The 72,089-nt window shown below is 34.8% G+C and overlaps 3 protein-coding genes and 1 long non-coding RNA gene across 15 annotated transcripts; 1 reads left to right on the top strand and 3 right to left on the bottom strand.

The window, feature by feature from the left end:
* The first annotated feature begins 3,938 nt into the window (after positions 1 to 3,938).
* On the top strand, positions 3,939 to 29,424 carry LOC109071957 (clavesin-2). The gene is made up of 5 exons (XM_042778129.1): positions 3,939 to 5,067; positions 7,560 to 7,734; positions 21,892 to 22,002; positions 22,224 to 22,444; positions 26,430 to 29,424. The coding sequence occupies exons 1-5, from the start codon at positions 4,679 to 4,681 to the stop codon at positions 26,521 to 26,523; spliced, it is 990 nt and encodes a 329-aa protein (XP_042634063.1). The 5' UTR covers positions 3,939 to 4,678; the 3' UTR covers positions 26,524 to 29,424.
* LOC122149019 lies at positions 7,749 to 10,524 on the bottom strand. Its single transcript, XR_006162795.1, has 2 exons — positions 10,417 to 10,524; positions 7,749 to 8,977 (listed from the first exon to the last, which is right to left on the bottom strand). It is a non-coding gene; the product is annotated as an uncharacterized LOC122149019 (long non-coding RNA).
* A 3,073-nt stretch (positions 29,425 to 32,497) lies between the features above and the next one.
* On the bottom strand, positions 32,498 to 51,446 carry LOC109078585 (triadin-like). Of its 9 annotated transcripts, none has more exons than XM_042778116.1 (23): positions 50,846 to 51,446; positions 48,920 to 49,021; positions 45,522 to 45,584; positions 44,014 to 44,109; positions 43,190 to 43,216; positions 41,688 to 41,732; positions 41,545 to 41,589; positions 41,378 to 41,422; positions 40,709 to 40,765; positions 40,521 to 40,574; positions 40,349 to 40,396; positions 40,138 to 40,188; positions 40,006 to 40,053; positions 39,856 to 39,894; positions 39,649 to 39,696; positions 39,532 to 39,567; positions 39,408 to 39,455; positions 38,499 to 38,537; positions 37,696 to 37,752; positions 36,091 to 36,117; positions 34,629 to 34,673; positions 33,537 to 33,737; positions 32,498 to 33,144 (listed from the first exon to the last, which is right to left on the bottom strand). In XM_042778116.1, the coding sequence occupies exons 1-22, from the start codon at positions 51,429 to 51,431 to the stop codon at positions 33,568 to 33,570; spliced, it is 1,776 nt and encodes a 591-aa protein (XP_042634050.1). In that variant the 5' UTR covers positions 51,432 to 51,446; the 3' UTR covers positions 32,498 to 33,144; positions 33,537 to 33,567. The 9 variants fall into 9 exon arrangements, with proteins under 9 accessions (XP_042634050.1, XP_042634049.1, XP_042634051.1 ...); XM_042778123.1 differs by lacking the exon at positions 32,498 to 33,144 and adding an exon at positions 35,772 to 35,803 and having other exon boundaries at positions 33,640 to 33,737; positions 34,629 to 34,670; XM_042778122.1 differs by lacking the exon at positions 32,498 to 33,144 and adding an exon at positions 35,772 to 35,803 and having other exon boundaries at positions 33,642 to 33,737.
* LOC109052302 (cilia- and flagella-associated protein 251-like) lies at positions 50,997 to 71,295 on the bottom strand. 4 transcript variants are annotated; one of them, XM_042778125.1, is made up of 8 exons: positions 70,957 to 71,295; positions 67,335 to 67,544; positions 66,435 to 66,473; positions 63,011 to 63,064; positions 60,294 to 60,425; positions 56,024 to 56,050; positions 54,006 to 54,029; positions 50,997 to 52,072 (listed from the first exon to the last, which is right to left on the bottom strand). In XM_042778125.1, the coding sequence occupies exons 1-8, from the start codon at positions 70,970 to 70,972 to the stop codon at positions 51,447 to 51,449; spliced, it is 1,128 nt and encodes a 375-aa protein (XP_042634059.1). In that variant the 5' UTR covers positions 70,973 to 71,295; the 3' UTR covers positions 50,997 to 51,446. The 4 variants fall into 4 exon arrangements, with proteins under 4 accessions (XP_042634059.1, XP_042634060.1, XP_042634061.1 ...); XM_042778126.1 differs by lacking the exon at positions 54,006 to 54,029; XM_042778127.1 differs by lacking the exon at positions 66,435 to 66,473 and having other exon boundaries at positions 54,006 to 54,032.
* Between the last annotated feature and the right edge of the window lie 794 nt (positions 71,296 to 72,089).

Here is a 72,089-nt window from a genome sequence, read left to right as displayed (position 1 = left end):
CAAGTGCCATTTAAGCCATTTAAGTAACAGTCTGGATATACAAAAGCAAAATAGTTCAGGGCTAGTCGAGCTGCTCCCACCGAGTGCGTCAGTTTGCCCATCCACTATATTATAGTTCATATAAGTGAACCCATGATAAATGTTTGTGATCAACTTAATTAAAAGAGGATTCCAATTAGTAAGAGAGTGAAGTGTTGTAGAGTTTAATCATTGTTTATGTGTTATAGGGAGTTTGACGGACTGAAGGCACATGTACTCACCATCTGGTCTGAATGTTAAGCTCTTGGACATTGCCTTGATATGTAACATTTGTAGCATTAGTGGTTTTCTCTTGTTTGTGGTTTTCTCTTGTTTATATTACAAAGATTTTATATTTGAAGCATCATAGCATGGCATAATCTGTCTGACTCACTACATACTAAAAATATTAGCACTTTGGAGTCTAAATTCTTGTTTCTAAAGGTGTTGGAAAGATTTTATATTTGAAGCATCATAGCATGGCATAATTTGTACTTTGGAGTCTAAATTCTTGTTTCTAAAGGTGTTGGAACTTTTTTGATGATTGTATGCATTTTAATTTTGAATACCATCATGAGATCAATAATTCTGTAAAATTTAGGATATTCACTGATTTCCTCCCATTTTTTTCATATTATATTGCTTGTAAAATATATTTAATATTTATTCATTCTTAATTGAAAATTGTTTACCCCTTTTTATGCATTTTTTTACTCATTCATGAAAATACATTTATATTTATTAATATTTATTCATCATTAACTGTAAATTTTACCCAACTCCACTATATTCATTCATACCAAAACCTTGCTGTCCAGTTATAATGGTGCTGAAAGCACTGTTTGACAAGGTTGGGGTTTGATCCCTTTCATGCCTTTTTTTTAATCAACTGTTATTTAAGAGCATTATTTGCATGCTGTGTTCTTTGAGATAAACATTTCATAATCCTAAAACCTCATTCTTTAATCTTCCAAGCTCTTTGAAACATTGCATTGTCTTTTTTTTAAATAGTGACATAACCCCCTATCTACTTCAGGAACACCATCAAGCCAGTCCGAAGAACAGCAAAATGGCCACAGACCCATTTTAAGTGACAGCTGCTCTTCTGTGACAAAGGTAATTTCAAATGCAAGCAGGTCCATTCATTTGATTTCCTCCACATCTCCCAGAGTGCTGAATGTAATTACCGTCCCTCCATCTAGCATCCCTAGGGGGCCCTTCCCCCTTCAGGCTCAGCTGTGACCAGCCCATCGCCCCTCCCTTTGCCTGAACATGTGACATTATTCTGTCCCGCCTGCCTGTCCTCACCCATCAGCACCTAGCCAGCTGTATGACTTTTATAATCTCCATACAATGTCTGATCCACGATCAGTAACCACTGACTCCCATTTCAGCCTTATAATAGAAAGTAAAAAGACAAAACCAATTTGGACTTGTACAATAACAACAACAATGATAATAATAATTTAATAATAATTGAATAGTTTAAAAATGTAATAATGATAATATAATCATCATCCTCATTCAATAGTTAAAATATATAAATATTTATAAAATAAAAATAAAAAGGTTTATTGTTATTATTATAAATAAATAAATATTTAATGATAATGATGATAACAATAATAATAGTAATCAATTTTTTTATTATTATTATTACTTCAATCAATTCAATCAGTTTTATTTGTATAGCGCTTTTTACGATACAAATCATTTAACTTTACAGAAAATTAAGTTTTCTACAATATAGGTAGTAGCTTATCAGTGGTGAATTTTTTCATGTGCATATAGCAGAAATGTTCAGAAAAATCAATAAAAAGAGACAGTAAACAAAACAGACGATTTAACAGCAATTATGCAATCAAACTTATAGCAATGTGGTAGTTCTGTATGTTGTCTCTGGGTTAGCATCATCTGAGGTCCTCCTGAGGGGTTGGCATCATCTCTTCTCAGGTGTTCTGGATCCAGACACCTGAGACTGAATAAATATTTAATGATAATGATGATAACAATAATAATAGTAATCAATTTTTTTATTATTATTATTATGTTGAGATGTTTTAAATTGTGTCTCAGAGCATTAAAATGAGATTATGGGGGTAAAAAAGTTAAAATAGTCATTGTAAATGTCTCAGTGGAAATTAATAAATCAGGAGGGAAGTAGACTAAATGTTGTATGGTACAGGTAAAATATCAGGAGATATGCAGTAGCTTAAATGAAAAGTAATGGTGTCCAGAGGTGCAGGCCTCGAAGAGACTTCATTTACATTCATATTTTAAGGATAATTAATCAGAATCCGTAAAAAACAGCCTTGTTACTGAGGTTTTCATTATGAAATCATAGCCACAGGACAGAATCAGTTCACTCAGAATAGAAAGAGACTGCATCATCACAGATGGTGCTTGAGGGCTTTGATTGCACTCAGTCGAGTACCTGCCTGTAAGTGTGTGTGCAAGCTTTTGTTTGACCATATGTGCAGACGTGTCCTCAGTGGTGTGTGCATTTCAATTTAACGTGCTTGTATTCATGCGTTTTAGACCGACTGAGTGTTTTGCAGGCTTGAACTACTAGTGGATGGTCATGGATAGCCTAAAGGCTTGGCTTCTATTTCTGAATGTGTGTGTGTGTGTGTTTAGTTTTTTTACTCCAGATGGTAAATATGATCTGTTTCATGGCTTTGGCTGTAGCTAGTTTAACTTGTGCATTCTGCTAGTGACTGCATTTGTTTATTTTATGGCAGAATGCATCACAACAAACATCTACTGTACGTTGCCCTCATCTAATCTGAATACAAAGCCCCGCCTTGTGTAGGAGGCCCAGCCTTCCTGCTCCGTAAGCAATAACCCTTAGGTTCAATGACCTTCCTCCACAAAAATGATTAGAACCATACAGGTTTTACATCAAAAATGAAAATGCAGTTGGTCTATTAAAAAATGTATAAACATTAATATTACTGCTAAATTTATATAATAAAAGAATTTACTTTGATTAAGCTTTAAGTAATGAAAATATTAATGGCAATGACAATATGAAGTAAAAATGTGCAAATGTTCCCTTACGGGGCTATTTCAATCCACTCTGATCAATATAATTACTATATTGATGTAACCTAATGTAGTCAGATTGATTACGTCATTTCATTGAGATAAAACCAGTTCATTACCACATGAAGCATACTTTTAGCTTACCTGACAGTTTGAACCTGACGGTATTTTACAGTGCAGTTTAGTGATAGCAAATGTTGCTTAAAAAAATAAAATAATAAAATAATAATAATAATAGTATTTGTTGTTGTTGTTAATTAATTGATGATGATAATAACAACTATTATATATATATATATATATATATATATATTATATATTATATTATATACTATATATATATATATTATATATTGTTTATTATATGTTATACTAAAATAATATTATTATAGTATATATATATATATATTATTATTATATATAATATAATTATATATATATATATATATTATATATATAAAGTCTTTGTAATAATTATGATAATAATACTAATAAGAAAATATAGATGCCTATTATCTATGGATCATATCATAATATGTGTCCTCATATTATTATTATTATTATTAATTATGTATATATATATATTCATATATATTTTTTTTATTATTTTAATAGTTTAAATACTGACACAGGATAATACAATGTAATAATGTAGGCTAAATAATAATTCTATTAAATTACAACTGCAACTAATAATAATAATTTATTATTATTAGTAGTAGTAGTAGTAGTAATAGTAGTATTTCTATTTTACTTTTTTTTAGAGAAAAAAAAAATGCATCAACCACTATGTGTGAAAAATATAATAATTCTGGCAAATTGCAAAAACTGGCCAAAGCTTTATATAGTGAGTCTCGGGGGGATACAGAGCGAACGCTCTCCCCTCCTCCGCCATGTGATGACGGACAGACTGTATCACCGGAGCGATGCTTGAAGTCACTCTCATCAGCAACAAAGCGAAGCAACAGCAGCAGCAGCACTGACGTAAACCATCCACCACATCACCCGAATCATACGGACCAGGACTGACACCATATCGTCTCCTCCGAAGGACGTATATAATGGAAACGGAGCGCTGAGAGAGACTGGGATCGTGATGATGCTCGGACTCCAATTCACGGCAACATTTGAAATGCGCGTTAAATGGAGACTCATGACAAGAGATGCTGCAGGGTGCCGCATTGCCTGGCCGCTTGATGATGGTAGGATAGAGCAGCGCTTTTAACCGTGATGCTCATTCTTAGATGCTTTCGGGGTGGGATTTGTAGTCGATTGAATGCCTCAGATTTGATCATACGCAAACTAAGACGATTTCAGCCTGCTTAAGCCATACATGCATACACATATACAATCGATGAGCACGACCAGATGAATGTGAATTTACGTTCCAGAACAAGCATTAATAAAACCCACAATACAGGTGAACTCAGAAGGAGTATATGAGGTGAACTAACAGTGTCATAGCTTTCTGCTTACACTCAGGACCATCTCCGAAGTCAGGTTTTTATTTGCAAGAACTGCAGTGATAGGGCTCTTTATGATTGATATTTTCATCATCAGTTAGGTAATATATATTGATAGTATATAGAGTCAGTCTTGGTCCAGTGTAAGGACAATGACTCATTTACAGGCAGGCCTGTCTCCAGAAACCCTGGAGAAAGCCAAGGTGGAGTTAAAGGAGAACCCCGACACTTTGCATCAGGACATACAGGAGGTGAGGGACATGATCATCACGCGTCCAGACATTGGCTTTCTCAGGACAGATGATGCTTTTATCCTGCGCTTTCTTAGAGCCCGGAAATTTAACCATTTCGAGGCCTTCCGCCTCCTGGCCCAGTACTTTGAGTACCGGCAACAGAACCTTGATATGTTCAAGAACCTCAAGGCCACCGATCCGGGGATCAAGCAGGCTCTGAAGGATGGATTTCCCGGGGTCCTGTCCAATTTGGATAGATACGGGAGGAAGATTCTGGTTCTGTTCGCGGCGAACTGGGATCAGAGCAGGTAGGGTGGTATTGGATTTTGGCTAATTGTGGTTAATGATGCGCACTGTCAGAGCTGTCTTTTCAGCACAAGTCTTCTGTCATTCACTAGAGCATGATGTTGAGCCATTATGGGATGTAAAGTGTTACCTTGTATTTAAACTTAACATTACAGCGTCCATGTTACACATATTGGATGTTACCATTTCTGTATGGGTCATATAGAAATTTTATTTATAGACATATAGACATTTTATTTATTAACATTTATACAACTGTCTACAGCAAATTTGATCTTACCTTCCAAAGGATGGTGTCCACCAGTTGAGAAATAATTCTTTAAGAATCATTTTAACCATTGAGGGTGTAATCATCCAAGGCTGACCCCTGATGACCTTTGAGCTGACCCAATAGTTTACACGATGGTCCTTTATATATGTCATTGTATTTTTATTTACAGTATGACAACATAAATTCAACATGGATGCACCAAGTGCCTGTAGAATATTTGCTGTTATCTCCTTTTTTTAATGAACAGATAAATCTCTCAAAATGTGTAATCTCATTAATCAAAAAATATAACCTTGACATACAATTTAAGGGTCTCTGGACTCTTGTCACATTTCACCATGTAAAACATGCTGACTTTGATTTCCACTTTGAATAACTGATCTGAACAAAACATTTTATACCCATATATAGCCTTTAGTAATGTTTCATCTTGGTTGAGAGTTCAGACCCAACAAGGGTTAATCTATCATCAATGTGTCCTTGAGAAAAGCACTTCATCCCAGGTTACTCCAGGGACACTGTCCATGCAATAAATGCACTGTAAGTGGTCTACATAATAAGTGATCTACTAAACGGCACATTATGAAACCAAATACATATATTTCTTAAAGTGTAATCAAGGTATTTATCTATCCAAGATAGATGTGTAGAGCAGGGATAGGCAACGTCAGTCCTGGAGTGCCACTGTCCTACAGAGTTTAGCTCTAACGCTAATCAAACACACCTTAACAAGCTAATCAAGGTCAGGATTATTACAGACAAGTGAGGGTTTTTATTCAGGGTTGGAGCTAAACTCCGCAGGACATCGGCACTCCAGGACCGACTGCCTACCCCTGATGTAGAGTTTGTTTCTTTATCACAACAGATTTGGATAAATTTAGCATTATATCACTTGCACACCAATTGATCCTCTTCAGTGAATGGGTGCCGAACAGCTGATAAAAACATCACAGTAATCTACATGAATCCAGTCCATCAATAAACATCCTGTGAAGCAAAAAGCTGTATGTTTGTAATAAACAATCATTTGTAATAACAATCGTTTGCAATAATCAAGATGTTTCTGGCTTCAAACCATAACTTCCTCTTTCTGTAATATTGCTTTCTCCAGTGAAAAAGTTGTCTTGCCTGAATCAGGAGAGAAATATATCAAGTTTATAAAATTAAAACAGTCCAAAATCATTCTAAACAAATATGTTGGTGGATTTTGATTTGAGAGGACAACAGGGGATGGACTTTTTCACCGAAGGAAGCTTTATTACAGATTATGGACATATATTTTGGATTTAAGCAACATTTTAAATTTAAACCACCTTAATGATGGATTTGTTCCTTACAAAGATGCAGCTTTTCATTTCACAAGATGTAAACTAACAGACTGGAGTCGTGTGGATTACTTGTGGATTACTGTTATGTTTTTATCAGCTGTTTGGTATCTTTAATAGAATTAAAATGATAAATGTTGATTTTCAATTTGTGATTTAGTGATGTAGTGTTGAAGTTTCTCCAGAACTGTTCTGATGAAGAAACAAACTCATCCACATCTTGGATGGCCTGAAGGTGAGTACGTTTTCAGCAAATTAAAATTTTTGGATGAACTATTTCTTTAAATCATTCTTAAATATATAAATATCTTTGAATTTGTTGAACAAAAAGCTCTACTATCATTTTTCTTGCAGGTATTTTGTATTTAATTCTGTAATGCTATACATGCATACATTTTAAGTGTCCAAATACTTTTGGGGGTAAATGGCAATACATAAATATATGTATTAATTTGTTTGGGCACTTTGCATTGATGCATAATTTAAGATTACTTAAATGATATGTGTACATGTATTTCTTCAAATGTAATTTGTTTTAATGTTGTGAGAAATCTGCTAACTGTTGGTGTTTAGTCTCACCTCTTTAGACTGGAGAGTAGATAGTGCTCGAGTCCATATCAAACAGCCTTTGAATTCATGCCAGTCGCGCCATTGCCTCGGATGACAGGGCTCTTGGCATCCTCTCACAGGAACAATGTGCGATGAGCACTAGGGTCAAGCCGTGCCTGATTTGCTACATTTATTGCAGCATTATGGGAAATGTAAAGCCCTGTAGAAGTATATATATATATATATATAATTGTGTGCACACACTCATGCAAAAACAAAAAAGTCATGCAAAAACATCTCGCTTTTAGTTTGTTTGCAAATCTTTCTAAAGGCTTGTGTTTATCTGTAGGTACACTTTTGTGGATATTCTGCGAGCTATTTTACTTTCTCTGGAGGCAATGATAGAAGACCCCGAGCTACAAGTAAATGGATTTGTCTTGATCATTGACTGGAGTAACTTCACTTTCAAGCAAGCTTCCAAGTTAACTCCAAGCATGCTGAGATTGGCAATTGAGGGCCTGCAGGTAACACAATTCTCTGTTTTTAATCTTATGTTTATATAAAAAAATCAATGTGGATATTACAATGCATTCTTTCAATTTGTACCTGCATGCATATAAATACATGTTTTGGGAAGCAATCCAACATCAAATATGTAACGTCCGTAAAGTGTGCTTCAGGCTTGAATAATGAGAATTGCATAGGGAAATTCTGCATGTGTGAGGCAGAACAGGTGCTTGTAGAGGAATCCCCCGCCCGTCAAACATTTGCCATTTTCTTTGTGAGTAACATGAACAGGAGCTGACCCAGTGATCTAACGCAAGGGAACACAATCTGCAACAAACAAACAAACAAAAAAGGCAATGTACTGGGAAATGTCAATAGTGTGTGTCTATAGTATAGTTTGGAGTGATTCAATTATTTTTTATATATATATTAGTAAGCATCTTTTCTGAGATCCATTCCTTTTCATTGTAATAAAGTAAAACACGTTTTTTGACATTTATTAGTGGTGTTTGCTAAGGAAACGATCACTATTATAAACTGCTCATACTCATTTAAATAAATCCTTTAAAAAAACAGTCATAATTTACTTACCCTCATGCCATTCCAATTTCTAAACCTGTATGACTTTCATTCTTCCATGGAACATAAAATAAGATATTTAAAGAAATGTCTCAGTGCTTTTGTTCATATAGTCAGTGCAGTCCATTCTCTTAATTTTCTAAGAGTTTTGACCAACTTTTTTCACCTTGTGGATCATAAAATGAGCAAAACTCTCAAATATACTTACACTCTGTCTATGCACCAGATATTATAGATACTTCAGCAACTGCATAGCAATGCCCTGGCAACCACCCATAACACTGGTGGTGTTTTGAACGGACGCTCACATTGCATAAAATGTACAACTTTTTAACATCACTATTAAACATAACCGAGCAGCAATTGTCCTTTGTGCTACAAAATGTTCACTGTGCATTAAACAATAGCTAATCTGTGAAAAGACATTGTCCATTTCCAGAAGCAGCCTCTTGAAAGCTCTCATTTAGACATCGCTCCTTTGAGGAGGGCTTGGGTCTGATATGACATGTAGGCAGTGCAGAGTGAGGCCTGTTGACTGAATATTAATGCGGGTCCATGATGAGCCTATTCCACATTCCAGTGCCTCTTCAGACAGATTAGCTGGTGAATAATTGATCGCCGCCATTAGCATCTTGCATCCACAATGTGCTGTTCACATTGAGTGGGACATCGCTTTTGAAGCTGTTTGAAAGGGAAACAATAGAGTAGATTGAGGGAAAACAGCCACAGCTAATTAGTTGCAGTTCAAAAGAGTGCTCAGAAGCTAGCTTGTCAGCAGAAGTCATGATTTACATATGTAAATATTTACAGGAATTCAGATTTTTTACTTTTTTGATCAGATTTGCATGCATAAAAAGTTACAAAGAGCGACTTCCAGGATGAATGCATGCATTTACAGATATACACTACTGTTCAAAAGTTTTGGGATATTATGGTTATTTTTTAAAGAAATAAATGATTTTACTCAGTAAGGATGCATTAAACTGATCAAAAGTGGCAGTAAAGACATTTATAATGTCAATATATATATATATATATATATATATATATATATATCAAATATATATATATATATATATATTTTTTTTTTTTCAAAAATTGATACAGTTCCAAAGTTCTTTTGAACTTTCTATTTATTTTTTTCAAGAATCCTAAAAAAACACATCATGGCTTCCACAAAAATATTAAGCTGCACTGTTTTCAACATTGGTAATAATAAGAAACATTTTTTCAGCTGCAAAATAGCATATTAGAATGATTTCTGAATGATCTTGTGACACTGAAGACTGTAGTAATAGATGCTAAAAATTCAACTTAGCCATTACAGGCATAAATTATAATTTCAAATATATTAAAACAGAAAAGTCAGAACAAAAATCAGAACAACTTTTGAACAGCAGTGTATGCTGATTGCACTGGTTTCCTAAATGTTAATAGGTCAGTTGATGAGTGCTAGAATGAGAGGGTGATGGCCCATGGTTCTGTTTTGACACTGACAGACCCACGGTGTGTACATTGAGTCATTAAACATGACGTTTAGAGCCTGTGGGAAAATCACAGCCCTTCGACCCAAAAGTGCGGGGTCATGTGAAGCGTTACATCAGTCTGATGGCATTGTTCATATGGGCATCTGTCAGTCTCTATCATCAATGTAATGAAGCATCAAAACCATTTTTGATGGCTCAGTGCTTTTTGGAAGTTTATCGTCATATCAGTGAGTCAACACATAAGACAGAGACAGAGAGAAAGGACATGGACAGAAGGAATAGGAGAGAATACTTAAGTCCCTTATGTTCTCTATTCATTTTTATTTTTTTTCTGGTGAGACCATTTGATAAACTAGAATCTGTTGCTATTGAAAATACCTTTTTTATCAGCCAGATAGTATCATGTATGTTTTGCCAGGTTGAAAAATAACTAATGGATTCTTACTAGAAAACCTTAATGGTTTGTGGGCAATGGCCATTTCGTGTTATTTGAGGTAATATGTGTTTATTGCTTAATTTACAGTAGAGCCATCTATCATATACATTCCCTAGCAAATGGTGGCTCAGAAAAGAGCACTTGATGCACAGAAAATGGCTGTTCTTAGCAAAATCAATAAACAGAAACATACTCACGAGTCAAATAGAAGTGAGGGAAAGTGGTCCTGGCTTTCCCGGAGCAGTGCTTTGTTGTTTCTACCTCTGTTGTTTGCTTCTGTGCTTTGGACATGCCTTTTGTCTCTCTTAGTCTTGAGAAATAACCCACGCTTGGCAGCCAATCACAATGGGCCAATCTTCCCCAGCCCACCCCATGCCGAGTTTCCCTGGCAACCTGTCCAACCGCCATGCTATGCACCCTCCAGATGGGCTGTGCTCAAAGAGAGAGACGCACTCATATCACTCAACTACCGTGGCCGTATGTGCGTGTTTCTATGTAGGGCACTTAAAGTGCATCTTAGAAAGCACAGGAAGTTCAGACTGACATGCATTACATATTGCATTGCATACCCATAAAAAAGTCATTTTTATTGCACTCTAAGGTTTTTTTTTATTGCTGAGACTGACATCAGTTGTTGGAGTATCAGCAACGGTTTTATTATTATTATCATTTATTAGTTGTGTGTATGCAGTTTAGTTTAGCAAACTGAATGACCTTGCATGATCCATTAACAAAGTAAAAGGCTCATTTCCACTTTTTTTTTTTTTTTTTTTTTTAGTTAAAGTTAGTTTGACATTTTTTTGACAACATAGTAAAAGTAGTATTAATAATAATAATAATACTTATATAGATGTATATATTACATTAATAAATTATATAGGTTTGATTTGATTTGATTTGATATGATTATGATTGATCAGTTGAATAAGGGAAACTTATTCAACTGTTGGATTTTAAGTACTTTCAGTGGCACACCAGCATTACGCCTTTGCCACAAGTATTGTCTCTTGTGTTTGTCTAAAAAGCCATATTATAAAATGTAACTTCTCTTAAAGGGATAGTTCACCCAAAATTACAATTGTGTCATCATTTACTCATCCTCATTCATTTTTTGTTGAACTACGAAATACAGGTTCTTAAAAGAACAAACCATTTTGTTCTAATTGTGAAGAACATTTTAGTACTCTAAAGAACCTTTTTTCACTATATAGAACCTTTTGTACAATGGAAAGGTTCCATGGATGTTAAATGATCTTCATGGAATCATTGATGCAGATAAAGAACCTTTATTATTTCCAAAACCAATGCATTCTTCTTAATTTGCAATACCCAAGACATTTTATTCAAGTTCATTTTCTTTGCTTGAACAGCTGTGTGGTCAGGGCATGGGATTTGTGCTATATTTATAGTGCCCAGCAGTCTTTGTCCCATAAGCAAACACAGAAAAGCATGATCCAGGGAAGAGGGCTCTTCTCAGTCCCTGTTTAATCAACAGAGCATAGGTTTGCATCTCTCATGTCAGTTGGTTCGACTGGCTCTTCTGGATGCTAAGATCCGCTGAAGCCTCCCAGAAAGCAAAGAGCTTCTATAAGTCTTGCTTATCTGGGAAACGGCACTAGACATATCTGGGCCTGCAGGACTGAAGTTAGACTAATTGTTTTGCTCTCTGGAAAGTGGCACAGTTATGGTCTCGCTCTGTTTATCGCACTATAACGGGACTGTTCTGATCTGTAGGAGAGCTGACAGCTAGTGAGTAGAGCTTCGTCTTTATGTTAGCGGCCTTGTGTTGCTAAGCTCAGTGGGATGGATCTGGCAAGTGTAGATAAAATGTCTCCTGTAGAGCTCAATTATTGACGTGAGCAATGGTATGTGTCAGAGCGTGATGCTTCATATTACGGGTTCGCTCATTTATGGTTAATTTGTCTTCGTTTTAGACAAATATTGCTAATGGGATGTTTGTATGTTAGCCTTAGCTTCAGAAAGCACAGATCACGGACCACCTGATGTATAGTAAACACACAAAAATGGCAAGAGTGGCCTTAAATCTGCCTGTTATGCAGTTTAAGTCAGAATGTGCCAATTCTTTTGGACAAAAGTCCACATGGAAACAATGTTGTTGCTAAAATGAGCACACTGGATTTCATAGAGTTTACAGGGGTTAGGACATTAAATCAAAATGTTTAAGAGTATTCATTTGGTAACAAAAAACTTTTTCTTTGTCTGTCAAATAAAATGGTTTTATTTATGAATAGGTGTAAACTGGGAATTGAATTGATTATTCACTGAAAATGATTTTATCTTGTTTTCCAGTATAAATATCTAAAACACAATATATATTTACCAATGAAAAAAAGAGAGATAAACATTTCAAAATTAAATGTAGTATATTTAATTTCAATGAAGAACAAAGGTTTTGTGACCCTAATATACAAATAGTCTTCTGTAGCCAGACTTCTTATTTATCAGCATAAAATGTGGTCCACATTCTGGCCTATTATGATCAAGATTTGCTCACTTTTTTTACCCAAAGAATGTAGGTGCTTTGCTTACAAATGCTAGTTTTTAGAATTTTTTTTTAACATCCAAAATAAACTGATTCATCACAACCAAATTTTGATAGAATTACACTTACCAAAAAGAAAAGTGGTTAGCATTCCATCTTAATTTCCAGTAATAACAACTAAACCTCCTTAAATGTAAGAAAATTTCATAAGATCTGAAAAGAAGTCTCATGATGTGAGAAATCTAACAAAATGTTGAAGAAGAACAATATTTGTTTTTCACCTTTGAAGACTCTTAGAAATCAGGAATTGATATACAGGTGCATCTCAATAAATTAGAATGTCGTGGAAAAGTTAATTTATTTCAGTAATTTAACTCAAATTGTGAAAGACGTGTATTAAATAAATTCAATACACACAGACTGAAGTAGTTTAAGTTTTTGGTTCTTTTAATTGTGATGTTTTTGGCTCACATTTAACAAAAACCCACCAAATCTCAACAAATTAGAATACTTCATGAGACCAATTAAAAAAATATATATATATTTTAAATGAATTGTTGGCCTTCTGGAAAGTATGTTCATTTACTGTACATGTACTCAATACTTGGTAGGGGCTCCTTTTGCTTTAATTACTGCCTCAATTCGGCGTGGCATGTAGGTGATCAGTTTGTGGCACTGCTGAGGTGGTATGGAAGCCCAGGTTTCTTTTACAGTGGTCTTCAGCTCATCTGCATTTTTTGGTCTTTTGTTTCTCATTTTCCTCTTGACAATACCCCATAGATTCTCTCTGGGGTTCAGGTCTGGTGAGTTTGCTGACCAGTCAAGCACACCAACACCATAGTCATTTAACCAACTTTTGGTGCTTTTGGCATTGTGGGCAGGTGCTAAATCCTGATGGAAAATGAAATCAGCATCTTCAAAAAGCTGGTCAGCAGAAGGAAGCATGAAATGCTCCAAAATTTCTTGATAAATTGGTGCAGTGACTTTGGTTTTCAAAAAACACAATGGTCAAACACCAGCAGATGACATTGCACCCCAAATCATTACAGACTGGAAACTTAACACTGGACACTGGACTTCAAGCAACTTGGGCTATGAGCTTCTCCACCCTTCCTCCAGACTCTAGGAGCTTGGTTTCCAAATGAAATACAAAACTTGCTCTCATCTGAAAAGAGGACTTTGGACCACTGGGCAACAGTCAAGTTCTTCTTCTCCTTAGCCCAGGTAAGACGTCTCTGACGTTGTCTGTGGTTCAGGATTGGCTTAACAAGAGGAATACGACAACTGTAGCCAAATTCCTTGACATGTCTGTGTGTGGTGGCTCTTGATGCCTTGAACCCAGCCTCAGTCCATTCCTTGTGAAGTTCATTCAAATTCTTGAATTGATTTTGTTTGACAATCCTCATAAAGGGATTCGCAGTTGGCATAAGGGGATTTACGGTTCTCTCGGTCGGTCATCTTTTTCTTCCACACTTTTTCCTTCCACTCAACTTTCCGTTAACATGCTTGGATACAGCACTCTGTGAACAGCCAGCTTCTTTGGCAATGAATGTTTGTGGCTTACCCTCCTTGTGAAGGGTGTCAATGATTGTCTTCTGGACAACTGTCGGATCAGCAGTCTTCCCCATGATTGTGTAGCCTAGTGAACCAAACTGAGAGACCATTTTGAAGGCTCATGAAACCTTTGTAGGTGTTTTGAGTCGATTAGCTGATTGGCATGTCACCATATTGTAATTTGCTGAGATAGTGAATTGGTGAGTTTTTGTTAAATGTGAGCCAAAAACATCACAATTAAAAGAACCAAAGACTTAAACTACTTCAGTCTGTGTGCATTGAATTTATTTAATACACAAATTTCACAATTTGAGTTAAATTACTGAAATAAATTAACTTTCCCACGACATTTTAATTTATTGAGATGCACCTGTATATCCAGGAATCCTGTCACTGAAACTAGGACAGCTCACTGACTCTGACTTATATGTATTATTTGGTAAGGAGACCACGATAAAATACTTGCTTTTCTGCAGGCTACGTCTTTCAAAAGGACTCCATCAAATGGATTTTTTTTTCAGTTCAGTCGTGCATCATCAGTGACTCCAGACAAGAAAAGAGATGGAGGTTTCATGTCAAGCCACTGAAACAAAATGCACAGATGAAATCAGCGGTCCATCAGCTTATACAGAGACTAAAAACAACCACATAAATCTCTAAGCAAAGCCGTTCTTTGATAAACTGTAATTTAGTGGCACTGTTTAAAACCGGTAATTATTTAAAATTGTAGATTGATGTTTTAAATGGTTCCTGATTTCACGATGAGGCACTTTTAAGAGCAATTATCCTGTGGCTCTACATCTTTCTAATCAATCTGACCTGCTGCCAGAATCTGTGTTAGCTGCTTGATGGCTTTGTATTCAAGCTAATACAAGCAAACGAAAGCCTTTTCCAACAATCCATTTGAGTGCAGTACTTGACCAAAACAGGAGCATTATGCATAAAACCCAGATCACCCCCTAAGAGTTTTTTATATTTTTATGAGTAGTTCATGTAAAAAAAACTTGCCATTAAAAGAAATCCGTGTTTTTTTATCTTCTTTCTGCTCTGCTGTGGTGACCACAAAAACAAAAAGTTTCTACAAAACGTTTTATGTAGGAGTGTAGAAACAATCCGTAATAAAAACCATTTACAAGTATGACACGCTTTTAAATTCCAGTCATTTATTTCATTTTTTCTTTTCAATAATTTGTCCCAAAACTTTACAGTGACAACTATGCATATAAAACGGCATATTTTTGTCAACAAATACTTTAGTTAATATTTTGTCAGTAGCTCAGTGCACAAACAGTGGCAAGCATAGGTTCACTCATGAATATTAATTATATTATGTGGCGTTCATCCTGCCTAATTTAGCGAAACTAGCTGTCCTAGTTTTAGTGACAGGATTCCTGGATATGAACCTGATTTCTAAGAGCCTTTAGAGGAGAAAAACATGTTTCTCAATCCCAAAATATGAATAGTCTTCTGTATTCTTAGACTTAACTGCAGTCAAAAAGTGAAAGAAACCTCTTGAAAATATATAAAAGAAGGAATTTAGTACAATATGTTTTAAAAGTTGGGGTTTAGTTACAATAGCTGCCTCGGATCCATGTAAACTGGATTACCCAATATTTATGTGTGTCCGCTGTGTATTTTATATACATTTATTAGAGTCCTGAAATGTGAGCAGTTGTAAGTCAAATCTCCCATGTGCTCAAGTTGTGCTTTATCAAGTCACATTTACTTATGTAGCGCTACAAGATACAATTATACGATACAGATTGTTTCAAAGCAGTTTAACACTAATGAACATGAAAATAGTGTTTATGTTGTAAAACAAATTAAATTTCAGCTGTGCTACAGAAGGCAATAGTGTCATTATTCATCTCACTTTAGTTCAGTGCTGTTTCAATTCAGTTCAATATCTGCCAATGTTGCAAAGTTCATCAATTATGAAACAAGTTCAATTCAGCTACAAGGACCTCTACAGAAGATATCTGTGTACAGCTCATGTCACTTTTTCAATGATTTGTATTTAATTGCTGCCTGTGTAGAGATTTTCCATTTTTGTGGTGATTCTGCTTTTGAAAGAATATATATATATTTTTTTTATTAAATCAAATATGTAAGTTCCCTTTCAAGGGAACTTCGAACTGCGTCCTCTAGGGGTCGCTATGGGGAACACCTCGTCGTGACCCGTGTCTGAAGCATACAAATGAAAAAACACCAACGAGTTGGCCGGCGACAGCCTCTTACTTCACTACCGGTGCGACTATAAAACAGGCATCGGGAAAACACGTCATTCTCTTCTTCGTCTTCATTGACTGTTTTTGTTTGAAGCGTGCATCTGAACAGAACCGGTAAGAGCGCTCTTTCTCTGTCTATCATGGCGACTACTAGCAAGCGTTTAGACAATGTATGCATCCGTGTCGGCGTTATTTGACACCTGATGACAGACACGATCTTTACGTGATTTGTTTTGGGTAAAGAGCACGCACGCGATGTCTTTGAGGAGGCAATCTGCGTGCATTGCGAGCATTTTTTCAAGAAAAAAGCTCCGCTCTCGTTCGTCTCTCTTTCCGAAAAAAAGAGAAAAAAAAGGCAGCCATCTGCTTCCCGCGGTTCAGGACCCGCCGTTGCTGAGGCACGGAGGAGAATGAGCTCGTGAGAATTTCAGGTGGATCTGTCTGAATGGTTTAAAGAGGGATTTTCTCTATAGCGCTCAAAAATGGCGGCGGACGAGAGAGAGCCTCGGGAGGATGATGTTATATCTTTAACACTTTCTGATACTGAGGTTAGTGCTCTGCTGGGTTTTTACCCAGGAAAAGCAGGAGATATTTGAGGATGGTGAAGAAGCTGAGGCTGAGCCTTCTCAATTCTCCTGCCCTGCGTATGTAGAGCTGTTGGAGTTTATGGATCGCGCCTCGATGAGCGTTATGTTTCCGACCATAGCCCTCCAGCTCAGGTGAGCCTTCCATTTCTGCCTGATCTCCGTACAGAGATCGAAAGGAAATGAAAGAGGCCGTTTTCTTCTCGCATCCATCGGTATCGGCATAAGAGTTTTTGCCGACATCGAGGCGATGCGCGAAAACGGCTATGAGAGTATGCCCCCTGCAGAAAGAGCTTTCATTCTGCGGGGAGACATCCTCTCTTAATCTCCCTCCTTGCCATCTAAGCCCCTTCAAGCAATGCATCTTGCTTAAATGGCAAGGCATACGCAGCAGCAGGTCAGGCTGTGGCTTTATTACAAAATAAATGCTTCAAGCATATCAGACTGATCTGCTAAGAGACCTGGATAAAGGCGAAAGCCTTTTTCCTGATCAGGTAGCCGAGCTGCGCCGCACCACAGGCCTCTCTCCAGGCTACCAAGCAGGCCGCCTCTGCCAAGTGCAGGACTATGGTGGCCATGGTGGTGTCGGAGAGACATCTGTGGATGAACCTGGCAGGCATCGGGAAGAAAGAAAAGGCTTTCTTCTCGATGCTCAGGTTTCGCCTTCTGAACTTTTCGGTATTTCCGTTGAGACGGTGATCGAGAAGTTCGGGGAGACGAAGGCGCACTCCGCTGCTTTCAGATCCTTCGTTCCACGAAGGTCCAGGTCTGAGCCCGAACAACATAGGGGTCCTGGCCTGTCTCGATCTGAGGATCAAAGACGGGCACAGAAGGCTAGTGTCGCGACTCACGCTCCTCCCCCACCTGCGGGCAGGGTTAAGAGGAATTGTGGGTCACAAGGGGGTAAGCAGAACCTAAGGGATGTGATCCAGACGAGGCAGCGTTCTCGTCTGAGTCAGAGTGATACTGAGGTATCTACTCGTTCCCTTTAGGGATTTTTAACTTCTGCTTTTATCCTCCCCTTCCTAATTCCCCTGTAACCACCAGCTCTCCACCTGATCGAGGTTAGGTGGAAACCTCTAAAACGCATAACAGTCTCCTATGCTGGACCTATAATGTTTTTGGCTGGTCCTATGTTCATAGCAACCACCTTACTGATGGTCCGGACTAAAAGGAGGCGCCCCTTGAGCGGGGCTCCAGCGCAGGAGGGTGGGAGTATAACAAAAATAACCCTTTCTGTATATACTTATGTGTAAATTGCTGGTGGTTATGTCTACTAATAAACTCTGTGAGTTTCCTTTGCAGTGCTCAGTTACAGTGTTTACTAAACACTCGTCAGCACCAGCCATCCGGCTTCATGTTCCGGTATTAGGCGGCTGAGATCACAGGTTTCTGCGGGAGCCTCCTTGATCATCAGGCCTGGCACAGCACTGCAGGGAATTTCATGGATGTCCGGCCAGGTCACCCTGAGGGGTCTCCTGGCCGCTTAGGTGCTGTCGCATCCAGCGGGAAGTGAAGGTGGCAGTTACAGAAGTCTTCTTGTATATGCTGCCTCAGGTGATGCTCCCCTCACTAGAGGTTTATAAAATTTGAGCTTGCCTCTCCCGTGCGGTTCAGCGCCTCTGCGATGCTTAGGAACCTTTAGGTACACACGCTAAGCTCTGTGTACTTTCTGAAAACCACATGGTGGTCAGTGTGCACGTGAACACTTTGCGCACTTTCTAAAAATCCACATATTGGTAAGTGTGCACGCAAGACTCTGCGCGCACTTTCTGAAATCCTGTATGGTAAGGGTTACGCGCTCCGCCTCGTTCCCTTTCTTGAGATGATTAGACCTTGGTTCCTTGGGCTCCATTCAGCCAGTGTGTATTTGTTTATACACTTCAAGCATCGCTTCCCTCAACATGAGGGGCTATTCGGGCGATTCTCGTGGTAGTTTAGCAGCGCTCCCCTTTTCCAAGAAGGGTCGCCTATGAGCGTGCTACTCTGGATTCAGGAGTTCTCCTCTCATATGAGACTGAGTTCACTGTTTTTCCCAGAGCGCTCCAGCATTATTTCCACAGATCGAGTTGATGACTCTCAAACATACTTTTTTTGAGATGCACCATTCCATCTATGAGCTGCTCTATCAGAGTGCCACGAGAGCCCTCCCTTAGAACAGTATTTGAAAATCCATGATATGGTAAGTGTGCACGTGAAGTCTTTGCACACTTTCTGAAATCCACACTGTGGTAAGTTCGCACGCTAGTATTCTGTGTTCTTTCTAAAATCCTACATGGTGAGGGCTTCGCGCGGTTGCTTCGTGCCCTTTTTTTGAGTTGGTAAAAGCCCCGTTCATCTTGGGCGCCACTCCACCCATGTATCCTCGGATACCTATCTAAACAGGGTGTTGCTACTGGAGATCTGTTGAGACAGCTCCTTCAGCAAGCTTTTGCGGAAGCAAGCGGTAGCCCCTGTGTGACAGGCAAGACTTAGTATAAAATGCTAGGTTCCTAGCCGTATCCCTTTAAAGGAATCTTTCCTGATTCCAAGCCTTTAGCTCTACCATCGGGCCGAGGCCCTAACAATCAAGTTGGGTATGTAGCTTAGGCCTTTGGCCGTAAGGGGTATTGTCACAGACAGCCGTCTAAACGTCCCGGGGGCAACTCCCATTGAAATGGTAGAGTTGGTACTTAGTGTTCGCCATGATTCTGGCCTGCACTCCCCTCAGCATGGCGGCGTGGGTATACTGTTCCCCATAGCGACCCCTAGAGGACGCAGTTCGAAGTTCCCTTGAAAGGGAACGTCTCAGGTTACGAATGTAACCATGGTTCCCTGAGTAGGGAACGAGACACTGCGTCCTCTAGCTCCCTGCCATGCTTCGGACGCAAGCTTCAGACGAAGAAGTGAATGACGTGTTTTCCCGATGCCTGTTTTATAGTCGCACCGGTAGTGACGTCAGAGGCTGTCGCCGGCCAACTTGTTGGTGTTTTTTCATTTGTATGCTTCAGACACGGGTCACGACGAGGTGTTCCCCATAGCGACCCCTAGAGGACGCAGTGTCTCGTTCCCTACTCAGGGAACCATGGTTACATTCGTAACCTGAGACGTTTTACAATAAAATACTATTTCAGGCTTTCTGCTTAAAAAAAGTTTATTGCTGATTATTTGTAGTTAATTGAGAAATTTGCTAGCAATTTCTGAGTGAAAATTATTTCTACACCTTTGTTTTTTTTTTTCAATGCAGCTCACTAGGTTGTGGAACTGAGCCCTAGATTAATCATGAGAGCTCATGTCTGTTAATATTAAAATTGAATAATGCTTTTTTCGGCATTGCAGGATCAAATGAATTCTGAGCATTATGGCATCTTCCCTTCCCCCAGTTACCTCTATCTCCTCCCAGTGTCACACTGCAGGGATACAGATCAATCAGGTTTCACCAGCTCACACCAGAGTTGAGCTATTCATGTTTAATGCAGCTGAGACCTTTATCTGCCTCGCTAGCAGCGGGTTCTCAAAGCAGAGATATCGTAGTGTGTGCTGACACTACCTGCTGGTAAATGTCTCATAGCCCCTCCCGTGAAGCGACGGGCCAAACGGCATGTTTGCATCATCTCTGTGTGAGATGCAATACCAGATCTAATGCTCACAAGCCTGCGTTCTGCCACCAGACTCTGACCTGGGGGCCTTGGTGGCTACAGCCCACTTGCTTGCAGATGTCCATCATCGGCATTAGGCCAGAACACAATATTGTTATAAAATGAGACAAGGCCATGATGTGATAATCAGTACTTGAATTTAAAATTTGCATAGTTCAGAAAAAAAATTGCTGTAAAAGTTAGGACTATTAAGAAATGAAAAGAAATAATAATTTTAACTAATTTCAGTTTCAAATAAATGTAATTCTTTTGAACTTTCCATTCATCAAAGAATCCTGACAAAAATGTATCATGTTTTCCACAGTCAGTACAACCTGATTTCAACGTTGATGATTAATAATGTTTCTTGAGCAGCAAATCAGCAAATTAGAAGGATCATGTGACACTGAAGACTGGAGTAATGATGCTGAAAATTCAGATTTGCCATCACAGGAATAAATTAATTTTTTTGATCAAATAAATGCAGCCTAAGCATGAGGGGCTTCTTTCTCATAGACACAAGTTTACATCCTGTAAGCTGGGACTTGTAAATCTTTACCGTCATTACTTATGTCTCGATTTTTGTGAGCTTAGCAAATGACCTCAAGACAGCATCATTATGAAGCTTCCCAGAACCCTTGCAGTCAGCTTTATGAATATGGATTACTGTTCAGGGCAGATTAGTGAATACAGCAATGTATTCATCAACTTCAGCGGTGTGATATCAGGAGAAATGGGAATTATGCCCATTTTTTGGTGTAATCCTCTGTGGAATCATGAACTAGACTCAAGGTGCTACAAATGTAACTCTAAAAAAAAATCTAAGGTTGTAGGGAGGAGAGATGTTATTTTTTTCTCTCTCTTCACAAATTCTAAAGTATGCATAAAAATTTAAACATAAAATTAAATACAGTACACTGTAATTTTTTAAGTAGTAAATATAAAGTTTATTTGAGTATATTTGACTAGAAAATACTATTTCAGTTTTTCTACTAGCAATTTCTAAGTGAAAATTTTTATACACCATTTATTTCAGCATACAGTCTGGTTTCATTTTAAGCAACTAGTGAATTAATAGTGATTTTATGAAATATTATTTATATAATATCATATATTAGGTATGATAAATATAATAATAATGTTTATTCGTTTACTTATTTATTTTTTTTTTTTCTACTACTCATAGGATAGCTTTCCCGCAAGGTTTGGAGGGATTCATTTTGTCAACCAGCCTTGGTACATCCACGCTTTGTACACAGTCATCCGGCCTTTCCTCAAGGACAAAACAAGAAAAAGGGTGAGAAAATGTTAATTTTCAGAGTTATTGACTTGTGTGTCTGTTTTCATCAATCACTTTTATCACATAAAATTGTTAACTGTTCTGTTTATGTTTGATGTTTTGATGCAGGAATTTTTTAATGCACAGTGCAGTGCCATAGAATTTAGTGCAAACCACTGAATGGTAATGAAACTATGAAAAAAAGGCAAATAACACTATTTAGTTTGTTGTATATTTAGATTTTCATGCATGGAAACAATCTGAACAGCTTGCACCAGCTGATCTTGCCTGAGATTCTGCCGTCTGAGCTGGGTGGAATGCTGCCTCCTTACGACATGGGCACCTGGGCCAGAACGTTGCTGGACCACGCGTATGACGAGGAGACGGACTACTGCCCTGAATCCTATACCTTGTCTGTCAAAGACCTGGAGAAAGATTTGTCCCCTAAAACTATGAAAAGGTCTGTTACTTGATGATCCAGCTTTTCAGTACAAATGTTTGATGTATTTTTGCCTGTTGACATCTTGATTTAAGTTTTATGCAAGCATAGTGGAATGTTTTAATATTATTTGTTATCTTTGTATTATTTATATATGTTATTATAGTATTTATTAATATTTTAAATTAGCTTTAGTTTTATATTTTTAGTTTAATTTTAGTATTTTTTCTGTGCTTTTGTCATTTTTCTATTAGTTAAATTTTTAGTTTTAGTAAATCTAGTGTTTCAAATTATTTTTTTAACTTATTTAGCTTTATTTCAGTCAGTTGCCAGTAATTTTTTTAAGTTCATATTTTACATATAATATTATTTTATTTGTTTTTTTTTCTTATATATTTTCTTATATTTTCTTTTATTTTCAGCTTTATTTCAGTTACTCCAAACAATTTTTAATCATTTTGATTTTAGTTTCAGTTAACCATAACGCATTAAAACAAGCACATGAGGTCACCGAACTGGCCATATTATGTAGTGTATGTTGTTTATTTCTAATGTGCTTGTTGAATGACATCATTTGGTGGCTTGCCATGGATACAGCATTTGCTTATACGCAGTCTTCATTCAAGTAGAATTATCAAGAGAGTCGCTCTGGATAACAAAAATAAGCTGCTTTGCTAGAGGCATAAAGAAGCTACAATGTTTGTTAAAGGAGTCACATTTGAGCTGCACACTGTATGTTTCTTCTTGGTTACGGTGCTTAGCAACCAACTCCTTATTTTTATGCTAAAATGCAGCTCTTCTTAATAAAATAATCACTTTGGGATGATCTTACAGTATGTGTTTGACTGAGCAACTTGAGCACATTTCACTGATCAAGACATGGTGGGGTGTCTCGACTTACTAGGTCATGAAATTAGCATGAGGGGGTAAAGCCACAACCATGAGCTTCGTAAAAATGATGCACTGCTTATACATGGACGCCTATAGAGTGTAAAAGAACACGTTACAGAGGTTTTCCTGTGTACAGAGACGTTGGCTACCAAATATAGCCTAGTTTGCAGTGGCTTATTTTGCTCTCGCATTTGAAGGAACTGTTTGGATTCTATCAAAGCGCCTGGGGAGTGCAGTATTTGGAAGAAAGTAGGTCTTAGATGTTCTTCTATTGCTAAGATCAAAGTACTGTTCTTTAAACAGCTTTGGCTACTAAACTAAACCTCCCAGTCCGCACATAACACATAACACTTTGGCGGAATCTTGCACCCTGTATTGTGAATTATTTTCTAGTGTTGTATTATTAAAATAATTCATCATGTTTAGATTTGTGAACAGATTGCTAGTGATGATCTATACTGATATTCAATTCTATCAATTCAGTCTCATGGATACACTCACAAACAAATCATATATTGGGGCTTTGGTTTACAATAGTGAGAAACAATCCCATTAGACTCAATTAATGATTTATTTGACCAGTAATAAAATCTGCTAAAGTTGACTGTAAAAATATGCATTTCATTTAATCACGCATAACCTGTCATAACTAAATTGCTTGTATGCACAGCATATTTTTATAGTTTATTTTATTCAAATGAAAGGTGAAACAATATAGTTTTTACATTTTTAAGTGGAAAAGACACTTATCTAGCGTCTTTTTTTTGATGATCAATTAATTTGGCATGGTATGTTTGTCATTTTCGTGCATGAAAGATGCATCAGCACTGACATTTCTATGCTTAATCAAGCAACTGTTTTGTATATTTACTGAGTGCTTTAAATTTCCACTCACTTATACTCCCTAAAATGTCATTATGTTAAAATTAGTGTGAGCTTAGGAATGTCTGATTTTAAAAAGCTAACACCTCCCACATTCTACAAAAGGGTAAATTATTCAGAGCAATTAAAACCACACTTTGTCCTTTTGTCTGCTCTGGAAAGGTCACATGGACATCACTTTTTTTCCCAATACAGTTTTCTCTTGTTTGCATTGGGTTGCACTCAAATAGCACAGATTCTTGCTGTGATGTTAGTGTAACAGCTTTTGTGCGTCATTCTGTGATTCGTTAGTTGAAATAAGGTGTAGTTAATTATCCTCAAGAAACATCTTGTGTTTCATCTCAGATATTTTTTGCTGTTTGCTGAGTCTAGGTCTGTCACAGAAACAGGTGGGATTTCTCAAGACACCCGTTTCAGTGATGGGTATCAGGTAGTTTATTTCATGCGTGGTATTGAAAAAAAAAATCATCTCTTACCGCACCTTTAATTTGTTCCTTTGGGGTGTGGTATTGAAAAAAAAAATCATCTCTTATACTATATACTATATACTTTGGGGTCTTATATATATATTATCAGTAACGACTGGATGACTGTGTATATAGCTCTAACATATCATAGCCCACTTTTCACAATCCAGTCAAATCCCCGTGGATTCACCTTGTCCTACATTATTTCCTTCTGAATATTCAGCACATCATTTACGTCACATTACTGAAGTTAAATGCAGTGCAATTTCTTTTGTTAAATCTAGTAGTTGCCTGATAAGAAACATCTGTTTTTGTTGAATTTTCGTGATTATAATCACGGTTCAAACAAAAATGCGTCAGTCAGAGGAAAGTGCCCCAGATCTGCACATGATGAACGACAGCACACTGTCCTCTAAGCTTCTTATGCCTCTACGAGAGGGCTAAATGAAAAAGTAGGCCAACAAAGTGCACTAAGATGACATGTTCCATTACACATCCTTCACTTTAAATGATTGTGACATGTACAATGCATCATTAATTTGAGTGTGCAGTGCTCTGTTTATGTACCTAAATGTTTCATTGGGGTCCCAAATGTCTGAGAATAAATGTCACTATTTTGGCTATTTTATTTTTTTATATTTCATGTCATATTATATGATCAAATATTAAGTATTGTCAAGTTTTATAGGGTGAAAAGTTCAAATGAAAAATTTCAGATTTATTTTATTCAGATTTAAAATTTTAATGAGTTTGTTTCTCCATCAGAACAGATTTGGAGGAATTTAGCATTACATCTTTGCTCACCAACAGATCCTCTGCAGTGAATGGGTGCCGTCAGAATGAGAGTCCAAACAGCTGCTAAAAACACAATAATCCACAAGTGTAATCCACACCCACACGACTCAGTTAAGTAACCTTTGAGTCCATCAATTAACGTCTTATGAAGCGATAAGCTGGAGCTAATAAATCCATCATTAAGACATTTTTAACTTGTTTTCATCCAAAATATGAGTTCTTAATCCATAATATTACTTTCTCCAGTGGAAAAAGTTGTCTTCTAAATCAGGAGAGAAATATGCAAAGATTACACTGTTTACAAGCAAAATATTCCAAAATGGTTCTAAACAAATATGTTGGTGGATTTTGATGTGAAAAGGTAATAGGAGATGGACTTTTTCCATTAGAAGAGTTATTATTATATAGACTTATGGCTTATGTACTGTGGCCAGAAGAGAAAACGCCTTAAGGATATTACAAAATCACAGCTTTTTGCTTCACAAGACGTTAATTGATGGACTGGAGTCATGTGGATTACTTGTGAATTTTTGTAATGTTTTTATCAGCTGTTTGGACTCTCATTTTGACGGCACCCATTCATTGCAGAGGATTGATAGGTGAGCAAGTGATGCAATACCAAATTTATCCAAATCTGTTCCAATGAAGAAACAAACTCCTATACATCTTGGATGTCTTGAAGATGAGTGCATTTTCAGCAAATTTGATTTTTTTGGTTGAACTATTCATGATTTGAAGTTTATGCAAATTATGATATTCTTATTTGATTAGTGGCCTAAAAATATTAATAATAATAATTTAAAGAATGTATTAAATAATATATATTTTTTTTTCTTTCTCTGTCATGTAATAACATTTCTTGTTTATTTTCAGGTTTGAATTAAGATTAAATTTTGTATCCTAGCTTTTCAATGCACTCTCATGATTTTTCCTTTCTTAGCAGTTTATTCATATTTTGTTTATACCCACAGGTCCCAGTCCGTGGTGGAACCAGGTGTCCTGAAACGACCAGAGAAAGTGAAAAACGAAGAAGAAAACATGCAGCCGCTGCTTTCTCTGGACTAAAGGCTTTTAATTCCCCAGGCAACGAGGAAACGTCAAGCCCCGTACACTTTGGAGGAGCACACCTCGTTCCTATAACACAAGGGGGAAAAAAAAGTATAAAGAAAGAAAATGTTAAAAAGCAAAAGAACACACGAACAGCCTCCAGGAACAATGCAGAGAGCTGCCAGTTTAAATGATATTTTTGAAGCAAAGAGCTGACAGCAGACTTCCGTATGTAATTGTCAAGTGCCAATTCAAATCTGTAAATACACTTCAGCCCTAGACGTGAGATTGAGGGAGTAATTGTGACATGAACCTGTAAAGACTGCTGTGAATATCCTGTGTGTGCTTCTCGTGATTATTATGTAGAACATGGTACAGTAGGATGGGTAATCATGCTTATTAAGATTCACAAGCTAAGGGGTATCCTACATTTATAATCCCCAAATCAGGAGTCGCTCAGGAGTATTTAGCAAGGAACGCATAGAGCTGGTGACAGTGTCAGACAGGCATATGCTACTTCCATTAAAGAAAACACCATCGTTGGTCCAGGTTTCACAGCAAATACCCCTTTACGAAGAAAAGATTTTTCTAATGAGCGTTTGCTAATATTATTTTAACACGTGTTTTTTGGTTTAGTATTCGTATATCCCAGAGGGGTCGAATCACATTTAGTAGGCTTTAGCTGATTCTTCACTGATGGCCTTTTTGTTTACACTCTGTCGTAGATCCGTGGAATATCATTTCCATATTAGGCTAAGTTGGTTTCCAAGGCATTTGTATTCAAACCAAGGACCAGATACAGTACGTTACAACAAAGTACAATTTTTGCCATCTTTCCAACTTCAGAGTAATTTCTGCTGAAGTTAAAGGAATAGTTCACCCAAAAATAAGTATTCTCTGTTTATTTACTCTCATATTTTAGTATCATTGAGATACCAATGTAGTTTTTATTAATATTTTGATTATTTTTTTTAACTAAATGAATAGTTAAAACTCTATATGTTGATATATATAATATATTTGCTGCTCATATGTTGTTATTTTTCCATGAAAACACAAAGGAGAGTTTTGGGGAGTTTGGAACAACACGATGGTGAGTAGATAAAGACAAGATGTTCGTTTTTGGTTGCACTATTCACTGTAACACTAACACAGAGGATTACACAGAACCATAAACAAGGTGTTGTACAGTGACACATGCTAGTGCATGCTTCCACATGCTTATATTGGTCAGCTTATGGTTTAGATCGTGTGGAAATAGTTTACTCTAAATTACTCAGCTGTTTTATGGAATGCAGTGTTGTCCTTGGTCTTTGGCAATAGGTTTTTACAGCGGTTAAGTTTTAAGCCCAAACGAGTAAATTTAACAAACAGATAATTTGATACTTTGTGAGTGTGTGTAAGGAACAAGGGCAATATAAACTACATTTAAACTACATAAAGTACATACAAATCTTCCAGGCTTTAGTTTTTGCTGATATTTTTATTTTATTTTCCATGGGAGCAAAAATCCTCAATGATTTTGAGCAAATGATACTTCCCAGACAAAAATGTCAGTATAAATATGTAATCAAAGCCTCTAGCTTGGCTAAACAGTCAAATTTAGGAATACTGTGGTTATCTTTCTATTTTGTGTAGTACATAATGTAAAATTCTGTGGGTACAGCTTTGTACAGTGGCTCAGTTTGGTCCTGTTTTTATTTTCTTATTTCATATAAATCAATAACTACTCAACTATTACACATACATTGTTGTACACTTGCATATATGACAAAAATACAATATGGATGCATTGATAGCATCTAATGTATCTAACATTTACACAGATTTAGAAATCAATAGATTACATACAGTACAATCACCCTAACAATTTCATGAATCTCCAAAGTTGTTGGTTATATATTAGATGCTGTTAATACATTACTTATACACATTTCAGTGCTTATGCAAACATCCCTTAATTTTTTTCCCCATCTCTAGCTTTTAAACACTAAGACAATTTACATCTATACCAGATTTGCTCCTCTTCATAACAAGCAGGTTAACAGTCCAGATTATGACTTTTTATATTTTGCTGATATAGCTTAGTTAAGGAAGGTGACATCCTAAAATGAAGTCTGCCCACTCTCTTGACTCATTGGGCTTCTAACATCTCAAGGAGTGAAAAATTGTTTCTAAAACCTTGCTATATCACCCTGAACAGAGTCAGGGAGAACAAACATTTGAAAATCGGCTGTTTTAAATCAGAATGTATTTCCCAGAGAGTAATTTTCCCTACTTTGGGTTAAGAGAATGGTGTTATGTACAGTATAGTCATTATTACACTTCCTGGTCATGTTCAGATATTGTGAGCAGGAAGGCCTCAAATGATGGTGTAAATTGTTTCAGCATATATTTAGTAAAGCTGTGTTAATGCCAATATATTGCATTATATTGCCAGTATTTTAATACACCTTGAATTTATTTGTATTCCTGTATATGTTTTGTTCATGCTGAATTATGAACAGCCTTGTTTGTATTTTAGGCAATCGGAATGTTGATCAAAATTGTCTCCATTTTTCTAGCCTTGCTTTTTATGGATATGTACATGTATTGCCATTACAACCAAAGCAACCCTGGGTCAAAGAAGCCAACAATTATCCCCTGCTTTTCTAAAGACTACAGGAACAATATTTCTTTGATTGTTGGCTTTTCTTTTCCATATCACTTTGATTGTACAATAAGGTGTTAGTGCTGAGAAGCCCATGCAGTATAGAGGTATTATCATGCAGAACAATACAGTACATGTGGTTTAAAGGAACATGTTGAATGGAAGTAAATATGTGTATATGTCCTTTCAAAATGCTGAGATAAATTATGTAACTGAAACTAAACTGCGAAAGGAAAAAAAGCAGCCAATAAATATTCATAATATACATAGTTTAAACCTATGAATGTTTTTTTTTTTTTTTTTTTTTACTTTTTTTTTAACTTTTTTAGCTCTTTAATTTTGCTTTGTTTTTAACAGGTTATTTAATTTCAGATGGTACACTGACATCTAATAAGGTGAATAGCTTATTTTTCTTTCCCAAGCTCTCCCACAAACATAAGTCCATGTACTGTAAGTTTGGTACGAAAATTCCATGAAAATAGGGCTTTGCTTTATGTCAGCAACAAATGCATGTGTACAGTTATGACAACGGTATATTTACAAAAGTGAATTCCACTCATTTAACTGTAGGGGCTCCAAAGTCGCAAAAACACAAAACTACATACTGTACAGATGCTTTAAATAATTTTTAAATATAGTTATAGATTATTATATTTTAACCATATTTCACATTATTAGCCTTCCGTTTTACTGTATTATTCAAACTGCAGTCCATCATATAACAACTATTTTTTGTTGTTGTTGTTTTTGTCATTTATCAGGATAAAAATTGCTTAGAAAATCACATTTCATTAGCTTAGAAAAGTAATATATCCAGCTGCATGATTTTAAGTATCATAACCACACATATAGCACATAAACAAAGTGTTAGGAGATTAGGAAATGCTCATACAGTCAATAAAGCCTTTTTTAGCTTATGTCGGCAGCTAATAAGTTTAAAGTCATCATTAACACTCTGAAGGAACGTTTGTTTGCTGAGAGTGCACAAAACCGGTGCCAAAATCATATGGTTGTCCTGATCTCATTCTGTGCCGCCCACTCTGAGCGTCTGCTGAGTCTGCTGTGGACACAACCTGAGCCCTCGTGTACAAACGCAGCACAAAACCACTGGCCTCCTGCATTATTTAGTGAGGGTGTCATCAACGCAGCTCACACCACCTTAAGTGTGCAATCAGGCTGCGGCTCTCTGATGGCCACGCACATGTAATACACTGCAGTGGGAAGTCTAATTAAAAAGCATTTGTCATATTTAAGACCATGCCGTATGTCTGCTGACAATAATGGTGCTTCCTGTCATTCTCTGCATGCATTGCTTCTTTTTGTCCACTTTAGTTGCAAGGAGTCGCTCCTTAGTAAGGATGTACAGACCTATTTATCTTCAGGGCTTTTATTGTCTACCGAGACCATGGGATGCCAGTGCTAATATGAGATTCACAGTCAGACTGTCTTCTTGAGACAGCAGTTCCCATATTGGAGAGTTTGGCCTTGTCTAAACCGGGCTGTTTTAAATGGAGATGAAGCACTGATCCTGCCCCGAGGAACCTTCTCTGCTGATGATAGTGGAAGACTGCTTGTTTTTATGGAGCAGCAGGGTGTTTGTGAATCATGGATGCTCATGCAATACAATCATGATGAATGACACACTAACTGAACATGAAATGTTGCAATGGACTTCATTCATGTGTGTTAAAATACTCTCTTTAAGACAAGAGATAAGATGCGGATGAATTTTTGGTTGAACACACATGCCCAAATGCTGTCTGTCAAGGAAGCTGCTTTCTCTTTTGGACACACTCAAAGTGATTGCCAAAACAAAATATTTCACTGTGAATATAAGTTCATTTAAACAGAAAAGCCAATTAGCTTCAGGTTGTGGAAGTTGTTTTTGGATAGAATTGGCAAAAAAAATTCGCAATTAGAATTGTTTTATTACTTTAAAATTTACAATTTCAATTTAAAATATAAAAGTTTCCAAAAGGGGTAAAAAAGGGGTCTTCCTTCTTAATAATAATAATGTAAAGATTAACTTTCTTCCAAAGGTAATATATATATATTTTTAATGTACATTAATATATTGCATTATATTGCGTTATATTATTATTATTATAGAATTTGTTGTATACATTTTTAATGGAATATTTGAATTATTTTGTAGAAGTTTCAGATTATTGATTATTAATTTAAAGTTATTTTATTGTATTTTTTATCATTTAGTTATTTTTTATCAGATTATTAATTTTAAGTTATGTTGTAATTATATTTAACAATGTTACTTTTTTACTGTATTTTTGATGTATTATTATTATTATTATTATTATTATTATTATTATTATTTGAAGGAAGATTTGCCAACATATACATAGGACTATACTATGATTGTCACTCTGTCACTCTATGCTCTGGTTTTCCATATAGTACTAAAAAAAGTCCCACCCCTTTCTGAATTATTTATATAGAGGCGCTCAGAGCATAGAGCACATTGCAATCATGTAGTTATCTAGCTGACCCAGATATCTTCACTCATCAGCTGATGTGACCTGCTTGAGCCACACTACTTATCCAGACTGAGGCCTAGAATCCAGAACCTTGGCTTAGATCCTGTATTTTTTATAGCCAGGCAGCCATAGAGAATTTGGCTTAAAATAGTGGACCTGTTTTATGTTGCTCTTAATACATGAGGGTTTGAAGAGGGCAGACTAGAGGGAATTACAGCAGCAAAGTCAGAATTTTTCACCAGCTTCTTCTGAGCAGATTAGATTCAGTTAAAAATATGAATGGCCCTACCAATGGTGTCCAGACAGCAGCCATGTAATCTCATAAGAAACCAGAGAAAGTTCACAATTGCTGGTATGAAGAGTGTCCAAGATGTTTATTAACAGCTGTGTGAAGTGTAGATGAACTTTAAAATATAGTTTATTGTTAATAAGAACACAGAGCAAAAAAGGTTTCAACTGCTACTGTGAAAAAATAAATAATTTGGAATACTAGATTTGCTGAATACTATGGATTTTGTACATTTTTTTTAAATACTGAGAAAGAGTCTTAATTAGCATTCTTTTCCTAGAGTTCATGCTCAACATTTTTGTTCAGTTTCATGGCAAATCATATTAAACTGGCTACAAAACTCACAGGAGTGTAACTAACCCACTATCATTTTGTAGAAGAAAAGACTCTGATATTTTATTCATAAAAAAAAAATTGATAGACTGGATTACACAGACCGCTTCCTTTATTTATAATTGCTTTCACACATTTGGCTTGACATATTATTTATGCAAAAAAAAAAAAAAACCTTTTTCACACAAATGAATAATTAAAAAAAAATATTCTGTCACAGACAAGTTTGCACAAAGTGATTACTTTATTATCTGACTTTTGCCCACTCCAAGATAAAATCCAGCAAGATATGACAGAGAAATCAACAATGATTTAGTACAGGTTTTACCTGTACATGAAAAGTCTGAAGTCTTTACATAGTGATACACTATTCAATTCGTTACCATAAATCTAATAATCTCCAATAAGAGTTTCCATTAACTAAATAGAAACTAGAAAAGTCTCAGTCAAGTAAAATACAAGCCTTTCATTATTTAAAGGCTGTAGACTTTTGTGTGCCTTCATTTCTTAACGTCTCTTTCAATTCTGTAAGCATGCAAGCTCTTTTCATTGGTTAAGATAGAAATCGGATTCCATCCTCCTGTTTTCTAATGGCCATGCATACAAATGCAGAGAGATCGCAGACCCTGGTAGAACCCAGATGCTCTACACATTATCTCATTACCAGTGAGTCAAAGGAAATGGCCTGGGCTAAAAGATAAGGCCTTTAGTGAATGTGTGCTGTTAGACTTCTTTCCGTAATGGGATCATATAGTCTGATATAGAAAATAAATAAATGAATATTTAGAGCAACATTTAAATTATTTAACGAGTTCTAAATTTGCTGCACTGCTAGTCTCATGTACAATAAGAAAAAAACAGCAGAATCTTCCCTGCAAAAAAATAAAAAAATAAAAAATGTAAACAGACGATTTAAGATATCAAATAAATAAAAAAGTAAATCTACCCAGTAACACAACATTTCTTTGACAAGTGTTTACGCATTAAATATATTCCAAAATGTACATTATAATTAATTTAGATTTCTTTGATGTAATTGCATATTCTTTTTTTTGTCAAAACTGTGAAACTGATCAGATTTAAAATAATAATAATAACAATAATAATAATTAAAAAAAAAACACTTATGAAAGAATGGAGAGTGTCCACTGAAAAACCAGGGACCTCCACTCATTATTTGTTAAAGTCTCTGATGGTTTAGGTGGACAGCTCTTGAGAGCCTAGCAGCACTGTGTTTTTACAGAATTTCATAAGCAGTTTTCACCTGCCAGGGCCGGACGGGGTTTGTTGCCCAGTTACTGGCCAGCTGCATGGGCTTTCTGCTGCAGTAAAGCAGCCCTCTGCTCCATCATGGCTCTCATCATGGTGGGGTTAACAGCTGGACTCATAGCCGGGGACATTGGGCGCAGTGGATATTGACTGGATTTAGAACTCATTAAAACACACTGGAAGTATGGTATCTTGCCTGTAATACAAAGAATGAGTGATAATAAAATAAAATAAAATAAAATAAATAAAATAAAATAAAATAAAATAAAATAAAATAAAATAAAATAAAATAAAATAAAATAAAAACTGATCAAATGAACACTTCTAAAAACGTTTATACATTTATTAAAGTTTCAAAACAGAATTTAGTGTTTTGTAATATTAATTATAATATAAACTATTATATATATATATATATACACATACACACAAACACACACAAACACACACACTTACACACACACACACACACACACACTAAGTAAATAAATAAATACACAAAAATAAGGGTTCAAACAACAAATAATAATAATAATATTAATAAATAATAATATTAATATTAATAATAATAATATTAATGATGATGATGTTAACTGAAAGCTATTGTGTCTTTAATCATATAAAGTTGTGCTTGAGGTTTGTTCAGCAACAGGTTACATGCTGAAGGTTTCTGTAGCTAAACAAACAAACAAACAAATAAAACAGCTCTAAAAATAAATGTATAGATTTACTGTTATATAAACAAAAGTGTTTAGTTTCATTTTGGTCCTGTATTTTTATAATTAAAACTATTCAATATTATATATAAAGTATTTATTATTGTATTAAAATATTCCATACGGCTAAATAAATGAATCACAAAATCCAGGTTCAAATAAATAAACAAACAAACAGAAAATAGCAATATTCCATCTAAAGTTGTTCTTTAGGTTTGTCCAGCAACAGGTTACATGCTTTGCAAAATTGCATATTGCAATGTAAAATTGTGATGTACAGTGTCTACAACTCTGTTACAGAGGATTTCTATAGCAAAACTATAATGCAATGTATTATGTTGACAAATTATGCAGAATTAGATTAACTTTACCTGGCCTTTTCCCCTCTGTGACATTTTCCTCCGCTTTCAGATCTTCTAATTGAAGTTGTTAGAAAGAGAAATTGAAGAAATATTTTTACTCATTTCAATATATACTATGCAGAAGCAAATCTTTAAATGACAGGGAAAGGACTTTCAGTTTAGTATAGAATATCTTTTAATGTGATATTTAGTTATCAGGGTTGTTATGAGGAGACATGACAAAGCTCAGATCTCAGAGGAACAATTTTTACATGCAGCAGACCATGATATCTGCAAATATCCACTGAGGCAGAGTCGAAGACTAGAATTTTAAAGTATTAGCGACCTTCAAAAGTTACTTTAAATGGATAAAAACTAGGCTGTGAATAAAGTCACTTGAGACCTTGGCAGATTTCAAATCCTTAAACTTATTTCTCAAGGAGAAACACATTTTTATATTAAAGAGAATTTATTTTATTTATCTATTTTTGAATATCATATTTGATACTTCAGGCTTTTATGTTTCATATAACATAATATAGGAGAATATGGAGCTCGTACACAAGGCCCAAACTGAGCAAAAATGTGCAATTTGGTGCAGTTACCGATATTTATATGGCCAAAAATTATGATGAAATTCTAGTAGCTTGTAATGTAAATCAATGGGATCTGTCACTATATCTCTCAAAATTTAACTAAGATCATACTGGAAATTAGTGTATTTTGTGTATGCTTATTTTTACTGGAAAATAAAACAATTATACTGATTAAATTATTTTTTTCTGTGAATAGTGCCTTGTTAAATCAGACTGCAAGTGGTTTGTGAATAAGACCCAGGGTTTTTACTGAGATAACATGCACTAAAGTGGCACAATGGTTAGTAAATTTGACTCTAACAAGCAAGTAAGGGGATTTATGTTAAAAAATACAGTAGGTGGGTGTTACAGTGGAAGAGTGACATTAGGAGTTCGCATGGCCAACCAGCCAGCAGCAGTGTATTAATAGAGGCATTTAATTTGCAATTTCACTAATGCGGTTTAAAAATAGTTTAATCTCTGGTTTAAGTGGGAACCTTGAATAGTAACAATGTGGTTCATTTAATTTCCAGTGAATTATTGCAATTCACTTATTGAAATGGTGAAGTTCATACTTCCGGTGAATAGGGAATTGTACCTCAGTGTTGCCTGGAAGTTTTTGAAGTTCTCCTAAGTTTTACAATATGCAGATACGCATGATCACTATGAATGCTTAGCAATGCATTTCTAAATATAGTCTGCAGATGTTTCAACTTGCTTACACAAATTCATGCATTTGATTATTGCTGGATTTTTCATATTTTTTACACAAATTCATGCATTTGATTATTGCTTACGTGATTAGGGAAATGTTTATTGTGCATGAAGGGATAAGTTTAAATTTAAAATGAAGATGTTGGTATTTTAAGATCATACTCTTCTACACCTCATGGATGCCAGAAAACATCTGAACTTACTTGTTGGTGCTGGTGCTGGTGCTTCAGCTGGTTTGTTTGAAGACAGAAATGTAAGGACAGAATTGTGGTTAGCAAAGATCAACCTGAAATTGATGGCGTTTGAAGAAAGAATTTTAAGTTCAGAATTGTGGTTAGCAAAGATCAACCTGAAATTCTGCCTTATCAGGCAGCAATTCTAACTTTAAAATAGAACCTCAGATTATTTAAACAAAATACTTTCAAATGGTGACGTGACATGATTATTTAAAACAAATACTTTCAGGTGGAATTTGACTACTGCTATGATTTGCCATATTAAACAGCATTTTACTGTAAAATGGTTAATACAGTTTTTCTAACTGATTGTTTTTTTTTTTGTAGCGTTTTTTTACAATGAACAGTGATGCTCATGCTGATGTCTAAGCAATTCGAATCACAATGATTTTTATTTTTTTTTGGAAAAAAATGTATTAATATCAATCATGCTAAAAATTATTCAAATCAAATGTAGTTTTTACAATATGTCAAATTAACAAAAATGAGTATTACAGTATTTCTCTGTTTTTAATAATATTTTGATTATGCCATAGTTTTTAGTACAGATTTTTAGTTTTTCTGTAAACACCTTTTTTTTTATTTACGTATGTTTTTACAATGAACAGATTCATATTCTAAGCACTTTCGAATAATGAATTTTGAAAAAATATTCAAATAAGTCAAATCGAATGTTGCAAATATTTAATAATTATAGTTATTAGATCGAATAAATGAATTTTGAAAATATAATTGTTTGAATGGAATGTATGTTTTTATTTTTTATTAGTTAATTGTGTTATGTTTATTGGTTTATATTTTACAAGCAATTCAAATACATAGATCTTAAATTTAGGCCTAAATGTTTTGTGATGTTATAGTAAATATAACACTCATTTCCAGTAAATATTTATTCACCCCTATGTTGTGAAATAAAGGAATTAGGAAGGAAAATAGTGCTTGACGTATTTTCTTTTAGTCTCCTGTGCCTTTACATTTGCACAATATGTGAATGTGACACCTTCATAATTGCTTTTCATGTATGCATGCTAATTCTTTTAATCAAGTTTGAAATCAGAGTTATTTCTATTCTAAAGGTGTCAGGAACACATGCTCAGTTTTGTGATTACATAGTCATGGAGAAGAAAGGTGCACTTCCTGTCATAAAAATAGAGAAATTCTCTCATGACTTCATCTGAGGTTATATAACTTGACAGATCCAATTTTCTTGTGCCAACTGAAGTCTAGCGAGATATTATTATTTATTAAATTTTTGCTGGCTTGATCCACCTTACAATCATCAATGCAGTAAGTTCTCAGTGAAAACAAAGAAAACGTGTACCAGTGTTCAAAACACAAAGCATCCATTGGGAAATTAATATAAAAACAATTCCTCAATATTTTGCCATGCTTGTCTATTTTGTGCTGTGAGCTGTCAAGATTAAAATCCTGTGGAAACTTTGGATCCAGGTTTAGGCTTGTTAGCAAAGGAAATCAAAGATGTTTTCTTTCATTTTTGGGGGGATATTCAAAGATACAATTATGGCTATCAGGCTTTTATAATGCAATCTTAAAATAATCATTAAAACTTACCCACAACTTCTTTAATGGCTTGATTGGCTTTCAATGTTGGTGCAGCCTTCTTTTTGACTAATGATCAAACATAATCAAGGATATTACACTGATGATACAGTATACAGTATACAATACAGCACAGTATTACAATATATTTAAAAAATCACTATTTTATCACTTTTACTTTTAGTCATGCTTGTCAATTACTGTAAACAGATATTGCTAACTCTAGTCCTTTACAGGATGTCAAGGAGTTAAAAAGCAAATAAATATTGTGTACTGGTTTCCTGTCAAGAAGTCAAGAAGTATTGCATGCAATAACTCTATACAGTCCATTAGCAATCTAAAATGCAGTGACCCATCGCTCAAGATGGACAAAATCATTAATCAAATGTAGTTGTTGTTTGGAGGATTACTGATTGAAATATCCACTAAAACACATTCAGAGCAAAATTGCAATGCTTATTATTACAAATTTTATTATAAACCATTTTATAAATAAGGAGAGAGATTTTAAATATACAAACAATATGTTTTTAATTACATGTTTACATTTTCTGAAGAAAAGTATGGTGTTTGTCTGTTAGTCTTCTACATTGTTTCAATGCAATTGTCTATGATAAGGCTTTTTTGTTTGTTTGTTTTAAATTTTTTGGCTCATTTTTACATTGAAAAAACGTTGAGGTCAAGTCATAATACTAATGCTGTTGGATGAGTTCAGTAGTTCAATATTTAATATTAGGGAGTTGTTTAAACCCCTAACCCTTAAATATGAGCAATAATAAAACTATTACCGAATTTTTTACAGTAAAATAACATACCCTCTGCTCTGGGCTTCACTTCTTTTACAGCTTTCTCTTCTCCAGTGTAGGGGCACAAAAAAGAGTATAGAGTTATTGAATAATTTATGAAATAATCACATATTATTCGATGTTTATCAATATTGTACTGCACATCTTAAAGACACAGTGTTTCATAAGACTGGTGCTCTGACTGTATGACTGCAGGGGATCAAATAAAGAAAATGGCATGAGGAAAAATGCGTACAACAAATCATTTTCCATGTGCGCAAATCTAGAAGCAACTGATAAGCAAAAATACTGTAAAAGAGCAATGTGGAATTCAGCTAAGGGTAGAACAAGTAGCAGGGACCATTACATTTACTCTCAGAAACATTACATTTACTCGTTGACATTGCCAATGGGGTGACTAGCAGGCACTTGCATATAGAAGCGAAACAAATATAATCCAGTGTGAAATATTTATAGCTGTTATCAATTTCTAAACACCCAGTTTAGGATGCAGTTGAACATCTTTCTGTGAGTATTAAAGGGACTAATACAAAGATTAAGACTTCTTTCTTCTTTTATAGCTTTAAGCTTTTGTATATAAAAGTTATACATTTAAGATATAAATATGAATATATGTATGCACTGTATGTATAATTAAGCTGTACAGTATGTGAGCTATACAGTATTCAAGATTCATAATTCCTGGATGCCAAACAACCAGATTGGTGGTAATTGTTTTTAAGATGGCAAAAGAAAAGGAAATTAAACTCTATTTAATCTCTATTTATTTTATAAAGCATCTGTATCACTTTATTTCACAGGTAAACACAGAAGAATTTCTGGTGGAATCAATAAATAAATGGATAAACGCATGAAATATAATATTACATTATGTGTATATAATATATTACAAATAATATGCAGATGTATAAGATGTACCTTTCTTATTAGAGGTAGGTTTAGCCTTCTCTTTAGTGATCATTCGCTCTGTAAAAGAGGAAATTATAAGCTACTGCTTATTAATATAAAACTACTTCCAAGTCAGTTCCTGAACCATAATTACCTGTCCTTTTAGACTTCTCTTTCACAGCTGTTGGCTCTAAATAATAAAAAAGGATTTATTCAGTATAAAAAAAGTTCTAAAATTTAAATTTAGCCATCATTTTTCTACTATTCTTACCTTTCTTTGCCACTGAAAGTTTTACTTTGGCTTTAGTAACTGTGGGCTCTTGAAGACATACAGTACAAATGTACAAAATGAAATAGGAATGCACAAATTCAAATGCACACATACAAAATATATAACAAAGTTGTTATAATAATGACAAACACTGAGTAAAGCATCTTTTAACTCAGATATTGTCTTTCAATTTATATTTGATCTCACCCTTCTTTGTAGGAGCTACTTTGGCTTTTTCTTTTGGTTCTGAAATTGGTGGTCAGAGGTTATTACTTGTTTCAGGTCTGTTAACATAACTAGAAACATATAATACATTCTTACTACTGGCACAAAACTCAAGACAAATTACTACAATACCTTTCTTTTTATGGGCTTGTTTAGGTTTTGCCATAGCAGCTTCTGGTTCAAGCAAAGGAAACATTAAATTAGATTATCGTCTAAATTATTGTCATATAGAATTAAATCTATAATATATTACGAGATAAACACCTTTCAGTACAGTAGGAGCTTGTTGAGTTGTTAAAATTGGAACTTCTGATTCTGAAAACACAGTAACTGTATTGTTTAAAAATCTTTCTAGAAAACCTACTGCACTTTCACTGAAATTGACTTTTTTGTCATTGACAGACATATTATTTAGTTAGCAATAATATGTCAGTGATATTTATGAATGGATTTAAATTAAAATAGTTTTGAATACCTGGAATAGCGGATGGTGGTAATGGGCTACTTGTAACTATATGATGCACTGTAAGATAAAAGATAAAGTGCATTTCAGGGAATTAAAGAATATTTTAAGTATGTTTAAATGTAAAGGTGTTGTATGTAAAGTACATTGAGTTACTGTAATTGTGGGTGGCTGCATTACTTACCATACCAGCCAGGGGGCGTTGGGCAGTACACAGGTGTTGGTCGGCATATAGGAACTGTTTCACCGGGTTGTGAAAAGAAAGATTTAGAGCTACACCAGACTGTAGATTGCATGTTATTGCTGCTGTCTTTCTGCATAACGTGAATGTAACACATATTAAAAAGTCACAAGGCTATGAGTTGCACTCACGATCCTGAACCGGAGCTGGAGCAGCTGACAATTCTACATCCTCTGATGCTTGAGATACTGTTATTAGGAAAAGGGAAAGCACTGCTGTCATATAGTTAGATCAAATGGAATTTTAAAATTTGACATCAACTTAGAAGAACAGTTCAGCCAAAAATGAAAAATCTGTCATCATTTACTCATTGATCAAAACCTGTATGACTTCTTTCTTCTGTAGAACACAAAGGCAGATGCTAAGCAGGATGTTCATGTTGCTCTTTTCATGTAATGAAAATAAATTGTGACCAGGGCCTGTCAAGATCCAGAAATGACATAAAAGCACCTTGACAGCATATGATTTGTGCCAAGTATCCTGAAATCATGTCACACTCGAAATCTTTTGCACTATGGTAGTTCGAATTTGTGTGATTTGAATATGTGCATGTTTAAATTTGCAGAAGATCTTTAATATCACTCACAACTTACATGGACCACTTTTATGTATTTTTTTTTTTTTTTTTTTTTTTTTTACCATATGGGTTGAGTTTGAAAGTACCTGTTTGCCATTAATGTGCGTTATATGGAAAAGAGTGTGTGAACATTTAGCAAAATGGGTGAATACATGATGACAGAACTTTATTTATGGATGAACTTTACATAGAAGTAAAGTATGATCAGATCATGTGGATTTACTTTTCTTTTTGGGTATGTTGACAGCTGCTGTCTTTGCTTTTGGAGCTGTGAAGCAAAGAGCAAATTTGAGTCAATATTCATCTCTATGATTATAAAGTCATTTGAAAAATGTCATTCAGGGTTTGATGATAAAAAAGCAGGCACACATTGTGCTTGTTCATTTGTACCTTTCTTTGCTTTCTCTAGTCTTGTTCTTACTGGAGACTCTTTTTCTGATGAGCAAATATTAGTGATGAGGTGGATTTTAGCACAATATTCAAAAAAAACAAAAAAACAAACTATAACTCTGATGTAAAGAGGGCTATTGCACCTTTTCTCTGTTTAAGCAGGGGTTCCTTTCTCTTAGTCTCAGCTTCTGGAGAGGGAAAACACAATAAATAATATAAAATTAGCTTCCAGATCAAAACATGTATGATTATCTCCAAATTTGTTGCCAGAAATTTGCTCAGCTGAAAATTAACTGTCAAACTTTACAGTGTTTGCTGGCATATATGAGAACATTGTTTCAAATGCACCATAAAGGACATTTAAATGGAAATATATATTTGTCATTTTATTAAATGTGGAAATAAACAAATTGAAATTGAATTTAGGAATAAATTAATTTCCTAAAGTGGAAATCATAAAATGTCCCATAATGCTGTTGGCTCAGAATAATTTGATTTTTAATATTTTATTGCATTATTAATTAGACTCTTTTAACCATTTTGTTCAAATAACAGAACAATCTTTTAAAGCACATCAATATCATTTATCAATAGATTAGTCTACTACTTTAGTTTTGCACAGGCTTGTTGAGCTGCACTGCTAAAGCAAGCAGTTTGTTGTAGGAATCGACAGTTGCCTTGAGCTAAACCAGCTTTAATCAAACAAAACAATACATCACATACTCTTGTGCTCAAGGGTGACTCTTTTAGCTGTGAAATGAAAAACAGTCAGACATGAATCAGGCCGAACTGCTTGGTTCTCAGAGAGTTGAAAACCATCTGCAGTAACAGGTCACTTCATGATGACTAAATCACTGATACTATACACTGTTAATGTAAAAAAAAAAAAACTCTTTGCCAGATCTATCATTAGTCATGATTTATGTTGCAAGTTGATTATACACATTAGCATATTAGAGTGGAAATACTATCAAAGTCTTAAGTATTTCTAAAGGTTGGGGTTTCGATTAAAAAAAACAAAACTAAATCTGGATGAATTATTATGCACTAGGGGGCACTATTGTGTTTGTCAAAAATACAACTATTTTACTGATATAAGATCCTCAGTGATATCTTGTAAAACAGATTAGTATATTATTATATAGATGAGATCATTATATACTTTTAATTATTCTTAAATGCTTTGAGAAATTAACTTGCAAAGCTGTTGCTTCGATGAACAAAAATAGACAAACTAACAGACCATACAGTATTTTATCTAAAATACAAGTTACTTGTTATTAACTTATGTTTATAGAACTGTTGTTAAAAAATCTGTGGTCTCATGACTAAGATTAAATTATGTATAAATATGTAGTTTGTTACTGAAAAAAAGCTATTTTACTTCAGCTATTTTAATTTACTGTTTTATTCAAATTATTAATTTGCATGACCAAGCATAATCCATGATACTCAAAGAAAACATACTTTATATAATATATATATATAAGTATACATGCATATATAATTATTCTCTAAGGTATCTATTATTAGCTTCTTGCAGTTGTATATATATATAATATATATATATATATATATATATATATATATATATATACATAGTGGCAATGAAAATCTGTTCAATAATATTATTGAATAAACACACCTCTTTTCTTTACTTCATCAGGTTCAGCTGGAAGAAAAAAAGGAGAAAAAGGACAATGAGTGACAATTAATGCAGCGCTTTAATTTATTATTACACTAGATGGCGACTATGAGTGGATTTCTCTAAACAACAATACAAACCACCAAAGATGGCTTTGCTGAGCTCATTTGTGGCAAAAGCTTTATCAAGCAATATCAGACATGATTGGGAACAAAATGTAATCTTGAAGCACAGCTTGTTTTTTTTTATATGTTATTCTGTAAGCACAAACAAATTAAATTGTACAATGAATCGTATTTAGTAGAAAGCAGGATGGCATGAGTTTAAAGTAAGGATTTAGGGTTAGTAAGAGCAAATATATTTCTAAAGTTAAATAATTCAAATATGATTTTCTGTATCTGCTGATACAGAAATCACCCATATGGTCAATATTGCATGCACATACTGTATGCATACAATCCGTGCGTATATGTGCCTGTCTTCATAAATTTATAGTACGTCCACCTCTTCAGTCACTTCTATACCACTGGTGCAAATGCGTGTTTAGGTACACATCATTCTCCAATCAATGATTATATTTTATTGCATGTTCAAAATACAGAATATCAGTTATTTTTGCATGAAAAGCTCACAATATTTGTTAGAACAGAATCCAAAGATTCCATGTCTCTGACTAGATCTATGGTTTATCCATGAGACATAGCCAGTGGAATTTGCTATAGAATGGCTCTGTTATGTCGAAAATTGAAAATATGCCAAGGCTTTTTTTATTATATTTTAAAACAACATGCATGATATTGACCTTGCGAGTCAATACCAAATACCTTTTTCTTCCTTTGGTTTAGTGTCTTGGGCTTTTTGAGGCTCTTTATGTATTACTGAATGCATACAAGGACAGGTAGAGGCCTTTTTTTGTTTGTCTGGATACAAACAAATGCAAAATAGTAAGTGTCATTTTTGGGGACTTCCACACTAGCACTTTTGGTGTGCACCCAGGTTCATTTGACATCAGAGTTTGGTTTGTTTGGGTAATGTGAAAGCTGTTTTCTGAACTCAGGTGCAGACTCAGGTGCCTACCCGTAGCAATCAAAATCGGGTTCGGACCAGGCAATTGAACCAAGTGTGAAATAACACCCATAGACTACAGTGATTCAATTCATTTAGTCATCTTTTGTTCATATGAAACATTGGCTCTGACATTATGTTTTTTTTTTTTTTTTTTTTTTTTTTGGAGGCACACTCAAACGTTATTTTTAATTGGAACATCAAATCAATCACAAAATAATCTTTTTGTAAAATTTTGTGAAAATTATTATGATGTACATGAAAAAATGTGAAACTGTTCAAAAAAAGACAGACTAATGAGAGCTGTATTAGATTAGCCTTGTTTAAATCAACACAGGATGATAAAGATCACATTGGCAGCTGAACACGAGGATAAATGTCTTCTACAGATTAATATATTGGTGTCATTATCTTTAAAACCCATAATGTGCTTATGACATCAGAGGCCAATGGCAGATTTTACATCCATAAATCAAAATGTTATTACTGAAATTAATTTTTAGAGTGGTGGTAGTAAATCACAGGATACAAATATGACACCTTCATTATAAGTTTGGATCGTATAAATTTGCCAGAATTAATGTGACGATTTTGGATTAAATACCACCCCATCAGTAAAGAGTTTGAATTATTTTAACAAGAAGGATGCCAGCTAATAATAAAACAGGTTGACAACCTCGCCAACAAACGGAGATTAACAATAACAACAAATCTGAAGATACTGGCTGAGAAGCGGGGAAATGTTTTTAGCGTCTGCAAGAATTCCAAGAAGTCTCTTATAATAATAATTATATTGTAATTCAAACATCCGGTTTTGATTGTGTTGCTTACATGTTCACGGGGAATTACAGGGTGGTGTCATTCAAAAGCCTTTAACCTGAAATGCTAATGCCATTTTTGATATCACTCAACCCTGCAGCTGAGTACATGATCTGTGTTATTAAAACAGCATGCGTTCTTTCTTCCTTTGTTTTCTCACTGACCTTTGGTGCTAAAGTTTATTAGCTAATAAAATGCATTTACTCTTTTCTGATTAAGATCAGCAGGGGCATTGAAAGGTGTAAGATATGATATTATGACTATGACTTTGATTTGCCATTAAATTTTCATTAAAAAAATAAAATAAAATGCCTATTTAGAGAGACGATAGCAGCACTTACACTGCACTTGTGCACTGACCTTATTTTTTAAATAAAATAAAATAAATAATAATTAAAAAAAGTTTCTCTATTTGGAGACAACAGCAGCACTGTAATTATGTACTGACCTTCTTTTTCAGCCTCTGCCACAGGCTCCTCTGCTTCTTTTTCTTTCACTTCCTCGGCTGCCACTGTTTTAAGAAATAAAGCAAACAAAACAAAAGGTGAGTCTTACAGCCCAGAAAGAAAAAAGAAAGACAAAAGACACAGACATGTACTTGCTTACACACATACACAGAGACACATCCACACAATGTCAACTTTGATGTTCAGTTCTTTTTCTACTTTATTTGTGCTTTCTGTGCAGACTGTTCAACCCCATGGGTCAAAATGGATCTCTTCAAGTCCCACATTTTTGCTCTCTCCCCTAGCAGCAGGCTTCTTTCTCTCAGCAGGGATTTATTCTGTTGTGTGAAACATATCTAATGATGTTCTTGATAGAGGAATGACAAAGTATCTGCTGCTTGCCTGCAGGCAGGGCCAAGATTCTCATTTTTCTGGCCTGCTCTCTGCAGTAAATGGAATGGGGGTGATGTTATTGCTGTAATTTTCTGCAGAGCACAACATTTTAAAGAACTAAAGCACAAAATAGTAAAGTCAAAAACAAGTCAAATCTATTTGAGGTAGCCTTGTCAATGAAACAGATCAGCAGGACACAATCCTGGGATATTTTTGGACATGTGGAAAAAGACTCCCAAATATTTCTTGATGATGGGGCCAAAGCAGGCACACACATTTACGGAATAATACTGGATTATACACTCTTTTGTTAATAGAAAATATAAAATAAAAAAAAGATATTTGATAGAGCCAAAGTATTCACTGAACATATCAGATGGTATTGCTGCCATTTATTTACTGAATAATACTGAATTATACATTTTATTATGTAATAAATACTGAATTATACACTTTTTTTTGTTAATAAAATTAAATAAATAATAATAATAAAAACCTCAAAACTAAAATAAAAAAATAATAAACTAAAATAAAATAAAATAAAACAAAATAAAAGGTGGAAAAGACTTCCAAATGTTTCTTTATGACAGGGCCAAAGCAACAGTGCACAATATTATGATCAGATCAAATTTATTTACTGAATAATACTGAATTATACACTTTTTTGTTTAAAATAAAATAAAATAAAATAAAATAAAATAAAATAAAATAAAATAAAATAAAATAAAATAAAATAAAATTACATTACATTACATTACATTAAATTAAATTCGTAGTGATCAGAGATGTTGCTGTGGAAATTTAATGAAGGCATGGCTACAAATAAAATGATTTCCTTTCACTTCATTAAGGCAACGGTCAACTTGAGATCTGCATGAGCCATATTAAATTCAGTGCGCATAAATGCCCACAAACTTTACATACATTTTTAATCTGTTCAGTGCACAAACAGCAGGAGATTGAATGCAAATCAATATGTTGCTGCAAAATCACTGAAGGTGAAAAACAAATTTAACTAGAAAAGTCAAGTTAGAATGTTGTCTTGACAAAGCCTTGCCTAAAAGTTTAAATCAGCTAAAATAAATAAATAAATAAATAAATAAATCATCTTATTATAGATTGTTTGGGCTTACTTGAGCAATTTATTATCTTCATTGTTTCTACATAGTTGCCTGGTCTTCAGAATGGCTGCTAAGGTTGCTAAGGTTCTCAATTAGTAAGGGCTAATCAGCCTTACTTTTTGGATTCAAATTAGACCAATCTATCATTTAGTTGGGGACACTTGATATCTGGTGATATTATCGACTTGTTTCCACAAACACAATTAGAAGAGAACTAAACTAAGCTGGATGATGCCATCACTGAATCAACAATGAACTGACTTTAACTGAAAAAAAAAGACTGTTTGCTATTGTCCTCTTTTTAGAGCTGCTTTATAGCAAAATTTAATTTTGTTTGCAGCATCTCAGAACACCTTAGTTACCACCTTGTGACTCCATAGTGACAAGTCAGAGAACATTAGCAACCACTTGTCATGGTTGCTAGTGTGCTCTTGAATTGACAGCTTAATGAGCTTTTTTCCTTTATGAAATGTATTTTAATCTCTCTGTATAAGTATCAGTTCTTGGCACTGTGTGTAACCACAGTCTCACTGTGTTCCACTGTTGTCTCTGCAGGCACAAGTACACTTCATTCTGCTGTTCCCAGACAGAAGCAGCAGCAGTCAGTACTCTGAACTCATCTGTGAGTCTGTGATGCTGCTGTGTCATACACTGTCTCAGAGCGGGATTAGTTTTCCATCTTGCAATACACACATGGGTTTATCCCCAATCTCCTCTCCAGATTTTAATCTGATACCCAGTAAGATCTTTTGCCCTCAGGAGGAACTCAGAAAAATTCTAGTTCAACACCATATCGATAAATCAAATAACAAGAATAATTGGAAAGGGAGGAATACATCTCACTGGAGGAAATCACATTATAGTGTTCTTTGTGCTTTTTGTGCTTTTATAATGTTCATTTTAACATGGCTGAGGTTTCACCTTTTTTTGCATTATTTAATGAAATCTTTAAAATATGTATTTTAGGTAAATAATGAAAAATATTTCTTAAATTAAAAATATTAAATTAATTTCCAGAACTGTTGAAAAACTGTTGAGAAAAATAAAAAAGAAAGAAAGAAAGTGGCAAAAAAAAACATCTGTATATTAGCCTATATACTAATTTAAATAATTATTGCAATAATTATTTTAAATAGATCATTGTATTTTTAATAAATAATACTTAAAATAATTATTAAATAAATAAACTATTATATATCTAAAAAAATCTTAAATATTTAAATAAATAAAGTTCAATAAATGGTCACTTTAACATAGCAGTTTTATAGGGGGTCAAAGATATAATTAATGAGGTCAGACCCCTTCAATCTATAACTGAGCCTGAGGAAGTACATTATTTGTCTTTTTACACACTTACAGAAAAAAAGGTACCAAATCTGTCACTGCAGCGGTACCTTTTCAAAAGGTACACCTTTGTACCTAAAGGGTGCATATTGTTTCCTTAAAGGTATGTATTAACACCTGAAGTGTACATATTTGTTCCTAATTAGTACAAAATTGCACTTTTTGAAAAGGTATGGCCCAGGTGATAGCTTTTGTACCTTTTTTTTCTGAGAGTGCAGCAGAGTCCAGTGCAGAACATCAAGCAACTTGACACACACCAGCATCATCCTAATGCTGTGAAGTAGATGGAAAAATGAGCCATAAGGAAGTCTTTGGAGATCAAAGTTTGAGGCCTAAGGGTCTGCTCAACCCTCACATCCACAGCCACACACACATGCCCTCTTCTTCCTTCACCCACCACCATCAGGCTTCAGCTTGTTGTTGAACACCACTCCTCTGCAGTCAATAACCTTGGAGCTCATTAGTGTTGGCATAATATTCTCATTTTAATTCTGGTTCATTTTATATGCTTCATGCAAGCAAACTTTTGCTATGTTTGTTACCTTTAGGGACCGGTTCTGGTTCTGGTGCTTTTTCAGCAATTTCCACCTCCTCTGCGCTTTCATCCTTTTCATCTTTCTCCTCTTCTTTCAGGGTTGTTATGTCTTTGAAAGGAAAGCAGACATATTTATAAGGCTCGCCGGATAGATCACAAGAAGTATTTGTGATTTTGTTTCGAAGTCTTTCCAACCTTTAGTAACCAGTAAAAATGTATTTTCCCTTGACCTATTATTCTTGAACTTTTCCAAGTGATTTTGGCGGGAGATAAAATTTTGCCTTTGTTAGTGGCTAGATTGCATTAGCGTTTGACAAAGAGATATAATTAGATTTCATTTGCAAACAGAACAATTTTTTTTGATTATTCTATTGAGACGGATCCTTCAGATTTCATTAGCAACATCAACGGCGAGTTAGGAGCTGGAACAGGTGGTTTAGCTTTGTGCAAAGTGAATTAGCAAATCAGATAAATTACGTTAGTCAAGCTGTCCTATGTTTAACTACCATAAGTAAAAAGCAAAAAGTATAGGCAGTATACATAAAACCTCCCAATAACTTTATGTGCTGCTGCTAAGACAAATGACTATAACCACTTTTCCTAACATTTTACTCATTCTAGCCACAATAACTTTTAGATTTTTTTTCTAGTTTGCAAGTGCATATTCATTTGGCTTTATCCCTTTCCAGTGTTTTCCTTGATCATCCAGAACTTTGATGCCCTTGAATGACCCCTTTCGAGACAAGTGTTTGGTGACAGCTGACATGAAAGCAGTCTCTCATGCATTCTAACCGTTTCACTGGCAGCTGAACAGCATTGCACCAGATGCTGTTCTTTGATCAACCCAGCATGAATTAGACTTCAATCACAAACTCAAATGGGGTCCTTTCCTACCAGCATATTTGGATATGTATAGCAGTAAACTTATACTAAACTATTTTTATGTCATAGCAAGTGATGTGTAAATGATTAAAGTATTCAGTTAAAGTTGAGAAAACCCATAGGCGGTACATTCAAGTTTTTGTAAAGTTTTAAGACTGATAAATTACAAGACTGATATAACATTACAAATAGGAATTGTAAAGAATTCTTGAGGATATATAAAGAGTTTTTTTGTACTATTAAGGAATAAATAAATGCAATCCAATAACTGGGGTTATATACTGTATGTAGGCAATAAAACAATACAATATAAAAAAAAATGTGTTAAAATAGTTCATTCATTATTTTTATAAAATACTAATGAAAACACGTAATAAATTCACCAAAAAAGGTCAACATATTAGAGTAATTCGTTCGGGAGTCGGATTATATTGGCTGCATTGTATGCTTTTTGACTTACTAAAAAGAATGTGGCTCAGAGTGATTAGTTCAAGAATTAGACTACACTAGTAGTGCTATATATTTCTGAATTACTAAAAAAAAAACCTCACACAGAGTCACTCCATCAGAAATCGGATTACATAGGTTGTGCTTTATGTTTTTGATTCACTAAAAAGAACCATCTCAGCGTGATTCATTTGGGAATCAGACTACACTGGATGTGCTCTGTTTTTGGTTCGCTAAAAAGAACAGAGTCAGGGTCATTCCTTTGGAAATCAGACTACACTGGTCGCACGGTATGTTTTTGACTCACTAAAAAGAACCAGTTCATAAGAGTTGTTTAGGAGTCAGACCACATTGGTTTGGTTGTGCTGTCTATTTCACAATGTAGATTCAGTAACAGTGCTGCAGCAAGATAATTCAGGAACCTCTGCAACAATATTTTTATGGTATTCCAATTAAATCAACGGCAGAATGAATGTGAGAAATCTTTTTTTTTTTTTATGTCACTGGCTATATTATTTATTATTTTGACATGGACACATTTAAAAAACAAACAAACAAAACAAAATAAATGATATTTTAGAGTCAATAACCATAATCTTGGTACCTGTCTCAGGTGAAGAGCCATCATCTTCATCAGCCACCACTGTTGTCTCATCTCCACCTGGTTCGGAACTAACTACAGGTGCTGTTACTATAATATCATCATCAGCAGCAGCACCATCATCATCCTCACCCCTTATTTGTTCCTCTCCCTCCTCTTTTCCCTCTTCCTCCTGCTCCTCCTTATCTGCAACATCATCAGCTAGCTCAGGCTCCTCAATAACACCCTCACCTTCACTTGTTATATCTTTCTCAGAGTCAGCTTCTATCATTCCAGCACCAGTCTCATCTTTAAGACTGTCTTCTGAAACCCCACCATGATCGTCAGCTAGCTCTTTTGTTATCTTATTATCAAGGTCATCAAATGGGATATCAGTAGCGCTCAAGCCATCTTGTGAGTCAGCTAAATCAGCCACTGCATCATCACTCTCTTCTATGGTTGTTAATAGCTTTGAATCGCCATCAGCTTTAAGAAGTATAGATTCCTCACCAGTTTCTTGCACTTCAGCATCAGCGACTGTAACACCAGCATCAGCTATAATACCAACAGCAATGGATGTATATGTCATCTTGTTGGTCATCATCATCATCTTTCTTTGTACTTTTTATTCTTCTTTTTGGTCATCATCTTTATCATCAGCAGGAGTATCTTCTTTTCCATTTTCTTCCTCAGGTGGTTCTTTATCTACATCAGTTTTGTCCTCCTCCTCCTCCTCATCAGCTGCCTCAGTTCCTTTAGAAGTGACTTGTTCTGTAGTTTCTTCTTTCTCCTCATCAGGTTCAGCAGGGATCGAAGTATATTTCGTTTTGACAGCAGGAGCAGCAGCAGTTTCCTCTTCATGTTCCTCTTCCTCCTCAGCATCAGCTTCCTCTTCCTCATTTTCTTTTTCCTCCTCCTTCTGCACAGCTTCTGCTGCCGCTTCCTCCTCTTCATCTTCCTTTTCTTCCTTAGTATCAGCTTTCTCTTTGTCCTTTTCTTCAGCCCCCTCTTCTTTTCCCTCTGCCTCCACCACTGCTTCCTTTGCTAATTCCTCCTCCTCTTCTTCTCCATCCTCTTTGATCTCCTCATCACTTTCTTCTTCCTCTTCTTCTTCTTCTTCTTCTTCTTCTTCTTCTTCTTCTTCCTCCTCCTCCTCTTCATCAGCAAGCGCCTCATCTTCCTCTTCCTCATCCTCTTCCTCCTCATAATCCCCTTCCTCTTCTAACATCTCCTTGGCCCATATCTCTGCAACTATCATTAGGTTTACAGAAATATCAGTGAAGCTGTTATATATAACACATAATCAGACTTATCTATTGCAAATTAGTGTTTTACTGTGACATCATCCCTTCAGTATGCTATTAGTCTTTTTTTTTTTTTTTTTAAAAGGTTGTACAAATGATTCATTGATAAAGGAGTACATCAATCACAACTTGACGAGACCTCGTGTATGATATACAGTACTTGGCAAAGTTACAAATGTTTGTGGATTTTAGTCACGGCCTGTTAAAGTAGGCATGAAACTGAAATTATGGTAATCTTTTTTTTACCTATTGTAACATATATGTGACAGTTTTGATTTCATAGTAACAGCTAAATGAGGTAATTAAAATGCTCAAATAATAATTATATAAATACTTTTAGCATATAGTGTAAACAAATCTTTATATACCTACAGAGTACTGCAGTAATTGTGTATTTTTGTAGACCACCCCGGAAGTTAGCATCAACCTGGTTCCCTTAACATTGGCTTTTGGATTATTGCAGAAAATAAGCTCTGTGACCAACAAAAGTTTATGATTCTTACACACTGTCCTCATTTTGACAATCTTCACAAATTAATGCAACTTTTATCTTTTTTGGCAAATGTAAAATGTCAAACGTGAGCTATAAACAAACTATACCATGGTTGCATGACTTCAATGTCACCACCAATAGGTTTCTGACAGCTCTTTCAGTCTTTACATAAAAAATATTTTCTCTTAAAGTTTGAGTTGGAGTAGTTTGCAAGAGTACTATGAACACAGTGAAGCTTTAAAAGCAGACTAGTGAATGGAAGATTTCTTTTCTGTTTGGGATGATGACGTTTAATGTTCCTGACAACTTCTGTAGTCCCATTCAGCCAGTGGTTAACGACTGCCTTTTTCAAGACAAGTAAAAGCTTTAAGAATCACATGGGGGTATTACTGATGTGTTTTACGTCATAGAATAAAACGTTAAAATATCTTGAGCTTGTGTTATCCACAGACCTTACAGTATGTCAGGCATTTTAACAAAAATCCATTTAGAAAACCAACTGACTTCGGGATGATGGAACTGGAAGGGCTAAAATGCTAATTGGTTTCCAGGTTTCAGTCTACAAAAGTACATAATCTGTGGTTATTTAAAAAATATGTCCCGCCCTAATTTCCTCTTTCCACACAGGAAGGAAAACAGCAGTCTTTACCAATATCACTGCATCTTTAGAAGGTTCTTTGAACATTTTACAATAACATGCATTGTAAAGGGGCAGTTCACAGCATCTGCAGGGCATATAGCATCCTCTTAGAACAATAATTACAATATATCATACTCCTCCAGTGACACTGCCTATATGTCTTATGAGTGCACAGCTAATTTCCTGGTCTCTTAGGTGTCCCTGTGTCAGCAATTATGGACTGTTCTTTTAAAGCAAAACTGGGCCACACAAATTTATGAAGCTTGCAGAGTCCCCTTAAGTCTTAATATGACAAATGATGGAAAATGTGTCACCCGTATAATTGAATACAGACGTATATATGTGAGACTACTTTTATTCACAAACATTTGCATTAGCTGAAACTGATAATGGTGTTTAGATGCTTTCTGCATTAGCTTTACCATTTAGAGACGGCTTAATGATCATTTCATGAAGATGTTAATGGACAAATACATGCAGCTTTATGGAACACTGATTAGCATGGGGAGCACAATTAGGGTGTGTGAAAACAAAGGAAAATGATTATGAATGGCACTGAATGTAACAACGCAATCAATGACTGCTTAGTGCCCATTCTCCACAAAATACTCTAATGCTTGCCCTCCTAATGCAACTGTAATATAAATGTGTTAATTACAGACTCAAGCAAACTGTTATCTGTTATGCTGATGGTTTATGTGTTCTCTAATGAATGCAATCTCATCAAGCGCTCATCAAGACACAAACCTTTTTTCCTCGGTGGCAAGAATTCTCCTAGAGGAGAGAGACACAGAACATAAGAAAAACTGATTAAGTTAGTTGGTTAATGTGCACGGTACAAAAAGTCAGAGATGCTCAATCCAGGGCCTGCGAGCCAAAGTTGGCCTGTGGCGAACTGTGATTTGGCCCCCCATGCCATATCACAAGAGGAGGGGAAAATAATAGGACATTTTTTGTTAATTTATTTATTTTTGTTTTTTATTCTTTTCGTTTTAACAAAATGTGAAAAAATTAAATTAAATTAAAAATAGTTTTAAAACAGTTTTAATTCTTATTTTTTATATAATACATTTTATTAATATAGTTACATAATGCAGAATTATTATATATAATTATATAATGCAGGATATAATGCAGAATTTACTTTTGGCCCACAGGCCTCAATTAAGTTTTTGCTTTTTTTTTTCAATTAAATTTTTGGGCCCTTCATAAAGTATAGTGTAAAATTGTTGTCACATTTCTTTGTTATTATACCATTGAGACATACTTTAAAACATGATACTAACTTAATTAATAATGTAATTAAATGAAATTAATAGCCATGTAATTAAAGGGATAGTTCGCCAAAAAATTAACATTCTTCCATCCCGGTTTAAAGGAGTTTTGTAAGTTTTATCTTATTTTTATTGTTTTGTATTATTACTAATACTTCATATTATTATAAGTACTATTTTATTTTATTTAATTTTTTTTGTGTATGTGCTGCCGTCTTTGAAGTCTCCCTGGAAGAAGAGAATGAGATGTCTCAATGGGATTCTCCTGGCTAAATAAAGGATAAATAAATAAATAAATTTACCATTTTCATTCCAAATCCCTATGATATTATTATTATTATTATTATTATTATTATTATTATTATTATTATTATTATTATTATTATTATTATTATTATTATTATTTTATTTATTTATTTTTTGTAAATCACAAAAGGAGATGTAGGACAGGATATTCATGAATACAAAGAAAGTTAATGCTGACCACAGGCTGTCAAGCTCCATAAACAACAAAAAAGGACCATGAAAGTATCAAAAATGTATTGTGCCATATCTTCCTCTCCTTCTCTCATATAAAATTTTGTGCAATTTAAATATGCACATATTTCAATCTGGCATGTCAACGTCTGTAACAGAGGAGAAAATTATTAATAATTAGCAGAATTTCAGTCTGTTCCCCAGTGCCTTTTCAGCCCCTGGCCACCATTCACTTTGCATTGTATGGTAAAGAGTGGTGCCAGCATTCTGCAAATATCTTCTTTCCTATTTGACAGAAGGACATTTTTTTTTACAAGGGTTCGGAGCTACATGAGGACGAGTTAATGATGATAAACAATATCTTTAAGATCTTTAAAAGTTAATGTACACTGCTTTGTGAGAACACAATTTAATGTTCTGGTACATTTTGTGAGGCTTTAATTTGAATGTGATACTCCAAATCCAGCAAAAATTATTAAAAAAAAAATTATACAAAAAGTAAAAAACTTTTTTAACAGCCTGACAAAATAGTCACCCTCCCAGACAACTCATGATTGCTCTTCAAATATTGCCCCTAATACTTTCTCATTTTTTTGTCCATTTATTTAGTTCAGCAGTAATGTATCAAATTTTAAAATGTCTGTCTGAATATCCTTATTTATGCCAAACACCACTTGACACCCTATAAGTGCTATCATGCTCAACTTTAAATGGAGAATAAATGCTTTAGAAAACCATGAAGAAGGATGTACTCACAAGGACATTTATAGTGGCCATGTTTAAAAAAATATTATATGTATAAAAGATGTGCAGAAGGCTATGGACACTATCCTACCCTTACACATATGACTAGATTATTCATCTCAAGTTAGTATACCTAGGATTTTTTTCTTTTTTTTTATGTTTAAAATGTTTTTAATGTTGGAAAAATTACAAAAGTGCACTTTTAAAATGATGGATTTCTTATTTGTGTAGGCTATATGATCAATGTGAAGCACAGAGTTTGATACTAACCTTTTTTCCTCATAAAATGACGCTCACCTAAATTGGTAGAAGAGGAAGGAATACAGAAGACAGTGTTAGAGAAGAACCTACAAAATAGATCTTTTGAAACATTGATAAGGGTTGAATAAATTATAAATGTGGATCAGAGAGGGGAAAAGCATTTTATTCCACAGCATTTTATTCCTATAGCCTTGAAAGTCTTCTTTAAAATAAAAAAGTGCATGACAACACCAGCACACACACACACACACACACACACACACACACACACACACACACACACACACACACACACACACACACACACACACACACACACACACACCACACACACACACACACACACACACACACACACACACACACACACACACACACACACACACACACACACACACACACACACACACACACACACACAGTGTTTTTTGCAATCTTTGTCTTTCACACTTACACCTTTGATTTGCATGCAGATAACAGGTTTAAATCTAAATTATTGTGAAGCTACCTTTATGCATTTACATGTGTACAATTAAAATGATTAATTAATCAGCTTGTTTGTCTGGCCAGTGATTTGATCTGGCGAGCCTGTTTTACTCCAGTCTGGTACAGAAAAACATCTGTCAGTGTTCATATGAAGAAAAAACCATGGTGATTTTATAAAGGGTTGAGTAATATTTTTCATGATTTATATTATATTTCTAATTTATAGAAATGATTATGAAATTGTGTTACATTTTGGATATCTGTGCTATGTTCATAAATTCCCATTACTGTATATGTATAGGCTAGTACTATCAAATCTAGTAAATCAGGTTGTGCACCATTCACAATTGACACTGAAATGCCACCTACAGTATATGGAAATGTATATTGTTTTGAATTGATAATGTGAACATTTAATTTTCCAGAATGCATCATTTAAATTGCAATTCAGTGAATTCCTCTTCCTGTCATTCTGATTCAACTTATTGTGTGGATTGAACAATTAAATTCAAATTCCAACTTTTGAATTGGAAGGAAGCCAGTTATTTAAAGGGGTTCTATTATGCTCGTTTACAAAGTCTTGATTTTGTTTTGGGGGTGTACTAGAACAGGCTCTCCTACTAGATTGTCGAAAAACATTATTTTTCACATATTTTACATTATTACAACACCTCTCTCCCCAGTCTGGCATGAACGGCTAAAATAGTTCCTGTATCAAATGAAGGCATGCCTTCTGAAATATGAAATGTATGTTCAATATTATTAAATGACAAGGATTTGTTTGTAACTCTATAGGGTGTATCTCACAATAAAATATGCAAGAGGCCAATTCATCAAGTAGGAGTTTAAAAGCTGTAATTTTTAATTTCAGGCAGCTTAGCATGTCATGTTCAGTGATTGTTTAGTTAATTATATGGTTGATCAAGCTAGTATTATACATACACACGTATATAAATGTAAATATAAATATGTGTATTAAGAGTTGACTTTCAGCTCATGAGTTGGAACTTGAAACTGACCACACCCACAAGATGTTGAACCAGAACAATTTATTGATAAATCATTGTCTGAAAAATATTTTACCTCACAATATTTAAGTAATCTTGTCCTATTTCTGTCAGCTTTTTGGAATCAAAACCAGCGAATCACACGAATCATTCAAATCACACTTTCGAAACGGTTCTCATCAATGAATCGTTAAGAGGATTTAATAAACGATCTGAATCGGTTCATGATTCAAAGTGAATCATTTAGTTCACTCACGTACTAAAGTGTCTGGAGCAGCTTCTTCTGCCTCAAGCAGGGAATAGGCCTACTAAAGTGCACAGGGAGCCAAAATAATGTAATATTAAGCGTATAATCCACTGAAACAAAACATCCTATCGTTTGCAGCGATTTAAAAGACTTTGTTTTGTTCAACACCTGCACGAATATTATTCAAGTTTCAAAACAGTTGCCTACCAGCACACTGCTATCTGACACATGGCTGTCTGGGTATTAAAGAAGCAATGAAACGCTACTGGTAATGCATTCTGGGAAACTATGCATTTGTTATATATAAATAACCTACATATATGTGTATAATATGTCTGTGTGTACATAGTGTTGTTATAAGTTTGTATGGGCAACTTTGCATTCTTTTTTAGTTTTGTTTTGCTGAGAATATGATATATATTAAAGATGCTGTTGGTATGTGAGGTATGTGGTCAATTTGAAAAGCATTTATTGATAACTGGAGCTACTGAAGCAACGTGGCAGTCAATCCACATGCATTTATTTTTAATGAGTACCTCAAGGTGACTTTTATGAGGAAACTTAGTCAAGCGTGTTATTGGTTCAACAATCTTGGCAATGTCACTATTGTGTCTCTTTGCTTTGAACTCTCTTTATGAATGTTTCTGAAAATTTCACTGTTCATATGTGTACTTCATTTGTTCTCTGACAACTCCATAAACATTTATTTCTGCTGTATTTCGACTAGGAAGATTCTTATGCTTGTGCTCTAATGTTACTAAATGTAGTAATGTAAATCATGTAGCTCTTTATATTTGTGTACTTATCAGTCTTGAGGCGATGTGGGGGGTTATTAAATGATTACAGTTCTGTGGTCACTGGTACTTAGCCAGAAAGTAAATGTCATTAAAATGTAGATTGATTACTTCATAGGTTTTATTTATCTTTGGAGATTTTGATTGAAGATTAAGACTTATATTTGCCTATATTAGAAGTGTCAGTTTTAATGGCAGCTTTGTTTGCTATTCTACAAGTCTACTGGGTGCTTTGGATAGTCTTGTAACAGATGTGAAATTTTTTCAAGATCATGTAAGTCAATTGAAAATTAACTCCACCAACCTAAACTTGATAGAAAATCAGGATTAAAAAGTAGAGGAGATAGAGCACCTAATGAACATTGCTTATGACCTCTCTAAGTGTATCTGTGGTTGAAGACAGGGCCATATGAGCTGCCCTCAGTGAGACCACAATGACCCATTAGCTTCCAGAATTAAAGAGGGGAGATTAAAATGTCTCACATTGTTTTGCTTCTTAAGTAGGCTTTTTTTTTTTTTTTTTCTGAGATTCATTGTTCTCCCCTTGTGAAAATGTCTTTTTATTCCAAGGTCTATTGAAGGACTCATTTTTTATTTACCAGAAATAATACATAATTTCTTCTCTTGCACTACACTGAGAAAAACAATTTTCTTAATCAGTATTGTTGTCTTGTTTTCAGGTTTAAAAAAAAAAAAAAAAAAAAAAAAAAAAAACTTGTACTTGAGGGGCCAAAAACTTATTTTCAGAGAATGAAATTATCATCATCATCATCATCATCATCAATTTTTTTTGAAAGATTTGCTTAAAATGACAATTATGTGAGAAAATAGATTAGATAGTCTTATTTTATTAATTTTACTCTTATCATTTTGTTTAATTAAATTTTTTTCCCCTGAAAATAGATAACAATCTTGATCAGTAACATTGTTTATATTTATCTTTATTCAAACTGCAGAACAAAATATATATATATATATTTATATATATATAATGTTATCTTTTCTCTATATGTACTATCCTAGTACTTCAATGAAATTCTGTAAAGTAGCATTACTGATGTCATCCCCTTTGGATCAATTGCTAATGCTTGCATTCTTATCCGTGAGTTTATGAATGTATCTCCTTAATGAATAAACATAAAAAAAATTTTTAAATCAATTTTACCTAGTATAGTATGTGTGAGTCTTTGTGAATCAAACATTGAATAACTATATTATCAAAAGAAACCAAGAAGATCTGATGTGAGAGATTAATGACAGAGATATGATACTGTTTTGTTTATTTTTATTGTTTTGTGGAATCACACGTGGCACACACAGTTAGGGTTGACAGTTCCTTGTCCTCTTTCTCAAAACTCTTCAAAGAAGTGTAAAGCTGTAAAACAGTAACCCATCCTTTAATATTTCTTAGTTATGAAACACATCATCTAGAATTTTCTAGCTGATCTTGTGATATGTCAGAATATAGATTGCTTGGAATAAAATATTGCCACAAAAAAATTATCTATGATATTCTTTAATTCCTTTGGGAAGCCATTTAAAGCAGGTTTTTTTCTGTAGAAGGGGGAAAACGTGACCATAAAAGCCAGCTCAGGTTTCTAATAAGACCTATTAGAACACATGGCTCGTCAGATCAAACCGCTGTGGGTTAGTCTGTGGTTTCTGAGATGCTGTTGATATTACAGTAAACACTTTGTTATGGAATCGTGCTGCTAATGTTGAATGAAGGCTACAAGTTAATATACCTTCCTCCTCCTCCTCTTCCGGTGCTAGCAAATTAGTCATAAAAGTCAAGGTTGATGTTATCCAATCGGTAGTGTCATCCATGGCTTCACTCACCGCCTTCATGGGATCAGGGCTGATGTGCTGAATACCTCCTAAGAGCATGTTTTAGACAGGGCATCTTAAAACACGTGTTTACATATGCTCAACATGCGTTCACTCACAGCCGTTTAAACCAGCTCTAATAATACAAAATACACTATATGGCCAAAAGTATGTGAAGACTGAACTCTTTAACCATTTGTGGTTTCAAAATCATAGACATTCAGTTTGTTCACTTGTTGCTGTTGTTGTTTAAATTTATTCTATAATAATGTGGTCATGTTTTAACAGTAACCAAGTGCATAGATTGTAGCATTTTATATACATACATTTACATACCTCTTGCAGAATATGCAAAATGTTCATAATTTTAACAAAATAAGATGGATCATGAAAATTGACTATTTTTATGTGTTGTGTTAGTTGTTCATGAGTCCCTTGTTTGTCCTGAACAGTTCAACTGCCTGTTGCTCTTCAGAAAAATCCTCCAATCCTCTGCACATTCTTTGGTTTTCAAGCATATTTGACCGCTTTCCAGCAGTGACTAGATCTTGAAATCCATCTTTTCAAACTGAGGGCAATTGAGGGACTCATACATAAGAATTACAAAAGGTCAAACCATTTACTGATGCTCAAGAAGGCAACACGATGCATTAAAAGTCCGGGGGGTGATTCTCTCAATTGTCCTCAGTTTGAAAAGATGGATCTCAAAATCATGCAGTCACTGCTGAAAAGGGGTCAAATATGCAGAAAATGGTGGAAAACCAAAGAATGTGCAGGAGCTGGAGGATTTTTCAGAAGAACAACAACAGACAGTTGAACTGCTCAGGGCGAACAACTAACACAAAACATAAAAACAGTTGTGGATCATCCAGGAAATGACACACAGTATTAAGATTCAAGGGTATGTAGACTTTTGAATGGGGTCATCTTTATAAATTCAGTTTAATTTTTTCTTGTGGAGTATATTAACATCTGTTATGTGAAATAGCTTATTAAAGACAGAACTAAATAAAAAATAACATGCGATTTTCATGATCCCTCTTATTTAAAAATTATGAACATTTTGCTTATTCTGCCACGGGTATGTAAACTTATGTGCGCAACTGTATATATTTGTGTTTTTGTTTGTTTTTGTGTGTGTGTGTGTGTGTGTGTGTATAGTATAATTTTTAATGATAGTGTAAAAAGCTATTATTTGATTTCAGAGACAAGTTATCTTTATATTATAATTCTTCTTATAATATAAAATATTTTAGGAACAAAGTTCTTTGTTGAGATTAGATCATCATTTCAGGAGTCCTTGCTATCAGAAAGTCTGAAAGTCCTGATTTAAACAAATTGCTTGACTCTGTGCTTTATTATATGCTATTTTAGTAGTTTTCTAGCTGCAATCGCCAAAAAATTTTATTAGAAGCAGTTGTTCATATACTTTTGGCTGTGTGCTGCTTTTATTTTCAGATTATCAGTGTGCTATAGTTCCTGAATGACATCTTCACTAAGACAAACTAATGACTGCAGTGGAAAATTCAGCACTGAAAAGGGCTGAACATCCACAGAAAACAGGCTAGGCGTATGTTTGCATATGCAGATACAAATATAAATGCCAAGTCAGGAAAACATGTTTTCATTTAGGGAGATTTTTAGGGTTTTTTTAGGACATTTAGGGTTTTCCTGCTTTCCACTGCTCTTTGACAGGAATACTCATATTTCACACATCATCATGGAGTGCCTGTCTGGCTGCAGTTATCAGCAGGCGAACAGCGTGACCCGAGTCAAAGCCATTTTACCAGAAGCCATTATGCAGGGGTGATGTGACAGCATGCACACAGTCCAGACTCCTCAGACCTCCATTATAGCCTCTAAACATCCTCATGTTTACTACCGCTGTTAGAATAAATTAGTATTTGATTATACAATATTCTGGCAGCCAGCTATTTGTAGCCATTATAAAATTCACGAGAATGTGTTAAAATCAGCTTGTGAAGTTACATTAGATGTGCAGTATAGATATTTTAGTTTCAAAATGTTGTAAATCTAAAAAGCCTATTAGGTTGATATTCCTTAATCATAATTCATTATGTTAGTTGTTGAAGTTTGTTATATCTTTATTATATTATATTATATTATATTATATTATATTATATTATATTATATTATATTATATTATATTATATTATATTATATTATATTATATTATATTATTTTATATTATATTATATGAATTTATATTATATTTTAAAAAAAAAAAAATCAACAATTAAATGGGTTTTTAAATACCTGTCTTCCATTGACCAGGTAAACAGAGATCACACCACTGATTGCAATGTTTTTCTGTGGAATCGGCATGTGAATAACTTATTTTCTCCAAATTAAATTGGGAAAGGAGTCAATATTTTATCACATTTATAGATCTACAAAAACATTCACCTTGACATTGTAAAGGGGGTTATTTCTCTTAAGAATGCTGCTTGAAGATGTCGTTCAGGATGACTGAATTAACTTTACAGTTATTTTTTTTTTTCTAGTCACATTTTTAATACCTTACAATGACCTTGGTTTAGTCATTTAAATAACAACTTCAATTTATTTGCCTACCAAGACCACTGCTGTATTTATAAGATATAATATGGCTTGCCTCTAAGACTGCCTGCTTCCTTTAATGTTTTCCTGACACGGTGTGGCTGAGGTCCTGTAAGGATGAGAGACACAGAAGCAGAGGTGTGGGATAACACACACACAAGGTTATGTACACACACACTCTCATTGGGTCGTCCTCACTGAACACACTCAAAACTCTAGGCAGGATAATCAGGGTAATGTAGCCACCATTATAAATAAAACACAATCACACTTATGGCACAAAATCACAGGAAAGGTGTGAAAAGAGACATATCATCTTTATCCATGTCACAGTGATTACAATAACGTGAGTGAAAATGAAAACGCAAACATTAACATTTTGCACAAGAAATTAACAGGTGCAAGAGGCAGGATACATATGTGAATGTGTTACGTAAGTCACTGAATTATATGGTCTCTCTCTCTCTTTTTTTTTAGAGCATTTACTGGTTCATAGCAAATTAAATTGTCACACTCTCTTTTTTCTCACATCTACTTCCGGCTGCATTGAAATTCAAGGCTCATTATGTAATTGTGACATCTCCTTTACCTAGAAATGCTAATGCAATACTGATGAATTCAGTGACATTTGTTTGATTAACTTTTTAACCTATTTTATGGAAATTTAGTATTGCCCTCTAAGCGCCCGCACTCAAAACTGACAACATTTTACATTTTTGGGTGCTTGAGTGTGACGTGTAAACTCACAGGAAAGGAAAATTACAAATTAGATTTCTTTAATATCTCTAGACAGCAATAACAATACAATGAGAGCAAATGAAAACTTTTGCTTATGTCTTCTGCTTCTCAAATGTTTCTGTTAAGAGGAAGACCCTATAATCTCACATGTGACCCCTCTAGATTTCTCAGTTGTGTCTCAAGCTGATCAGATTTGCCAAGATACCAAAGTCTGCAATAAAAAAGAAGACCAATAATCTAACATGCTTTATAACCCCAATAGTTATGTGTTTTTTTAATTATCCTACAGAGAAAAAAATTTAGATAAAGTTGATATCTATAACAGATAATTCCAATAAATCTCCAGAGCTATAAAAGATATCTGAACCATGGACAGTTTTCTCTGGGCAATGGTGCTGAACCATTGAAGTCAATATAAGAGACAAAAAGCCATACAGATGAATGCTTAAGTAAAGATACAGGGAGCTCAAACCGAATGAATGCCTTGATGTTTTAAACATATCTTGAGGACAAAGTGCAGAGAGTTCAGAGCACAAATGTGCTGGTTTCAATCTGATCTATGATATAGGAATATGCCTGATCTTTGTATCAATGCAGAAATCATTTTCTTAATCTGTATTCTTTCTTTGTTTCTGTTTCTTTCTTTCTTTGTTTCTTTCTTTTGCCGTATACATGAAATATTTTTTTCTAGTATAAGATAAGCATGCATATATATATATATACCCCTCTGGCAATTTTTTTTAAATCTCACTGAATTTTGTTATGAAAAATAATAGAAAATAATTTTTATCAAGAAAATTATTATTATTATTTATTTATACTTATTATTATTATTATTATTATTATTATTACTGTATGTGTAAAAAAATGACATGAATAGCTTCTTCCACCAATTATTATTATTATTATTATTATTATAAGTTTGTTACCAGCCATTTGTGTATTAAGTTTGTTACCAGCCATTTGTGTATTATACCATGTGTTTGTTTACACAGAGTGTTGATTTTTAATGGCTTATTGTACATAATTTCCTATTATCTGTGGCAGTGTCAGTTTAATACTGATATGTCTTTTACCTTAAAAAAAAAAATTATTGTCATCACAATATTCTTGCCATTCAATGAAATTGAAGTACATGTTCTCTTATGAATGTTTTTGTTTTATAGTTTTGCAGACCGGTGGCTCTCAACTGGTGGGACTTCTGGTGCAAATTAGACAGCTAGCAAAGTTAAGACAAGTGAATTGTTTGTTTTTATGGATATTTCTGATTACTTTTGTAGGATTGACAGGTTTAGTACTGTGTTGGGTCTTCATGTACATTATAAAATTTGGGTTCTGAAGCATAACCAGTTGAGAACCACCCTTATAGACCACCTGAAGACAAATGGTAAAGACTCTGTAAATGCAAGGCTTTGTTAAGACGGGCCAAAGTGCCAACTTCCAGCCCATGATTCCACATCACGTAGCCCATTTCTCCAGGCTTAGCTGTTCTTTGAGAGGGAAATTAAAATATATATTCCTTCTCCTGAAAAGAACGTGATAAATCTGCAACATAGAATACTTCATTAATATTCTACAGGTGAAATATCATTGTTTTGCTCAATGCATTTAATGAAAAAAGAATTAAATCATTCTGCATGGCAAAGAGGTGTTGCCGTTCAAAACCACACAGTTAATAAATGAAGTCACGCTTCAGTGCTTTCAAAGCATAGTTATCGATGTTAGAGTAAAATTAATTGATTGAAGTGAATAATTTGAGGCTTATTGAAAGCAATATTGCAAAGTAGACGTCAACACATGGATGTTGAATATCATGGGGTGGAAGGGAGCAATTGGCACAAAGCTTATTGATGTCATGCGGGCTCAAATAAAATGATGGTTTAAAGTCTCTGAAATGATATACAGTGCACTTTTTTAATTAAAAAGTTCAGTATATTTTTGCTTTGAGAATTTCAGATTCTTGTTAACATCGTTGCAGCATGTGCATGATTTTTTGGAGCCATTTTGCGCTTCGAATCAAAATGGTGTTCATTCCCTTTATGTTATTGTATTTCTGATGAAATCACTGCCGCAAGCATTTTGATGATGCCATACTGTTTTATACCCCTCATAAAAGCCCATATGAAATGAGGTCTGAATTTATGATGTTTGTGATAAACTTAGCCTACATATTTTTAAATATAGGCTAATGAGTAAGAAGATTTATTTGTCTCTTGAGCTGAAATTAGTTTCATGTTGCATTTCAATGCACAGCAACATTTGGAACTACAAATTCATTTGAAAAAAAAAGTATAATATTGGAAACATTATTATTATTATTTTACAGATACATTATTTTGCAATTTGAACACTCTTGTCCATTCTGGTGACACACCTTTTTCCCTCCTTATTTTAATATCAATAGGAGATTTGTTTTTTTATGTAGATGATTGAAGTAAATGTAGAACATGTTCAGAACCCGATCTGAAACAAAAAGCACTGTGCAATCTGCTTTCAAAGTGAACTTAGTCCCACAATTCATTTTGCCATTAGACGAAGTCAAAAGTGTAGTGTCACACTGAATGGAATGCATGGCAGTCTGAAAGTGATGTTGTGTTCATGACATGGTTCAGTAAATTTGCATGTCCGAGCAAATGTTTGAGATGAGAGTGACAGTTGCTCCCTGTTTGCATGCAGGAAAACACACAAACGCACACACAAAAACTGGCATTAGCACTGTACTGCAGGCAGAGAGTCTTTACCAGGTGGTAAACAGGGGTCGTCACAGTATAATGTATGGGCTTTTTATTGAGTGGCAACAGGATGAAGCATGGTGATGGACAGGATGGAAAAAGGAGCGAAAATTATTAGAAATAAGTAAATGTAAATGTGACACCTAATGTGGGGCGGTGCAATCATGCAGTGAACCACATAACATGAAAGTCTAATATTTCCTTTCTGAAATACTTTCAAAAATGGGTTAATGTGTTTGTGTTCTAGAGCTTGTGATGGAATGAATTGTGAATGAGATATGATCTCAAAGACAGTAATAAATCCATCTAAACAATGACAATTTTATTAAATTGTTGAAGGAGTTCAAAATTGTCATTTTGAAATTACTGAATCACACTGAGGAGCAAATGGCTTAAACTTCAAGCAATTCAGGACCAAAAACAGTCGTTGTATCATCATCTTTTCGTCAACAGTGGATTCTAATGTATCATCAGGTGGTAATACAAAGTAAAACTGTGTCCTACAAGGACTTTTCTCTGACTCCATGTGAATGCAGTGGTGGCTGATAGCAGCCTGGCCAACAGAATACCCTATCTATCCTTGTCACTGTCAATGCTATCAGGAACCAGTCAATATCCCTCCCTCCTGCTCTTAGAAGCCTCACAAGTTTGCCCTGTGGCACTGCTGATAAACTTCCAGCAAGAAAACAAGCTTGGTGCTTTATCACATCGTAAAGACTCATCCACAAATCCAATTACTCCTCATCTGAGTCATGTTTTACTTTAAGCCGAGAGTTAATAAATAATATAAAGACCCCAATCAGGTAAAAATGGACTGCTGCGCCCAAGCTACAATCTCTTCAGGGACAACTGTACCAAAATAACTCCCCATCGAAGGGAATTAAACCAAGATAAGAGAGATGGACTTACCTTCAAGACCCTTGCTGTCAATAAGGTCAAACATAATGACGGCCACGGTCGACCAGGTTACAACGAGAGCCAGCACGAGAATCCAGGCCACGGGGGAGCTGAACGTGGTGTATAGGTCGTCAGTTAAGGTGCGTTTGGATGTACGTGTGGGATGTGCGCTCACGTCATTCTTGGTCTCGACTATGGTAGTCATGGTGGTGGAGACTCGCGCTGTTGAGACAGATTGAGATTTGGAAATGTATAAATGCAAACAAGACAGGTACAAAACATGTTAAACCTTAACAAACCAATCTACATGATTTCAAACAGGTTCAAGCTGTTTATTTATGGTTAATATCTTGTCCAGTTTCATACAGTAGAAGTCACAGGTGGAGTTGACATCTTAGTTGTGTTAGAGCTTAGATGGTTAGAGTGTGAACCAATATCAAACCAGGTACAATGAACAATTTAAATGAATAATTCACCATAAAATAGAAATTATGTCAGTTCCTCTATACGTTTTGGCTTTATTTGATCAAAATAGTCATCATACAAAGTGATTGTGTCACTTCAGAGGACCTACAATATACAGCTCATGGGTTAATTTCATAATATCTTTGATACTATTTAAACTGAACTGAGCTGCATGATGACATCACTGAATGCAATAATGAACTGCCTTTAACTGTCATTTTGCATTATTGACACACTGTTTTCCTAATTAATGTTGTTCAGTTACTTTGACGCAATCTTTTTTGTTTAAAGCGCTATATAAATAAAGGTGACTTGACTTGACTTGACTTTGTCCTCCTTGGAGTTTGAAAGTTTTGGGCCTGATTGACTTTAATAATAGTGACAAAAACAGATGAAAATGTTCAAAATATCTATTTTGTGTTCCAGAAAAGAACGAAAGTCATACAAGTTTGAAACGAAATGAGGGTGAGTAAATGCTGAGAAATGTTTGTGAACTACTCAAATGATTCAGATGATTGGCTACTCTTAACTCCCATCTGACATGTTGTTGCTCCCAGAAATAAGGTATCTGCTGGTAATAGTTTACAAAGAGTTTATTTTGTCTGTGTAGAGCATCTACAGACAAAATGAAGAGTATTTGGTCTGTACACTCTAAACAGCGAGTAATTTATGTTTTATAAATGAGCCGCAGTGGCTGCAACTTCAATTTCGACAGTGTTTTGCTCTAATTTCTTGTACTTTTTAACACATGGGATGGAAATGATGCCTTGTTTTTTAATATTTTTGGCAATAATATGAATTTTTTTTTTTTTACATACATTTTTGTATGGAAGCAGCTTTTGATGCTCAGTGCTATTCAAAAAATCTGTCTATTGTATGCACATTACATTGGAAGTTGTCTAGTTCTGTCACGTTGCTCACTCTTAGTGCAGACAGGACATAAGAGTTATAAAGAAAAAGACAGCTAGACAGCAGATGAATGTTTGCTTTTTATCTTTATCAGTGCATTGCCTGGCAGAGAGATTGAATGGAACTTGTTGTCTGTAGATGGGTCACACATCTGCAATAGCAATGTTTCATTATTAAAACATCTCCAAGGCCACTAGAGGAATGCTGGCGATGTGTCATCTGTTGCTCGGAGCCCCTTTAAAAGCCTCTTTTCTAAATTGATATAAATTCTTGCGGCAGCAAGAGAGCCCAAAAACACGGCACATGTAGCCTTTATAATATGAGCTGCTACGTTTACTAGACCCCTTTATTAATCTTTGCCAATATTGTTGACTTAAGTCATTGTAAATGATTGATTCTTGCACAAACCGTTTTGATTGTGTTTACAGAAATGTATTTGTGGATGATCCATTGTGAATCTGAGGCAAGATCATGGCAGTGGTTCTTATTTATTTTTGCCCTTTTGCTCAGAGAATCACTGTTTTCTGCTACCTCTACTCTAGGCTCATAGATAATGATGTGAAGTGTTAGCTAAGAACACCTGCTCTTCACATGTTCCCTGTTGTCAAATTTGGGATTAGACTTCCAATCCAAATGCTGACTCAAGAATCTTTCTGTAGACACCATATGCTTAGCTTCATCTGGTTTGGAGTTTTGCTGCATCTTTCTGTGTGTTATCATGACTTTGCCCTTGCAGATTGTCTACAAGCTTCAGTATCTGATCATACAGAAACATAAGATCACAGATAGTGTACACAGAAGGCTTAGGAGAAATATTTCCATGGCAACACGGTGCGTAAATGCCACTTCAACTCTTGCTGTGTTGTAAACACGAAAGTAGTGGAAAGTGGCACAAGAAATTACATTTTTCTCATTGCTTATTTTAATATAAGACCCTGCCCTCCTCAGATCTGTGTATGGATATCCATGGCAACTAATCCCAGGTGAGAGCCGTTGAGACAATGAAGTCAGTAAAAAAAAAAAAACACTCTGCAACGCTATTCCCTCAAGTGTCACTTTAAATATGATTTATTCAGGCTGATCTGAGAGACCTTTCACAGTTTAATCAGAATATCAAATTCACTTTAAAGTCTTTGCAACATTAAGCCATTTCACGCAAGACTGGGGCTCATTTGTGCAGGCCTTTGACGTCAGTAATTGGCTTTTTTGGAAACTCTATCTCAAGTCACTGATAATGACTTTAAAAAGGTTTCAAACTTTTTATACACATTTCTTTTTTTTGGTTTGGGAACTGTCAGGGCTTCCGTGTGTTGGGAAAACCTTTGAGAATACCACACTTCTAAATCTAGGAGTTAAATGACATCAACTATCAATGAAAATGTTCTGCAGATACGCTGAACCCTTCGGCATTCAATGGGGGCTGAAGCTTTTCAGGAGCTACAAAAGTTGTTCACATGACTTACTGTAACTTTATTCCAAGTTTTCAAAAAGCATATGATAACTTTGTGAAACAGACTTAAATGTAAGTTGTCGGTCACTGATAATCTTGACATCTGCCATTCTTGAGAGAAATAGTGATAGTTGATTTGTATATGAATCATTCTTTTGAATCAAATCTTTTCAGTGAGTGATTTATTCATGATTTAAGCTAGTCCAAATCTTAAACCAAAACCATTGACTCAGTGATCTTGTTGAAGTGATTTTAAAAGAATGTACAAGTTGCATTGATCCCTTTTATGGTGCATTTGTGTCCTTTTTGAAGCTTTCATTGTAATTGCATGGAAAAACTAGTAACTAGTCTTTGTAATTTCTCCTTTGGTTTTCCACAGAAGAAAAAAAGTCATATGGTTTAGGAACAGCATGAGGGTACGTAAATTACTTAATGAACTGTTTGAAATTTAAATTAATTAAAATTTTTGGGTCAACTATTCCTTTAAATATATTTCCTCTCTAGCTGATTGAACTGTATTTCAGTTGATAACGCTACATCAGAGGCCTGCTTCAAAGGACTACAGATTCCCATAGAGCCATATGATATGGTGTATTTTTAGCTGCTTTCAACCAAAAATTCCCCTGCAAAGCAGATGGTTGCTGTCTAAGAGACCATTAACTTGACTAAGTGACTAAGTTAACTTAAAGTGCTCGGCTGTATGCTGTGAGTAGCACAATTTACATTACATATACTAACATTTATTTGACTTACACCACCTTATTGTTAAATGCACTTAGAAATGTAACTGGAAAATGAAGCTGACAGTACCTTCCATCTCTCTCATGTACTAACAGGCTGAAAGCACAATCTCAAGAGTCAATTCCCCGGTCCGGAATAGTTTTCCAATCAAAAGCACCACAATGTATTTCTGTGCCTTTCCTATTAGAGTCCCAATAAAACTTGCGCTTGTGCCAGGGCCCCCTACAAGGAAGCAAAAAAAAAAAAAAAAAAAAAGACGACTGTTGCTTAAAGTGGCATAGGAAAAAGAACTATACACTTCAAGCTGGGGACCAAGTTCCAGCAGGAAGGGAAAAAACAAGGCTAGGCTGTCAAAAGAGCAAATCAAGCCCTAGGTTGTCCTTATGTTTGTTACCAGCCCATGATGTGTGTGGGTCAGGAAACATGGGAGAGAGGGGAGGATGGGTTTCAAGGTAACCTTATCTGTGACTGGACTGTGTGGTTTATTCTTAGAGTCCCCAGCAGCAACGGCATTATGTTTTGCCTTTTTAGGCCAGGGGTGTTACCCCTCAAGTGGAGCCGGGCTGTCATCATGTGAGTGTGTGGAAGGCAACCACTCACATTTTTTTGAAATGTGCATTTTGATCCATTTTAGCACAATTTTCTGCTAATTTGCATAATGAAATATTGCATGTTATACGTTAAAAGCATAACATACTGCATACAGATTTCTTTAATGGAGATTTTTTTTTAGCTAAGATTGAGAAGCAGTAGTAAATGAATGCATGTAAGAAACGGAGTGATAAACTTAGGTTAAGCTGTTTGTGGTGGCTTGTTAAATATTCATGCAAATCAAGGGAAACCTTTTTCATAAACTGTGCAAATGGAACATTTAGAAAGTTGACCTTTAAAAAGCAAATTGCATTTTATTCTTTCAGCTGTACCTTCCCCATATTTCAGGGAATAGGGAAAAGCCTGAGATGTCAGAACATAAGTGTGCTTTCAAGATTGAATGAAATAGCTTGACAAGCACAGGTTTCTTTATAACGTATGTTGAAAGGACCTATTGAAACAAGAAGTTGGGATGTAACTTATTTTTCAGAAAAAGCCAATAAACTTCAGTTGTGCTTAGCCTTTTTGTTTTTGTAGACAGCCATGTTCTTGCTTTGCTATTGCTAATATTTTATTGGACAAAACTTTGGATATAACCACAAGTGCTGGAA

This window comes from Cyprinus carpio, chromosome A20, assembly GCF_018340385.1.
Source record: "Cyprinus carpio isolate SPL01 chromosome A20, ASM1834038v1, whole genome shotgun sequence".
Lineage (NCBI taxonomy): Eukaryota > Metazoa > Chordata > Actinopteri > Cypriniformes > Cyprinidae > Cyprinus > Cyprinus carpio.
Note: the sequence above shows the minus strand (reverse complement) of the source record. Positions and strands in the feature narration are given on the sequence as shown.

Coding starts and splice junctions, on each gene's coding strand:
- LOC109071957 (XM_042778129.1), top strand. CDS start 4,679: ATGACTCATTTACAGGCAGGCCTGTCTCCAGAAACCCTGGAGAAAGCC. Junction 5,068..7,559: donor GCGAACTGGGATCAGAGCAG/GTAGGGTGGTAT, acceptor GTTTATCTGTAG/GTACACTTTTGTGGATATTC. Junction 7,735..21,891: donor TGGCAATTGAGGGCCTGCAG/GTAACACAATTC, acceptor TACTACTCATAG/GATAGCTTTCCCGCAAGGTT.
- LOC109078585 (XM_042778115.1), bottom strand. CDS start 51,431: ATGATGATGATGACCAACAAGATGACATATACATCCATTGCTGTTGGT. Junction 39,895..40,005: donor ACAAGCCCATAAAAAGAAAG/GTATTGTAGTAA, acceptor CACCAATTTCAG/AACCAAAAGAAAAAGCCAAA. Junction 36,118..37,695: donor AGCCATTAAAGAAGTTGTGG/GTAAGTTTTAAT, acceptor CAAACAAACCAG/CTGAAGCACCAGCACCAGCA.
- LOC109052302 (XM_042778125.1), bottom strand. Junction 66,474..67,334: donor TGACAGCAAGGGTCTTGAAG/GTAAGTCCATCT, acceptor CTCAATAAAAAG/CCCATACATTATACTGTGAC. Junction 60,426..63,010: donor GGAAGCAGGCAGTCTTAGAG/GCAAGCCATATT, acceptor ACATGCTCTTAG/GAGGTATTCAGCACATCAGC.